This window comes from Gossypium hirsutum, chromosome D09 (assembly GCF_007990345.1).
Source record: "Gossypium hirsutum isolate 1008001.06 chromosome D09, Gossypium_hirsutum_v2.1, whole genome shotgun sequence".
Classification (NCBI taxonomy): Eukaryota; Viridiplantae; Streptophyta; class Magnoliopsida; order Malvales; family Malvaceae; genus Gossypium; species Gossypium hirsutum.
In genome coordinates, this window is record NC_053445.1 from 6837361 (window position 1) to 6909449 (window position 72089).

The 72089-nt window shown below is 32.3% G+C and overlaps 4 protein-coding genes and 1 long non-coding RNA gene across 5 annotated transcripts; 4 read left to right on the forward strand and 1 right to left on the reverse strand.

Moving 5' to 3' along the window:
• Positions 1 to 2956: 2956 nt before the first annotated feature.
• On the forward strand, positions 2957 to 5448 carry LOC107892335 (uncharacterized). The gene has a single exon (XM_016817397.2). It carries the CDS (start codon positions 3113 to 3115, stop codon positions 5144 to 5146), a length of 2034 nt encoding a protein of 677 aa, XP_016672886.1. The 5' UTR covers positions 2957 to 3112; the 3' UTR covers positions 5147 to 5448.
• Positions 5449 to 16151: 10703 nt separating this feature from the next.
• Positions 16152 to 22890, forward strand: LOC121220730 (uncharacterized). The gene is made up of 11 exons (XM_041100162.1): positions 16152 to 16210; positions 17860 to 17867; positions 18096 to 18234; positions 19147 to 19567; positions 19686 to 19794; positions 19845 to 19925; positions 20055 to 20888; positions 21371 to 21810; positions 21881 to 21887; positions 21980 to 22426; positions 22556 to 22890. The coding sequence occupies exons 1-11, from the start codon at positions 16152 to 16154 to the stop codon at positions 22888 to 22890; spliced, it is 2880 nt and encodes a 959-aa protein (XP_040956096.1).
• Positions 22891 to 29604: 6714 nt separating this feature from the next.
• On the forward strand, positions 29605 to 31993 carry LOC107892334 (putative pentatricopeptide repeat-containing protein At3g01580). Its single transcript, XM_016817396.2, has one exon. It carries the CDS (start codon positions 29693 to 29695, stop codon positions 31778 to 31780), a length of 2088 nt encoding a protein of 695 aa, XP_016672885.2. The 5' UTR covers positions 29605 to 29692; the 3' UTR covers positions 31781 to 31993.
• Positions 31994 to 36898: 4905 nt separating this feature from the next.
• LOC121221120 (uncharacterized) lies at positions 36899 to 38999 on the reverse strand. The gene is made up of 3 exons (XR_005918427.1): positions 38438 to 38999; positions 38239 to 38311; positions 36899 to 37072 (listed from the first exon to the last, which is right to left on the reverse strand). It is a non-coding gene; the product is annotated as an uncharacterized lncRNA (long non-coding RNA).
• Positions 39000 to 48246: 9247 nt separating this feature from the next.
• LOC107892333 (probable WRKY transcription factor 72) lies at positions 48247 to 50938 on the forward strand. Its single transcript, XM_016817395.2, has 4 exons — positions 48247 to 48380; positions 48501 to 49019; positions 49110 to 49223; positions 49631 to 50938. Exons 1-4 carry the CDS (start codon positions 48288 to 48290, stop codon positions 50360 to 50362), a joined length of 1458 nt encoding a protein of 485 aa, XP_016672884.1. The 5' UTR covers positions 48247 to 48287; the 3' UTR covers positions 50363 to 50938.
• The last annotated feature ends 21151 nt before the right edge of the window (positions 50939 to 72089 follow it).

The following is a 72089-nucleotide window of genomic DNA, read 5'->3' on the forward strand; positions in this document are numbered from 1 at the left end:
GCATATAATTAGCTCCACCTCTCGAAGGCACTCTAGATGACCCCCACAGATCAAAATGAATATAATTCAACGTTTCTTTCGTGTTATGAATTCCTCTGATGAATCGAACTCCCTTTTGCTTCCCAAAAACGCAGTGTTCACAGAACTTCAGTTTGCAAATTCCTTTCCCATCAAGAAGTCCTCTTTTGCTCAATTCTGCCATGCCATTCTCACTCGTATGCCCTAGGCGCATATGCTAAAGTTTAGTAATATCATCATCTGACAAGGAAGAGGATGCGACAACTACATCACCAGTAACAGTAGAACCCTGCAAAACATATAACTTAGCAATCTTTCTCTACCCATTCATCACAATGAGAGAACCTTTGGAAATCTTCAAAACCCCATTTTTAGTTGTGTATTTGTACCCTTTTGAATCAAGAGTACTCAATGAAATTAAATTTCTCTTCAATTCTGGAACATGTCGTACGTCACTAAGTGTTCTGACAACTCCATTAAACATCTTAATTTTAATTGTTCCAACACCTGCAATTCTACATGAAGCATTATTTCTCATCAAAACAATACCTTCAGACACTATTTCATAAGTTGTAAACCAATCTCGATTGGGACTCATGTGGAAGGTGCAGCCCGAATCAAGGATCCACTCCTCGCTCACTTTAAAATTGTTGACAGAAGCGACTAGATGTTCACCATTGCTGTAGTCGTCTACAACATCAGCCTTACCAGAAATTTCTGGTTGTTTTCCATTTTGATTCGTAACCTCCCTTTTGATCTTATTCTGTAGTTTATAGCACTCAGATTTAATGTGCCTTTTCTTCTTGCATAAGTTACAAGTTTTACCTCTGTTTAAAGACTTCGATCTACCCTTAGATTTACCTTGAGGATTTTGTTCCTCTGTCCTTCCACGATTATCATCATCATTCTGATCTTGTCTCCCACGAACAATAAGACCCTCTACTTGAGAGTCGGTTTTAACCACAAAATGCTTCATCTTATCATACAAGGTTAAAGAATCATAAATCTCATTAACTGTGAGAGACTCGCGACTATATAAAATTGTATCTCTAAAGGTTGAATAAGACGGGGGTAACGAACAAAGTAGAATCAACCCTAGATCTTCTTTATCATACTGAACCTCCATGGCCTTCAAATTTGAGAGAATTTCTTTAAACACTGTCAAGTGTTCGTACACAGACGCACCTTCTTCTAAACGATGAGCATAAAGACGCTGCTTCATATGTAGCTTACTAGTTAGAGTTTTCGACATACATATTTGTTCCAACTTCTTCCATAATCCAGTGGCGGTCTTCTCCTTCATCACATATTGTAAAATTTCGTTAGACAAATGCAGATGTAACTGTGTTAATGCCTTTCGATCCTTGTGCTTCTTCTCTTCCTCCGTCAATGTTGAAGGCATCTTATCTACCCCTAGCAGAGCTTCCTCTAAGTCCATCTGTGCAAGAACTGCCTGCATTTTTATCTACCACAACGCGAATCTAGTGTTGCGATCCAACAGTGAAATTTCATACTTTAAAGACGTCATTACCGTGATTAAGATGAACAACTCGGAAGCTCTGATACCAATTTGTAAAAATAGAATATTGGTAATGACAATATATCGCAAAGAAAATAGAAATAGAAATATAAATAAAGAACACACAGATTTTACGTAGAAACCCTTTCGGGAAAAAACCACGAGCAGAGGAGAAGAAAATTCACTATGTCGAATTCGAATTATTACAAGAGGAGTAGACTATATCTATTTATAGGCTTGTAAAACCATATTCTAATAGGAGTGAAACACCTTATTCTGATCAATATCAAATAGATGGAGTTTAATAAGGTTTAAGAAACCTTATTCTAAAATAAAATAAAAGAAGTATAATTTTATAGGAATTTTACTTTTATTTTATTTACCATAGTATTTTATTTAAATAAGGATTCGGGTCACTTAATTCTAACATATATATTTTTTGAACATTAGTTATTATCATATTTGCTCTTTTTGATACACGATCTAGAATTATCCACAGTACCTTCTCAACCCTTAAATAAAAACTTAACACGCATTTAACCGATTTGAATCAAGCTAATACTAACATAAAATTTCCAAAATATCTCTAGGCTATAGTGGCATAACTCAAAACTAGAGGTGCACATGGGCCGGGCCGGGCCCAACTAAAAATTCAAGCCCATTTACTAGGCCTGGGACTGGCCCAGCCCGAATAATATGCCTAAAATTTTACCCAAGCTCGACCCGGATAAAAATGATAAAACCCAGGTCCGACCCGACCTAACCGACCCGTATTAATTTTTTATATTATTTTTATATAATTTTTAAATATATATAATACATCAAAAATATTAAAAACGTCAAAATAAATATTTCTCAACAAATTAAAAATAAATTTTAAAAAATATGTAGACTTAAATAACACTAAAATAAATGTAACTTAATAAGCAAATGCCTCTAAAATAATAACAAAATTAACAAGTGCCTTTAAAATAATAACAAAATTAACAATAAAATAAGTTTTATACAATATTCAAACAATAACAACAAAATAGTAGCAATATAATAGTAAAATAGTAGCAAAATAGAGAGAAAACAACAAGAAAACAACATTCAAAAACAAAAAAAAAGAACAAATTTTTTGTCCTTTAGTGAATTTAGGCCGAGCCGGGCCAGACTCAGGCAAAAAATGCCTTACCTAAGGCTTGACTCATTTTTTAAACGAGCCCTATTTTTTTGTCCAAGCCCATTTTTCAAGTTTATATTTTTATTCAAACCCTCTCATATTTTGGGTGAGCCTTCAGGCCAGGCCGGGTGGTCCGTCCCATAATTAGGCCTACTCAAAACTAGATGAATAGTGTTGTATTTTAATATCAAAGCATAATTAAATTAAATTGAGATTATTTTTAATTAAACCTAAAATAAGATTGAAAACACAAAAATCTTATTTACACGTATCAGTGGATAGATCAAAGCAGTAGCAGGCGAAAGTCCGTAATCGGAACATAGTTTCCCCTTCTCTGGATCTTTGAAAGATCTAATATGATTTTTCAAGATATAACCATTTAAGCAGTCAACAAACTTTTGAAGCCCCAAATGAAGATGCCGACCGCTGTCTTCCTCCTCCTCCTCCTCCTCTCCACCACTACAAACCTCCACAGCTCCGCCGCACCGATTCCCGGACTGGACTCCTTTCTAACCCAACAGTCCCGCATCGACCCGAAATCGACAAACGACCCTTTTCAGTCCCTCCCTTCTTCCCTCAAGAAATCCCTCTCTTCCTCCTCCGCTGCCCCTCTCCATATCCCTTCGCTGATCTCCTCCCTTCTTTCACTTTCCGTCCCAATCCCTCTCCATATCCGCCTCGTTGGCGTCAATTTCTCTTCTTCCTCCCTTTCTCTGCTCACTTCTTTCCTCCAATCCTCCGTCACTTCCTCTCACTTTCACCTCATCTCTTCTTCTTCTCATCATTCTCTTTCCATCGGCCACTCCCTCCATCTTGACGTTTCTCTTTCTCCCTCCTCTCTTTCCTCTACCCTTTCCACCGCTCTTTCCTCCGCCCTCTCCTCTACCCCTTCCTCCCTCCGTTCACCTCTCCTTTCCATCCCCTATTCCACCGTCGACCCCATCATTTCCCGCCATTTTGACTCCGAGAAAACCGATAATTCCGTTTACATTTATATTCTCAATCTGGGTGTTGCCCCCAAGCAACCTTATGCCTACTCTTACTCTCATTCCGAGTCTTCCGCAGGCTACACCAATTGTTTAGGGACGCTTTGGACTGGCAACAAAAGGTATCTTTGGATTGATCTCGGGGCTGGTCCCGTTGACTATGGGCCGGCTTTATCTGGTGATGGGGTACTCCCGAGAGGCGAGTTTCACCCTTTGGCAGCTGCACATGGAAGACCCAAATCCGAAAAAACCTTGCTTGCCGACTTGGCTTCTTTGATATACAGTGCTTATCAGGTACTTGTTGTTCCTCCTTTGAGAATTCCCGTTCATTTCGAGAATACTTTAACTGTTGAGCTTATCCATATTCACGCATCTGAAAATGTGGATTCAAGTGGTTTGGATTGGAATGAGATTGAAAAATCCTTCCGTAATGAGGCAAATGATGGTGAGTTGTTGTTAGGCAATCAGAGTTTAGAGTTCAAAAGGTATAGTGTTAACTACGAGGAGTGTTCGATTTGTTCTTTTGCGGTTTCTAGGTCGACCAATTCCTTTACTTCGAGGTTTCTGTTTGATAACTACACTTTGATTGTGAGCGAGTATTTGGATTCGAAACGTTTGCATCAGATATTGTCTGATTCGGCAGAGGAGTTTAGGAGGGTCGCAGGCCTGCCCGAGGAGGAATTTGGTAGTAGGGTACTTCCTGTTTATGTGTTTGATTTGGATTATCATACCATTTTGTTGCTGGATCGGTATCATCAGTCTATTGCATTTAGAGATATGGTTATCGCTGTTAGGACTAGGACTGCTCAAACTGTGAGTGATTACAGTTGTAATGGTCGTCATGTTTTCACTCGTACAAGGGAGCTGCAGAGGCCGCTTGTTGGTTCAATTTTACAGAGTATGTGGGGAGTGTCGCCAACTCATTTGTTATGGAGCCCTACACGTAACAGTACACTTGTGGATTATACATGGAGTGTTGGTCAGACACCTTTTGGACCATTTTCAGAGGTTATGTCATTGTCTTTTGTGCAGAAGGATGCAGCTCGGAGAAATTTTCTCTTGACATCATTGAATTACAGTCTAACAAGTGCTATTGATGTTCTCGAATCTATAGATGCACATGGTGGGGATAGAAATCTCCTTAAACAGAAGCAGCATGTTGAGTTCATACAGAGGTGGCACTTGTTCCGGTACAAGCTGGATAAAGCAGTTTCTGCTTTGTCGCATTTTGACTTCGAGATGGCATTCTATTACATAAAGTCTTCAGATCACGATCTTTATGCAATTCACGATCTCGTATACACTGCATCACAAGAAATTGAAGCATCACTTGTTTGTTTCAAGGACCCACCATTCCCGTGGGCTGCATTATCATTTTCCGCAGTTGGTTTCCTTGCACTCTCTTATGTGTATGCAAAAAGGGACAAACTTTTTAGAAACAAGAGGAAGCAGTTTTGATAGTTAATGAAGCAAAGTCTGTATCATTTGAACTCAGTAGAACACATTTATTCCTGTGCGAGTGGTAAGTCCCAAGGTTGAAACTTAGTTTTACTCGAGACTTTCTGAAATTTTAGGACAGATTCTGTTTTGTTGATTTTCCTAACTGCATAATCTCTCAACTCATGCTATATTTTCCTTACATGCTGGATGGATGTCAATCTTTCGATCATAAAGGATTTTGTGGTATCTCTGATATCCATCATTGCCTTCTCATCCACCTGTTTCCCTTCTTTTGTGGAATGAAACTATAAATTTGAAGACCTTGCACGTGCTCTTGAAGTTGTTTGTTTGTAGTTAATGTTAAGATTCGGTCTGCAACTAGCTTCCTTAAAATCGCCTGTTGAACTGCAGTGCACTTCTGTGACTAGATTATTACTATTTATCCTGTCATCTTTTTCTACCACAAGTTTATAACTTGTACTAATATGAAGTCTTACGGTATAGGACATCCTTATGAATCCTATAGTTAAATAGAATTTCACATTTCTGCACGGAATAAGAACTAGGTGTTTAGTCTGCTGTTTTCTAGTTCGAGGCACATTTGCACTTGGTCGATAAGTTAGCCCCTTGCTTGATTTGAGATAAGCTTGTCACCGAGCAGTACTTTAGACCAGGGGTGGATATACACAAGTTTTCAATTTGTTGTTTTGCCTTTTTTATCTTTTTCTATTTTTATTTTGTGCCCTAGGTTGTTTTCTCTTGCTGGAAACCCCAAAATCTTGTCTTTCACTCACCATCTAAATTTCCATTTATTTATTCATGCATGATATATGTTTGAGTCTCAATGATATGATTTACCGATGTTGATCAGATTTTAGTGTGATGATGAAAATGGGATTTTGGTGCGTTTAAGTTTACACCTAGTTATCCTTGCACACACAGAGTCATACCCGATAAACATAGCCCTCTTTGAGGAGCCAGATATGTGGCTAACAAGAGTAATTTTTGAAAATTGAAAGGTCATGAGCAACAAAGAAAATCCCAGCACCGAACACCGATTCGAAGTAGCAATTGTAGCATAAGTCGTATTGCTTTTCAGTTAATTTTAAGCAAATGCTTTGCCCCCACACTTGTGACTGTTTGTTGGAGAGAATGTGGCAAAAACTACCGTTGGCATTTGTAATCTCCAATGTACCTCCAAAAGATATTAACAAGGAAATGGATTTTAACAACTGGAATTAATCTTTTGTGGTCTGTGCTTCAATGTCTTGATGTCAGCTATAGTTTAGGTTAGTAGCTTATGAATATGCTTATTTAAGATCATTTAAAATGTGAACAAGAAAATACAATTAGAATATTTGGTGATTAAACAAAAAATATTGCTACTAATGAAATAAAATTTGAAAATTTAGGAGAATCGTCTAACTAATATTCCCATGGAAGACTATGAAAAAACCATAGATGATTGGGTGGAGTCTATGACTATAGTTGTTAACGATAACACTTGGTCAAAAGAAAAAAATTTAATTTATTTTGTTGGAACATTTCAAGGAGATATTGTACAATTCTTAAGAAGATGGGAAGAATTAGAAAAAGGAAAAGAACAAAAAAGGTAGTTAATTAACCAGGTTCAAACTCCCAAAGATGTAATTAAAGTGTTAGCCATTCTAAAAACAGAATTTTGCGGCTATACTAATAAAAAAGATCAAGATAGCCTATCTAGTTATATATTGTCAAAAATTAAATTATGTGATATTAGATATCTAGAAGGATTTTTTTAAAAAAATTCTTCATGAATATCAAAAACTAAAAAAATGAAAATGTAGATTTTTGGAAAAAAATAATTCCATAAATTACCACCACCTACGATTTTAGAAAAACACATTAAAATTTCCGGTGTGGATTCAGAAACTATAGATTCTATAAGAAATAGAATTAATTTTACATAAGAATAACTAGTTATTGTTTATGAAGTAAAGCTTTGAAACAAGTTAAGTATAAATTAAGTAATAAACATTGTACACAATTTCTAGAAACTGCATGAGAATTTGGATTTAAATCAGTACATCCAAATACTTATAGAAAACATAAAAAGAAAAAATAGAAGATGTAAGCTAGTTAGATGGAAACTAGGAAATAAGAAAAATTTTGGTTATAATAAAAAGAAAAATTTCATTAGAAGAAAAACTTTTAAAAATATTAAAAAACAAAAATGTAATGTTTCATATGTAATGAAGAAGGTCATATAGCACCAAATTGTCCTAACAAGGGAAAAAGTGTAAGAAAAATTATTAAAACACTTGAAGAATAAGATTCAGAAATATGTTCTGAAGAGGAAATAAATCCTGAGGAAATATTATACGAATTAATATCAGAAACAGATTCTGATACAGATGATGAAGAATATATATTTATGTTCAATATAGGAAGTAGTTCTAATAATCAGATAGAAGAAATTCCTAAGAATGAACAACAAGATATAAAATTAGGAAATATAATCGGAGAAGAAAAAAACCTTTTTGAAGAAATGATAGAAAATATTAATAAAAATCATATTTCTAAAGAAGAAATTTATAAAATATCTAAATATAAAAATGGTGTAAAAGACATATAGAAAAAAATAAGTGGTAATACAATTGTCAAAGACACTAGAGGCGGATTAATAAAAATCCCACTATTTACTAAAGACAAAATTAAGAGGATTAAAAAGAAATATCCCCAATTTAGATATATACATTTAGCAATTATAATGATAACTATAAGAGCATTATTTAGAAGAGGACATGATATACCAATAATAGCGGTATTATTAGAAAAAAGATTTGAAAATCCAATAAAAGCATTTATTGGAGAAATTCAATCAAATTTGTATTCAGAAGTAATGGAATTTAAAGTTAAACCAAATTACTTTATATTTATTACAAATCTTTTGATAGAAGACTGTTTATGTCTTAGAATTCAGACAAAAAAATCTGAAATAAATTATTTAGCTAAAGATCTAGCAATCAGTTGGACTTCTATTAACGGATATACTAAAATAACAGAAGTGGAAATTAAAGAAATTAATAATAAAATTATTGAACTCTTTGAATATAATAAAATCACAACTGAAGTACAACCAAAATTATTACATTTAAGAGATCTATCAATTCCAAGAGATTGGATGATAGAAAGAATTAATAGAGCAAGTACTTTTAAACTAGTTAGTATAATAGAATATGTGTCGTCCGGTGATAAATTATATTTTAAAAATACGACAATAAAAAATACAAATGATAATTTGGTTTTACCCTCAAATACTCAAATAGAGGAAGATGAGGAAAATCCAAGTAGAAGTTTTATATCTTCAACACCAATAGGAATGAAAACAATTCATATTCCTATTTTTCTCACAGAACCAAGTAGAAATTCTGTATCTTCTAGAAATACTAGAATGAAAGAAATACAAACTTCAATAATCTCCAACAAATGAAACTTGGTACAAGTGATGTGATTATATTTTCAAATTTCTAATCTAGGAAATATTACACATATATTGAAATTACATTTCAATTTAAAGAATATTAAATATATTCTTTACATGCTTTACTAGATACTGGAGCTACAACTAGTAGTTGCAGAAAAAATACCATTCCTTTAGAAAAATGGGAACCTATGAAGTACCCAATAAGAGCCATAGGAATAGATGGTAACGAAACTATAATTCAATATAAAACTAGAAACGTACCAGCTTACATAAATAATGTAAGATTTGTAATACCTAAAATATTATGTTTTCTAGAAATGCATGGAGATATATTATTAGGTAATAATTTCATATATCAACATTTGTCATTTTCTATTGATAGAAATTTAATTTATGTTATTTGTAGAAAAAACTTCTATAGAAATACCATTAGTAGAAAATCATAATTTTTTGTGTGATAAAAAATTTTCACCACTAAGAAAGGAACAAATTAAACAACTTGAAATAAGTCATTGGTTGTTTAAAATATTAGATAATAATTTTAGTGAAGAACCATTAAAATTATGGCAAAATAGCCCTAGATATTGTGATATTATATTAGAAAATCCCAATAAAATTATTAGAGTAATACCTATGATCTAACTAAACAAGATATAGAAGAATTTGACATACAAATTAAGGAATTATTAGAAAAAGGATTAATAAAAAAAACTAATAGTCCAAATTCTAATCCAACCTTTATAGTTAGAAATCATGCGGAAATAAAAAAAATAAAAAGATAGAATGATCATTAATTATAAAAGATTAAATTAAAATATTATTATTGATGGTTATTTCATTCCAAGAAATGATGTTTTAATTAATCAGGCTAAACAAGCGAAATATTTTAGTAAATTTGACTGTATATCGAGATTCTGACAAATCATGCTAACAAAAGAGTCCAAACCTTTGACAACCTTTAGTGCATTTAATAGACATTACCAATGGAAAGTAATATCATTTGGATTATGTAACGCACCACAAATCTTCCAAAGATTGATGAATTCTATATTTAATAAATATAAAATTTTTTGTGTAGTTTATATAGATGATATTTTGATTTTTTCAGATGCATTAGAATTACATAGAAAACAATTACATATCATTTCTTAAGAATTTATAAAACATGGAACCGTACTAAGCCCTAAGAAAATAAAGCTAGAAAAAATAGAAATAAAATTTTTAGGATTAAAATTATTTGCAGATGGTCTTAAACTACAAGATGATATTATAGTAAAAATAAAAGAATTTCCTGAAAAAATTGAAAATAAAAAGCAGTTTCAACAATTTTTAAGAATTATAAATTATGGAAGAAATTTCTTTCAACTTATTTGAAAAAATAGGTATGTTATATGAATTTTTTTTTTAAAAAAGGATAAACCCTTTATCTAGTCTAAAGCAAATTCGGAAATTATAAAAAATTTAAGACATGAAATCAATTAGATTCTGAAATTTTATTTACCTAAACAATGTGATAAATTAATCTTAGAAACAGATGTCTCACAAAATCATTGGGGTTGTATTTTAAAAGCTAGAACAATAAATAATAAAAAATTAATATGTGAATATAGTTTGGGAAAATTTAAACCAAATGAAATTAATTATGCCATATATGAAAAAGAATTTTTAGCTATAAAGAAAGGAATAAAAAATTTTCTTATATATTTAGCACCTGAAAAAATTATCATAAAAACTGATAATCAGGCAGTTAAACATTTCCTTACTAATAAAAGTTTGGAAACTGTACCTAGAAGAATTAGATGGTATAATGAATTATGTACTTTTAATTTCGAAGTTTTATATGTCAAAGGTAATGATAATATTATTGTTGATTATCTTAACAGGCCTTATGGATAGAGGTAAACAACCTCTAGAAAAAGTCGATGAATAGACTACTGTTCATAAAAAAAGGTATACCTTCAAATAAAAAAATTCCTCATAAAGGATTTATAAAAATGCCTTCTCAAGTATCACTTTATCCTAACCAAAGACATTATGTTCCATATCCAATAGTAAAACAACCAGTTGGAATACCAACTCAATTATCATTTACACCACAACTGGTAAGTCAACTACCTTAGTTGCAAAATCCAAATTCAGCATACCAAGCTAGTTATGCTGAAATTATAAAAGGAGCAGAAAAAGAAAATTTTTATCAGCCATATCAAATATGGACCATTAAAAAAAATGCTTGGAGGACCCAACCTATCAGTAGCTACAGAGGAATAGATTTATGACCAAAGCCCAATATCTAATTCAACAAAAATCTTATTGCTTTTGGATTGATGGACGAAGAATATTGGTATATGATGCTGGAGCTGGATATCGCTAGGATGATAAAAGTAAAGAATCCGTTCAACTATTAAAAAAGATAGCTGACATGGAGATTGACGATTTTTCATCTCATATAATTGAAGAAATAAAAAAATAAATGGGAAAGTTTGAACTCACCAAGATTGTCAATTGACTCATTAAATCTAGATGAAATTAAATAAATTAATCTAGATAATATCCAAGAAGGATAAAAGAAAAGACAAAGGAAACTACTTGGGAAAAACCAACAAAGAAAAAGACCAAAAAAAGAAGCTACGTGGAAGAAACCACAATTGCATCCAGACAAAAAAGTAAGCAATGTGGAAGGAACCACATTTATGTCCAGACAAAAAAAGAAGCAACGTGGCAGAACCACATCAGGACAAAAAATATCATCAAATCAAAGATGAGACATCATCCTTATCAGGAAACTGTGCGGAATTCAAATGAAATTAAACAAAGTTTAGAACTTCTCCTATAAAAGGAGATGGAGGAAGCCTAAGAAGGACATTCAAGTTTGGAGTGCAATTTTTGCATAGACTTTTGAATCAAGCTCTCCTTCAAGTTACTTCTCAAATTTTTTCTTTTCTCTCTTTTGTAAACCTTTTCCTTTTCTATAAATGTGTTTATCTTCATTTTGGCCGTAAGACCCTTTTGTTTTTCACGGTTTTTACTTCTTTATACATTTCTGGTTGTGGAAATGGAAATCATGAATTATCTATCTCTTAGTGTAAATTAACAATAAAAAAACATTGCAAGCTTGTAGGCTGACTATCCTTGTAAAAGAGGTGCAAAAAATGGCTCCAATTCTTGCCCTCTTTATGAGGGGAGAGGGGTGAATTCAATTAGACCCTTTTGAATTGAAAGAAAATATGCATGATATACAAGGTCAATAGATGCAGGCAATGGCTTACACTGGGTAGGGTTGTTTCAGATTTCCAGCAAGCAAAAAAAGAGCTCAAGAATATAGATGGTAATGAAGTGGGGGTGGGGGTGGATTGCCTCATCTACCTCTACTCCACGTTGCATCGTTGGTTAGCACACTGTATCATATATCACATTAATTTTTTTGGTAATTTTCATATTTGTTTTATGGTCTATATTCGGGGTTCATGATGATTTCTAATAACCTTATCTTTAATGTTTGAACCTGCATTCTCATATGATTTTTAATTTTTACTATACCTTATAGGACATGTCACACCTTTAACCCACTTGTGGAGTCAAAATCTACACACATTGTTTATGGAATAATTTCCCTTTAAAATATGGGAAATACATACAGTATAATAAATTTTAAAAATAAATATATAAAAGAAAGTAAATTATTTGATAATTGGGACAATGTAAGTAGAGTTTTTAGACTTCACAAGCAGGGTCAAGGGATTGACAAGTGTTTTATAGCTTATAGGGTAGTAAAATATTAAAAAAAATAAATCTTAAGAAAACATAGATGCTTGTGGAATAAAAAAATATATTGTTGGTGTACCAAAGACTCACTATAAAAGAAATAGGACATGTGGCATGTGGTAGTTTTTTAAGTTTGCTTGTGAAATTAAAAAAAAGAGTATGCAATTAATGTACCAAATATTAACCCATTAAAATATATTTAGTGTATATATAAGGTTAATTGCACTAGATAGCCCTAAAGTATGATCTTCATTTTAAATTAGCCACCAAACTTTAGAATATTTTAATTACATTTTTAAGGATTGATGTTATATCAATCAAGTCCTTCAATTACTAAAATTATTAGTTTATCCATTAAATGACATGTAAATCTTACGTTGCATAATTTAAAAAGAAAATTAAAATGTTATTGCATAACTTTTTTAAAAAAAATTAAAATAAAGTAAAACCGAAAAAAGTGAGAAAATGATAAAAGCTTTTGTAAAAGTTTCAAAAATCTCAAAATCAATATATTTATAATATTCATTTTTTGATTCTTTTCACTTTAAATTATGTCACATAAAATATGACATTTTTATTTAATAGTTAAATTAATGATTTTAGTAATGGAAGGATATTATTGATATAATCTCTGTAGTTTAATTGGAATGTTTTAAAGTTTGAGAATGATATAAATATATGATTTAAAATATATTTAGTATTATATTATAAATATTAGATTAAATTACCAAAAACTGCCGATTTTTTTTCAAAATTATTGGAATAGGCCAATTTTGGAAATATTTATGGGTATAGGCCGATTTAGGGAAAACGCTTAGTTGAGGGTTCGTCATGTTGGCGACATTGTAGCGAAAGATGTGTCGGTCGACGCAACTAGGAAAAATCAAAATTGATGGTTGCATTTTACTACTGCAATCATAGGCACGGTATCGATTTCTCTTTTTACGTCCTCGGGCGACCTACCAATATACATTCCCACTTGTAACAATTTAAAATTCAGTAGATATTTTAATAATAAAATTGATTTAAATAAATTTTATTATGCTGACAAGTTATTTAAATATGTGGAACCATGGGCCGAGTCACATGGGATTACCTATTGAGCTTCAAGATATACGACTTTTATTAGACCAACGATCGGAAGCGGAGGTATCTATTTATTTAAATTTGAACTATATAATATTAATGTAATCGATTTTGTATTTAGTAGTATATATATAACTAATGTTTTTATCAAGTTAATATAATTTGAATGGACACCATATGAGGATCTGGCAATTCCAGAAGTCATCCACGAGAAATTCTTTGTGAATCCCAACATCTGGCACGTGAAGGTCTCATTAGTAGTGTACGCTCCCGTCGAGATGCACGTGACTGATAGAGTGTTGCGACAGTTCAAATTCCAATAATTGATTCACGTAGCACCTCAAGACCTTGATGATCAACATCCTATCAACTTGCAGCGACTGAATGAGATTTGGCCGGTATTTTACTCTCAAAATATCAACATGTGGAATAATCGATATGATTTCTTACCTACTCGCGGACCTATTATCGTTTCAGAGTTAACATGCTATTCGAAGTATATGCCATGGTTTAAGATCCATGGCAAGCCATATTTTTATGGAGAAGAGGCGAGGCGTCGGTATCCCCATATGTGTAGGCCACAACGACCCCTTTCAAATCTAAGGGCTCGTGAGGCGGGTCCATCATCAGCACCTATGGTACCAACGGCCACATAATTGATGCCTACACCACCCACCGATCAGTATGTACTATCTTATTCTGGTACGTATTCTAACCCTATCATCTTCACACAAGCACCATATATTGCACCACATTTTTCTGCTTGTATTTCGATGTCAAGTTGGAGTGTAATACATCCATCCTCAATGTATTACACACCTATGCCATCAGCAACTCTGATGACAACAATACCGATGATGATGTATAGGTTGTCTATGTTTTAGGTACCGACGAAGAGTCCATTGTTATCCCATCGGTGTATGAGACTCAATATAGTTATGCTTATTCACCATTTGTGACTCAAACAACTTCGAGATCTTTATTCTACCAAGCTGGATCATCTTCCTAATCACCTATTCCTAGACTGAAGGATGCACGATTGCAACCGAGAATGCAAGGGTCGCAATCGACCGAAGGCGAAGAAGGGCAACTATCGAGACCACAACTTTAACGACCACAACTCTGCCCAGAGGCTGAACCAAGAAGAAATTCAGCGCGTAACCGTCGACCACCTCGATATGACACAAATTTTGACCAGCATCTAGACTGATTAATTTTATCATTGGATCGAACGTTTATATTATATTGATGATTTTTATTGTTATGTTTTTAGAGGAATATTGTTATCATTTAACAAAAATTAAAGTTGATATTTGTTATCATTTCACAAAATTGAACTTGTAATTTGTTACCATTTCACAAAATGAAAGCTCATATTTATTCTCATTTCACAGAACCACACATTTACATATTACAATGGAATTGATATTTGTTTTCTAGTTTGCATCTTCCTCGGTTGGTTTGACCTATCTCGAATATTCATGTTATTGCGTATTCGAGTCGACGACGGACGGCCTTTTGGTTTGCGACGCAATGACTTATTGGGTAACAACTTAAACGAAGCGCTCGATATAGACGGCCACATACAATTTGTGTAAATACAAATATTTTAAATATCAAAATCAATAATCACAATTATTATGTTAAAAATTTAATCAATTTAAAACCCTAAACCCTAAACTCTAACACATTAAAAACCCTAAAGACCTTAATATAACATCTATTCCCGTAAATATTCTAAAAATCGGCCTATTCCGGTAATTTAAAAAAATGGCATTTTTGGGTAATTTAATCGAAATATTAAAAAGGTATCTTAAAAGAAATATTAAAAAGGATATGTAAATGGTAAAATCTTCCCTTTTTTTTGAATTTTATAGGAAAATAGTAATATTTCAATTTTGGTCCATATGTTTACCTATATAGTTACTTTTTTTCTTTTATTTTTGCATTAAAATGGTAAAGTTTTAATTTTGGTCTTGGGGTTACACCCAAATTTAAAATTTAATCTTTGTATTTTAACTTTTTACAAAATTCGGTACCTCAAACTTATACAATGTCATTTATTAGTCCAAATACTTTATTTTGATTAAAACGCTTATGTAACTTTTAAAATTTGTAAATACTAGTAAAATTATTTGTTAAATTCAAGTTCATTGTAATGTCATTTTTATTACATGTCTACTAAGTGAGCTTTTTTATTTCAAAACATTAAACCAACAAATTTAGCAAAAGAATTTAATGGTATTAACACTTGTATATGAATTTTTAAATTTGAAAAATAAATAGACTAATTAAAGTATAAAAACTAAATTTAAATATAGGAATAGTACAAAGACTTCAAACATATTTTAATCTTCAAATATTTACTCTATAATTGAACTTAAAAAATAATTGTTAGAATTGTGTGACCCAAATTCCTGTTAAGAGATTACTTGCAAGTCAAGTTAAACTAAATTTGTGTGTTCAATTTCTCAATTTCTTCCACTGTTTTTACTTGTTCGTTGCTTAATCGGGTCGATCCCCATCAAGTGGTGACCTAAATTCCTGTTAAATAAAATAAGGGATTGCTTGCAAGTCAAGTTAAACAAAATTTGTGTGTTCAATTTCTCAATTTTTTTGCTATTTTTACTTGTTCGTTGCTTAATCAGGTTGATCTTCATCAAGTGGTATCAGAGTTAGTTCAATTTTCGTAGATCAGCCTGTTCAGATATGGCAACGACAAGATATGAAATTGAGAAGTTCAATGATGTCACAGATTTCAATCTATGGTAAGTTCGGATGATGACAATTCTAGTTCAGATCAACCTAAAAAAGGTCATTACCGAGAAAAAACCTGAGAATCTAGATCAGACAAAATGTGAAGAACTTGATGAAAAGGCCATGTCTACAATCTAGATGTGCCTCGTGAATAGGGTATTGCAGGAGGTATTGATGGAGGAAACATCATTTTCCTTGTGGAAAAGGTTAGAAACTCTTTATGCGACTAAGTCTTTACCTAACCGTTTAGTGTTGAAACAACGTCTATTTACGTTTTGCATGAACGAAGGTGAGATTCTTAGAAATTACATTAGTCAATTTATTAATCTTTTTAATGATTTAAAGAATGTTGAGGTTAAGACAGATGATGAAGATCAGACTTTCTATTTTTGTGCTCTTTACCCTCTTCATACAAGTCTTTCAAGGTGACCTTGATTTATGGCAGAGACAAACTCTCGTTCGAGGATGTAAAGAGTCATTTGTTGAGTAAAGACTGATAACACTCTAGAATAACATATTTTTATGTATTAATTATGTATTTATTCTGAGTATTATCCTGCTAATTTGAGCTATTTATGATCTTTTATCTCATAGGGACTAAATTTGAGGCAAAAGCGAAATTAAGGGCCAAAAGCGTGAATTTAGAGATAAAATGGGTCAATGTGCGACACAAGGAAAAGTTGGTGCCAAAAGTGCAAGCATGGAGGACACAAGGGTTGAAATGCAAAAAGAAGAGATTTTATTATATTAAACTCTATTTTAATTATATTAGGATAATTAATATTGAGATAATTATTAAAGATTATTTTTAGGATTTTATTTTATCTTTATTTATCTTCAATTAAATGTATTTATCTTTTAAGAATTTAAGTAGGATTAGAATATCTCTCCTAGCACTATAAATAGAGGGTGAAGTGACTCAAAAAGGATATTATCTTTATTTTTCTGTAAACACTCTCTCCCCAAAAGTCTAGGCTTTTGTTCTTTTCATATTTCCTTTCAATAAAATTTTTATTTTATTTATTTTCTTTTCTACCACAATCATGAGCCACTAAACCCATCTAGCCGAAAGTTGTCAAAAATCCCCAAAAGGGTTCATGAGGCTTAGAATCTGTACTTAGCCTCCTTGCTGAGTATCATCGTTTCTCCGCACTACGGGGCTGACGCTTCCGTCCAAGTCCTTTAAGAAGTAAGTTTTTCAACGTATGCAAAGACGACCGCTTTGTATGTTTTGGGAAGGTTGCACAGTCAGTTCGTTAGCTTACTGCGTCAGAGGTTGGCGAGCCCAAGAGACAAAATGGCGTGGGATTCGCCATTGAGTAACGTTGATCTAGCATAAGACGATCCCACAGAAGCGATTGTTGTCTAGAGTCAGGTTCCACTAAATTGTAAGTCTAAATCCTTGGAGCTAGTGGTCGTAGGCATCCTCTTCCACTATAACTGGCTTATTCGGTTTGGGAAGGATCATCTAAAAGTCGAGGATTGAACCCAAGGCGGAATGAGACAACTGGAGGCTGGAATCTCCCATAAGAATTTTCTTTCTCTTAACTCTATTTTTAATTTCTCGAATTTTCAATTCAATATTCTTAATTCTGTTTTTATTTTATTTTTCATTTCTAGATCCAATAATTTAATTCTGCTATTGTTTTTCTTTTTTTAGGAACGCAGGTTGTCTTGGGCAAGACTCTGCTTGGGATTTCACAGAACAAGATATTTTGCAAGTCCAGTCCCTGAGGATTTGACCCTACTTTCCTTTTACTATTATTTTTCATTATTTATTAGGGATAGGATATTTTTGGTGCTTTCAATGACCGCATCAAATTTTGGCGCCGTTGTCGGGGATTGGCAACGTACTAATCTTGTTTTTTTTGTTTCTTATGACCAAATCTGCTCCAGGTACTCTTGCGTTCGATTTAGAAATTGAGAAGACTGCTAGAGCCAATCGCAAAGAGACAAAGTTACGGAAAAAGCAGTCAGCGGTGGTTGGAACTCAAAGTAACCTACCGCCAGAAATCGAAGTTGACGACGAAGCTGAGTCTAGGGTTAACGAAAACCCTACTCGAACACTTGAAAGTGAAAAAGTAGAAGTCGACTCACCAGAAGAAGTGCTTAACGCTAGGGTTAACGAAAACCCGAATCTAGTACACCAACTAATGGCTCAAACGATTCGGCAACTGGTCGAAGCTCTGACAGAACAACCGCCATTGTTCATCGCGTTTCCTACTATTGATACTGATTTTGAGTTGAAGTCAGGTTTAATCCAATTACTGCCAACTTATCGTGGGTTGCAAAATGAAAATCCCCACAAGCATCTGAAAGAATTTCATATGGTTTGTCTTAGCATGAAACCTTAGGGGGTAACTGAGGATCAGATTAAATTGCGTGCTTTCCTTTTCTTCCTAGCAGATTCTGCTAAGGAATGATTATTTTATTTACCCCCTGGATCTATTACAACTTGGGCTGATTTATCTCGTTTGTTTCTGAATAGGTTTTTTCCAACATCTCGGGCAGCTAAGCTAAGAAGAGAGATCGTTAAAATAAGACAAAAAGAAGCTGAGTCCCTTTACGATTATTGGGAGCGATTTAAAAAGTTGTGTGCAAGCTATCCACAACATGGTATAACAGAGCAATCTCTCCTCCAATAATTTTACGAAGGTTTGAAGCCCATGGAGATGAATATGGTAGACGCTGCTAGTGGAGGAGCATTGGTCAACATGACTCCCCAACAAGCGAGAGACTTGATCTCCACGATGGCTGCAAATTCTTAGCAGTTCCGAGCCAATACTGAACTCCCTAGAAGGGTTCACCAGGTAAGTAATTTAACCTTAGAGGATAAAGTTGATAGACTTACTAATATGATGAATTCTCTTATTGCAGAAAAAGCGAAGACAGCTCGATTATGCGGAATATGTGCTACACCTGATCACGCAACTGATGCATGTCCCAGTTTGTATGATGATACCACGGCCCATCTGGATGCTGTTGGAAATTTCCCTAGGCCACCACAAAGGCAGTATAACCCCTACGCTAATACCTACAACCCAGGATGGAGGGACCATCCTAACTTAAGCTATGGGGCCAATCCACGAAATAACCAGCCATACCAAAATCGGTTTCCGCAACAGTCACAAGGTTCAGGTAATTTTCTAGAAACCATGGTCAATAAGTTAGCAGCTAATGTTCTTAATTTTCAACAGCAAACTCTTAATTTCCAAAAAGAGACGAAGGATTTCCAACAGAAAATCGAGGTGTCCATAAGAGAGTTGACCTCATCGATCGAGAAATTGACCTCTCAAGGGAAGCTGCCGTCACAAACAGAACCGAACCCTAGACAAAATGCAAATGCAGTGATGTTGCGAAGTGGAAAGGTACTGGAATCGATTCCTGATAGGAATCTTACCCAAGAAATCGCCTAGGAAAAACCCGAGAAAGATGAACAGGTCCGACCGAAGCCTCCATTGCCTAAAATTCAACCTCTATTTCCAGAACGATTCAACAAATATTGAAGAGGTAAAGAGGACAAGGAAATTCTTGAAACATTTAGGAATGTCGAGATCAATATTCCGCTGTTGGACGCCATCAAGCAAATACCACGGTATGCTAAATTTCTTAAAGAGCTTTGCACTAACAAGCGAAAATTGACAGGTAATGAAAGGGTGAATGTTGATGAGAATGTATACGCAGTGTTACAACGAAAAATGCCGGCAAATGCAAAGATAGGGGCATGTTTGCAATACCATGCAAAATAGGTCATCTGGGAATTAAGAAGGCTATGTGTGATCTAGGGGATTCTATAAATGTAATGCCATATTCTATTTATGAATCACTTAATGCAGGTTTTTTGACAAAAAACAGGTGTTATCATTCAATTGGCGGACAGGTCTGTTGTGCACCCAGAAGGAGTCCTCGAGGATGTTTTGGTAAAAGTTAACGAACTTATTTTCCCTGCAAATTTTTATGTAATCAAAATGGAGGAGGATATCACTCCTGGATCTTCAGATCTCCTGCTGGGTCGCCCGCTCCTTACTACAGCTAGTACTAAAATTGATGTTCGAAGTGGAACTCTTACGATGGAGTTTGATAGGGAGATTGTAAAATTTAATGTCTACGACGCCATTAGCCATCCAAACAAAATCTTGAGTGTAAATCGTATCGACATAATTGACTATTTGGTGGAAGAAAATTATGAGTCAATTTATGGAGATGATTCTGAACTTGATGAAATTGAATTTGTTAATGAGTTATTATCTCCAAATACTAAACTGTTACCTTCTGTTATACATGCACCAGAGTTGGAGTTAAAACCACTTCCTAAGCATCTGAAATATGCATTTTTGGGGAAGGGTAATACCTTACTAGTCATAATCTCCAATAGACTCTCCACACATGAAGAGGAAAGTTTGGTTCATATACTAAAAAGTCATAAGGAGGCGATTGGCTGGACCATTGCAGACTTAAAAGGGATAAGCCCTTTGACGTGCACACACAGGATCTACTTGGAGGAAGACACGAAGCCGAGGCGAGAGGCGCAAAGACGGCTAAATCCGAATATGATGGAGGTAGTAAAAAAGGAAATAATTAAGCTTTTAGATGCTGACGTAATTTACCCTATTTCTGACAGTAGGTGGGTAAGTTCGGCTCAGGTCGTACCCAAGAAAACAGGCGTGACAGTAAAGAAAAATGCTGAAGGTGACTTGGTACCTACCCGAGTACAAAATGGGTGGCGCGTCTGCATTGATTACAGGAAGTTGAATTCATACACTAGAAAAGATCATTTCCCTCTTCCTTTTATAGATCAAATGCGTGAAAGATTAGCCGGAAAAACTCATTTTTGTTGTCTTGATGGATACTCAGGTTTCTTTCAAATTCCAGTCGCACCGGAGGACCAAGAAAAGACCACTTTTACATGCCCATTCGGTACATTTGCATATAGAAGGATGCCATTCGATCTTTGCAATGCGCCAGCCACCTTCCAAAGATGTATGATGAGTATATTTTCTGAATATGTGGAAAAATTATCGAAGTTTTTATGGATGATTTTACTGTATATGGGAGTTGTTTTGATGAATACCGTAAAAACCTAACGATAATTTTGAGTAGGTGCATAGAATTTAATCTTATCTTGAATTATGAAAAGTGTCATTTTATGGTAGACAATGGTTTAATTATAGGTCATGTTGTTTCATCTAAAGGAATTGAGGTCGATAAGGCCAAAATTGATATTATAAATTCTTTGCATTATCCCTCCACTGTGAGGGAAAGTCGTTCTTTTCTTGGCCATGCAGGGTTTTACAGGCGCTTCATAAAAAACTTCTCGAAGGTAGCTGAACTACTGTGTGAGTTGTTGCAGAAGGATAAGAAATTTGAGTTTGGCCCAAAATGTAAGGAGGCATTTGATACACTCAAGCAAAAGTTAGTCTCCGCTCCTATAGTACAACCACCAGATTGGAAATACCCATTTGAAATTATGTGCGACGCCAGTGAGCGCAGTGTAGGAGCCGTGTTGGGGCAAATGATAGACAAAGAACCACATGTCATATGTTATGCCTCGAAAACCCTAGATGCTGCGCAGAGCAACTACACCACTACGAAAAAAGAACTCTTAGCCGTTGTATTTGCTTTAGATAAATTTTGACCTTATTTATTGGGAACTAAAGTGATTATTTTTTCTGATCATACAGCTCTCAGGTATTTGATCGCGAAGAAAGAAGCAAAATTGAGGCTCATTAGGTGGATTTTGCTGCTCCAAGAATTTGACATTGAGATTTGAGAAAAAAGAGGATGCGGGAATTTAGTGGCTGACCACTTAAGCAGAATAAAAGTACCTTTTGACGACATTCCTATTAAGGAAAAATTCCCTGATGAGAGCCTATTCTCGACCGAGGTACGTCTCCCATGGTATGCAGATATAGTAAACTTTCTAGCCACAGGATCATTACCCACTGAGTTAGCACGTTCCGTGAGGGACAAGCTTAGAGGCAACGCTCGATATTACATTTGGGATGACCCATACTTGTGGAAACACTGTTCAGACCAGATAATACGAAGATGTGTTCCAGAAACTGAGGTAACTTCTATCCTTAATTTTTGTCATGCTGAAGCTTGCGGAGGTCACTTTGGCCCTAAGCGGACCGCTCATAAGGTGTTAGAATGTGGGCTATATTGGCCCACAATTTTTCGAGACGCATATAACTTCTGTAAGTCTTGCGATAGGTGCCAACATGCAGGTAACATCACTAAACAAAATCAAATGCCCCTTTCCCCGATTCATGTATGCGAAATCTTTGATGTATGGGGTATCGATTTCATGGGCCCATTTATTTCTTCATTTAGCAATGTATACATAATTCTTGCAGTAGACTATGTTTCTAAGTGGATAGAAGCAAAGCCTACTCATAATGATAATGCCAAAACTGCTATGGAGTTTTTAAAACAAACTATTTTTTCCAAGTTTGGCACACCTCGAGCTCTAATTAGTGATCGTGGTACCCACTTTTGTAATAAGGTCATGGAGGCATTGTTGGCAAAATATGGAGTCCACCACCGTATAGCTACGGCTTACCATCCCCAAAGGAACGGTCAAGCCGAGGTCTCAAACAGGGAAATCAAGACTATTTTGGAGAAAACAGTTCGTCCTAACCGAAAGGATTGGAGCCTTCGGCTAAATGATACAAGTGATTTGATGATTTGATGATGAAATGAAATTTATGAATTGTGAAATTAAGTTATATTCGAAATTGAATAATTGGTACCCTATTAACTACTCAGACAGAGTTGGATATAGTTGGCATGCCATAGGATAGATTGAGTACGGGTTACTTCAACTATGAGTCGTTCAGTGCTGGGTACAACTTTTACTTAGGTTATATTGATGAGCGTTGGGCGCAAATTATTTACTTCAGAATTACCCGATCAGGCACTGGGTGTCAAATTGGTGTGTTAGTTGGATTTGTGTATCAGCTCGAGTCCGAGCTAGGTTAATAGGGAATTAAAATGTGAAATGAATATGATCTAAAAATGTGGTGTTAATGCATTATACTTATATACTAGTAGTTAAATATGAATGGGATGATTCAAATGGTATAATGATATATTATGACATGTTATTTAATTTTTTTTTAAATAACATATCATTTATATGTTGTATTTGATTTTAATGTGAATTTTATTGATTGAATTATAGAAATACTACTGATTTATTACTCAACGTACGATTTTATTTTCCGTGCGCATATTAGGTTAAATACAAGTTCGTGAGCATTGGTTCTAGCATCTAGACAGAATCCTGAACTCAACTAAGTTGGTGAAACTCTTTTGTTAGTTAAATAGCATGTACCTGGTAGAGTCCTTTTGTATTTTGCTATGTTTGGAATGGTTGATTTGGGAAGTTGAGTAATGTAAATGCTTATGTGTATGCAAAGTGGTAATGAAATATGGTATGCTATGTTGATTCATATTTTAAGATGGTATATTTTCGACATTGGTTAGGTTGCATGTAAGGCATGTGAATTGGTATTAAAATGTAACACCCCAAACCCGGTTTAAGTATTAAGGTCGAATCTGGTGATGTCATATTGTAACACCCCTTACCCGTATTCAACACTAGAATAGGGTACGAGGCATTACCAGAATAAATACACTTATAAACATATTAAACCAAGTTATAAAATTTCATTCAAATTAAGGTTTTCCAAATTATTAACATGTTTTTATAAATCTTTACATTATAACTTCAAAATACTATAATTATAACAAATAGGGCCTACGAGACCCGATACTTATGCAATTCAATGCTTCATTTTTATTTCATTCAATTCACAATTTCTCATGTTCACAATTCAAATCAATTTCTCAATCCAATATACATTTCAGTACCACCATAATTCTTTTAATTCAAAACATATCACTAGAAACTTCCATTTAATTCACGTACAATTCAATATCATTAAGTTCAATACTAATACGTATTCACCATTTAACTCAACGTTTATCAATTTTACCCTTCATTAGCACATTTATAAAATTCTTGGTATTGCAATGCAAACATCACTTAAGCTTAAATAACAACATCGAATCAACTCATCATCCTCTTTTTCGTCATTTTATTCTTCAAGTATGAACTTAGTATTTCATTTCCTTTCCACACCCATTTCCTACGAATATCACACAAAACAATAACATATCATTCAACCATAATCGCAAGCTAGTGCATTTAATCCGTATACCATTCATGGCCTTACTTCATACCAAATCATATACCAAATATACCATACATATATACTATGAAACTTTATTTTCCAATATGAGCTTAAACCATGACCAATAATATACAAATGTAAGCATCATTTCTATTTTCACGTTTATCGATTATAATCGATCATATAATCAATTATACATAAATCATTCATATATATATATATTTAATTTTCCTCCTCCTCCTCTCCATTCCACATCCTTAGTGTACTTAACACTCTTAGAAATAACATTTTCTATAGTTTCTTTATTCACCCTTATGTATATTCAAAGCTTTCTATCCGAGTCAGTATTACTAAATTATTTTTATCTTGAGCTACATAACTTAAAATTAAGAACCGTTAATTTTCCCTAAAACTAGACTCACATATATTCTTACCATAAAATTTTCAGAATTTTTGGTTTGGCCAAATAGTACAGTTTATTCTTTAAAGTTTACCCTGTTACGCAGTCTGACAGTTCTGACCACTCTTCACTAAAAATAAATTATCTCATTGTACAGGATTCAAATGGTGTTCTCGTTTGTTTCTCTTGAAAATAAACTCATCAATGATTCTAATAATATAAATTTTAACTCATAATTATTTTTAAATTTTTTTTAATGATTTTACAAAATCAGAACAGTGGATTCCAAAATCAATCCATCTCTGTCTCACTAAAATTCAAATATCTCAAAATATATAACTCTTTTTCTTGTTCTGTTTCTTTTATTTTACAAAATCGAACTTTGGCAAAATTATGATTTTGCCCCTAAACTTTTGCATATTTACACTTTTGCCCCAAAGCTCGGAAATTAAACTTCATCTCTTATTCTTATGTTTTATGACATGCTGAACATTTTTCCCTTCTATGGAAACATCAAATTCCCACTCTAACACTTACTTATGAACATTAGGTATTTTTACCGATTATGTCATTTTACTCGTTTTCACTTAAAATCGCTTAGTAAAAGTTGTTTAACATAATTTATAAGTTCATATTCTACCATAAAACATCAAAATAAACACATTTCACCTATGGGTATTTTTCCAAATATAAACCCTAGGTTAAATTATTGCTAGAATAAGCTAAATCAAGTTACCGAGACTCCAAAAACGTAAAGAACATTAAAAACGGGGTTAAAACAGACTTACAATCGAGCTTGGAAGCTTGAAAACCATAAACATGGCTTCCCCCTTGCTAATTTCGGCCATGAGGTTGAAGATGGACAAATTTTTGGCTATTTTGGCCTTTTTAATTCTTTTAATTACTAAATGACCAAAATGCCCTCAACTTAAAATTTTCATATTTCACTTATCTCTTGTCCATTTTTGTCCAAAAAGTCAACCAATGGTCTAATTACTATTTAAGGACCTCAAATTTAAAATTTCATAACAATTGGACACTTCTAACATGTAGAACTCAACTTTTTCACTTTTTACAATTTAGTCCTTTTGGCTAAATTGAGTGCCCAAACATCGAAATTTTTGAACGAATTTTTCACGAAATAATTTCGTGAAATTTTAGACCATAAAAATATAATAAAAATAAATTTTTACTCGTCGAATTTGTGGTCTCGAAACCACTGTTCTGACTAGGCCTAAAATCGGGTTGTTACAGAAAATGTGGTAATAATGGTTAATGCTTTGTTGATGTTGGCATGTTTTGGAGATGTTTGGATGGTATACAGGTATGTGAAATGGTACTTAGGGATATGGATTGGTATGAACATGCAATATGTAGTTAATGTTTGATTGATGATTTTGATAAGTGAAAATGATAAGTTAATGGATGATTGAATTGTTAAGATTGGTTGTAAATATGTGAATTGTTGTTTAAGTATGACTTGAACATATCTTTGTGTTTTTTTTGGTATGGTTTGGTGAAAGGATTGACATGAAATAAGTATCAAGTGCAGAATTTTGAACCTTATTTATGAACTATCGATACCTTGGGAAGGGTACCGATACTTTAGTGATTTTTCTTAAATTCTTGAGACATCGAACCTTAAAATGGTATCGTTACTAGAGTTAAAGTATCGATACTTTGAAAAAGGTATTGAAGCTTTATGGGATGTATCGAGTCTACTGATGTTTACTCAAATTTCCAATAACGAAGCTCAAATTGGTATCGGTACTTGTCTAGGGTATTGATACTTGATTAAAATTTTTGAAAACTTTATAATTTGGTATTTTTTCACACTCAGGCCAACAAAAGAGCTTTCGTAAGCTCGATTAAAGCTCGGATTTAATTGCATGACATATTGTGAATGTGTTTATGACCCATTTGAATGTTTGAATGATTTATTTACGGTGTAATTTTCAGTCATTGCTCCAGCAACAAATGTGACACCTTGTTGCACAAACCTGGCGATCAGGTCAGCAATAGGGTGTTACAAACTATACTAGTAATAATGTTAAAAGTTGAGCGGGAGGAGCGAAGGAAGAGGCTTTTAGTGCAATTGCCTTATTTCGCCACACATTCACTTCAAAAAATTGGTTAAATTTAGTTATTAATTTTATATTATGGGTAACTTACAGATTTAGTTCTTATATTTTAATTTGGTCATTTTTAGTCCTCATATCTTTTAAAATTTAAAATTGTAGGCCTAATTAAATGGTAGTTGTTAAAATTCATTAAATTTTTCTACTTTCAAAATTTGATGCAGCAAACATATTGTTATGTAAAATGTCATGTCAGTTTGTTATTTTCACATATTACTCATAAAAAAGTCAATTAATGCATTTAACTGTTGCCGTTTGCATCAAGATTGAAATTTTGAGATTCGAAAAATATAGAGATTAAAAATGATTTTATTAGAAAATATATACTAAATCTATAATTTCATGCATAGTACAAAATTAATAGCAAAATTTAACTAATCGTATTTAATTATTACTATTCAAATTAAGACTGAAATTTAAAATTAGAAAAATAAAAGAATTAAAATTAATGAATCGGAAAGTATAAAAATTAAAATTGATGAAATAAAAAAAACCCAAATATATATATATATATATATATATATATATAAAAGTATTTAAGCAAATTAGGAAACATATAATTGCTAATGAGTTTGGAGTGAGAAAAGTGGCAGTGTTAGCAAAGTCACACATAAGCAATTTGCATTATTAAAGTAATATGGGTCCGTTTTTTAATTTGATGATTTAATTTTTATTAATTCACACATATAATGTTTGTGTAATATTTTTAATTAAAACTATTAATTTATTTATCATTTTAAATAATTCCTGTATTAAATTTTTATTAATAGCACTATTGATCCCTTTTAAATTATGATAATTTAATAATTATTTTTAAATAAATCATTTATATATTAATTTTAGTCAAAACACAATCTTTTAAATTACTGTTATTATAAAAGATAATGCAATTTCCTTAATCATTATTATTTAGTAATTTGATAATAATTATGTTTGAACTAAAATATATTTACTTAGTGAAATATAGCAACATGTCTCTTTTTTCTTATTTAAATACTTACCAAAAAATTATAAATGTAATTTTTAACTTATTACCTACTTATTGTATTTTTATTCTAGTTATTTTATTTTATGCTTTTTTTAATTTATGTTAATTGATTTACTGTCATAATAAAATGTCATTCACTAATATATAAAATATAAAAGTAGACAGGGACTGCAAAGAGTTAGACTTTTTCTCTGGTTAGCATTTAAGCAAAGGCTTCTTACTAACGCAGAGCAAGCTAAATGAGGAATTGGTTATAATAGCTCTTGTCCGGTCTGTGGTCATAAAGTTGAGAATATTATTCATGTACTTCGGGATTGTTTCGCAGCTAAGGAAGTTTGGACGCAGGTTGTCCCAAGTGATCAATAGTGTAGGTTCTTCTCTAGAAATCTCTATGATTGGTTCATGTATAATCTTTCTTGCCATGAGAGGTTGACTGGTAGGGGAGTAATTTGGTCTTGCCTCCTTGGAATCATTGCTTGGCGACTCTGAAAAAATAGGAATATGTTTTTTTTCCAAGGGGTATCTTGGATGACTCTTGAGGTTGTAAAAGTCTCTTTTAGTTGGGCGAGGCGGTATGAGTCAAGTTATAAGATGTTTCAACATATCAATTTACCTTATGGTCCTTGAGGGACATTGACAGGATAATGGACACATTTATTCACTAAAGGTGCAGTGGCAAGGGAGAATGGGAGTGCTTCTGCTGGTGGTGTGGTGCGGGATTAGTAAGGGAATTGGATCTTGAAGTTTAATCATTATTTGGGGAAATGTACGGTTTTTTAGGTTGAACTATGGGGCATTTAGATGGTCTTCTTGTGTTGCTTAGCAAAGGCTTCAAAAAGGCCACGATTCAAACTGATAATATAGATGTGGTCAAAGCCTTACAAGATAACATGATGGCGAATTTGTGAATCGCACTTCTTAGAACGATTCAATGAATTCTGAAAATTGAAGGTTAGTGGTGCATCCGGTATGTCCCCAAGGAAAATAATCTTGTTGCTGATTGCCTAGCCAAACTGAGTTTAGCGTGGAGGGCAAGTCTACAGATTTTTGAAAACGCACCCAATGAAGTTTTGGGGGTACTATAGCAAGACAAAAATAGTGGTGCTTTTGCTCAATTTAATATGATGTAACTTTAGGTTTTTTATTTTTATCACCAAAAAGAAAATATAAAAGTAGAATTTATTTTTTAATATATTTATGTAGATTTTCTATTAAAAAATTAGATTAATTTTATTTTTTATTACCTAATCTATTTTTATTCACTTCAAAACTCAATTTAATATAAATAAGGAAATAAAAGTTTCATCATTATCTAATTCAATTGTGAAAATATCTTAAAGTTTCTTTGTTTTGATACAAAAAAATTAAAACTACTTATAGTCTCTCCCAACCCTTTAACAAAAGGATAATTGCATTTCAGCGCACTTAAATCCATATTTTCCTACATAAACAATAATATCAATGTCAACCGAATTATGACTCAATCAGGAATACCAAATCATTGCAAACAGATGGTGCAAAATATGTACAACCTTGTATTTGAACTTAAAAAGAAATGGCAGGGCCTGCTATAACTTAAAAAAAATAAAAGCCCATGACCAAAATGATGAGGATCCCGAGCCCAGATAATAGAGCAGCGTAAAAGGCAAACCATTGTTTTGCAGTTAATGAAAACCCAAAACTCTGAACCTGGATCTGTTTCATTTGGTGAAAAAGCTTGTGAATTTTATTTTATTTTTCCAGTAAATTGGGATTCCGTCGTTTTGTATATGAAAGGGAGGGAATTTTTGATCAATTTATGCAAAGCATGTAACGATGGAAAATCAACAGCAAAATTACATTCACAAATTCTCAAAACTGGGTTTTCCCATGACAGTTTCCTCGCCACAAAGCTCACCTCTTTGTACTCAAACTTTAGTTCCATTGAACAAGTTCAAAAACTGTTCGATGAAATGCCTCAAAGAACTGTCTATCTGTGGAATTCAATTCTTAGAGCTTATTCTAAACGTAAGCAATGGAAAAAGACTTGGGTTTTATTCAAAAACATGATATCCGATGAAAAGGGGGAGGAAAATGTGCCTGATAATTATACTCTGTCTACAGTTTTAAAGGCTTGTGCAGAGCTGCAGTTGCTTAAACATGGTAAAATTTTGCATGGTTTTTTGTGGAAACATGAAAAGATAAGATTGGATTTGTTCGTGGGTTCTGCTTCAATTGAGTTTTACTCGAAATGTGGTGAAATGAGTGATGCTTCCAAAGTTTTTAATGAGTTTGAGAAACCTGATGTTGTTTTGTGGACTTCAATGGTGAGTGGATATGAGCAGAATGGATATTTTGAGAAGGCTATAGCTTTTTTCTCAAGAATGGTACTGGAGGAGGGTGTTGATCCAGATCGCGTAACACTTGTTAGTTTAGTTTCTGCCTGCGCAAAGTTGATGAATCTCAAGCTTGGCAGGAGTGTACATGGTTTTGTTGTTAGGAGAGGGTTTGAAAGTGAATTATCTTTGGTTAACGCATTGTTGAATATGTATGCAAAGACAGGTATTGTAAAAGTAGCAGAAATTTTGTTTAGGATGATAGAAGTGAAAGATGTTGTAACATGGAGCTCAATGATTGGTTGCTATTCTCGTAATGGTGCCTCAGTTGAATCATTGAATCTTTTCAATGAAATGATCAACAAGGGATGTCGACCTAATGCAGTTACTGTTGTTAGTGCACTACAAGCCTGTGCGGTTGCTTGCGATTTAGATGAGGGTCGGAGGATCCATGAACTTGCAACTAAGAGAGGTTTTGAGCTAGAAGTCTCGGTTTCAACTGCTCTGATCGATATGTACATGAAATGTTTGTCACCTGATGAAGCAGTTAATGTCTTTAGGAAAATGCCTGGGAAAGACGTAGTCGCTTGGGTTGCTTTGTTAAGCGGGTATGCTCTAAACGGGATGGCTAATAAATCTATCGGGATCTTCAAAGATATGCTTTGTAGTGGAATCCAACCTGATGCTGTTTCTATGGTAAAGATTCTTGCTTCTTCTTCAGAGTTAGGTATTCTTCACCAAGCCGAATGCCTTCACGGTTATGTCACTAGCAGCGGCTTCGATAATAATGCTTTCATCGGGGCTTCTCTCATAGAGTTGTATTCGAAATGTGGTAGCTTGGATTATGCAATAAAAGTGTTTGAAGGAATCATAGACAAGGATGTTGTTCTATGGAGTGCAATGATTGCTGGCTTCGGAATCCACGGAAGAGGCGAAGAAGCGTTAAAGTTATTTCACAGGATGGTCAAGAGTTCAGCAGCTAGGCCGAACGATGTAACATTCGTCTCTATTTTATCTGCCTGTAGCCACGCAGGTTTGCTTTTGCAGGGGATTGAAATATTCCATATGATGGTAAACAATTATGGACTGCATCCTGGTTCAGAGCATTATGGCATAGTTGTGGATCTCCTTGGCCGTACCGGAGAGTTAGAAAAAGCCATGGACATAATCAACCGAATGCCAGTTCCAGTTGAGCCTCATGTTTGGGGTGCCTTACTTGCTGCATGTCGGATTCATCACAACGTTGAGATAGGTGAAGTAGCAGCAAAGAATCTCCTCTGTTTAGATTCTAATCATGCAGGTTATTATATTTTGTTGTCCAATATGTACGGTGTTGATGGAAAATGGGGTAATTTGGCAAAAATTAGAAGTTTAATAAAAGAGAAGGGCTTAAAGAAGATGATTGGTCAAAGCATGATTGAGATACGAAACGAAGTTCATAGCTTTGTTGCTGATGATAAACTTCATCCTGAATGTGAGAAGATCTATGAACTTGTAGGACAATTGGAGGTAATTTTGAAACTGCAACTACAACATATTTAAGGAGTGTCTTGAGCTCTATCAAATTTTAAGATAACCCGAATCATAGTTCGTTCTGATATCGGCTTGATCAGTAGCTCTATCAGCAACGACATTGTAAGAACATGAAGTAACATAAATAGATCTTCAGGCATATTGTTGTTGCAAGTGAATTCTAGATTTCATTGAAAATCATCCACCATCCCGATATCGGCTTGATCGGTAGCTCACAAACAACATTGTAAGAACAGGAAGATAAAGAGATCTTCCAGCCATGGTAGCTTTTGTCCAAAGAACAGGATGTAAAAATTAGTAGCTTGTGGAGATATAAGTTACTATCTTAAACATTTGTTAACTTTGCTGACGTGATATTGACAAAGATTGTCACGTAGATAACACATAAACATTTAATTATTTTTTTTAATTTTTAATAATTTTAATTTTTAAAAATAGTTTTTATAATTTTTCTGAATTTTTTAAATTTTAAAAAATTAATTAAATGTTGATATGTCATCTACGTGAAAATCCACGTTTATGCAACGTCAGCAAAATTAAAAAATGTAAGTGTAAAAGTTAAAAAAGACAAAAAAGTAAACTAAGAGCTAAAATTACCTTCTTCTTTTTTAAGTCGAAGGGCAATTATGTCATTATACTTTTATTTTTTTTTTTAAAGTTAATGGATTTTTAGTGTGTGAAGTAAAGGATATGAAAGAATAATTAAAGAAAAACTAATAGGAAAAATGTTAGACATGATGTGTTGAGATATTGAAGAAAATTTAGAAGACCATTTCATTAGCTTTGAAACACACGAAGATGGAACCTATAAGCAAATAAATTACTATCATAGCATTAGAATGCATTATATCTAAAAAAAATATATATTTAATTATAAGCATGATTCACAAGTATTAATTTATTTTCCTAAATATATATATTTTTATATTATTTTATCATATCTCGATTCTCGACTTGATTTTGAATTTTAGGTTAGAAATGATTATTGGACATGTCATATTGGCTTTGGGTTAAGTATGGTATTAGTACAATTTATACTTGTTTAAATTCTATCCAATTCGAAAACACAAGTTCATTCATATTATTTAGTATTTATATGCATACATTTATTTTAATACCATTATATATATTTTAAAATTTTAAATATAAACAATTTAACATTTTTAATATTTTCATTATAGTGTAACATGTCTAATTCTCATATAACAAAAATTACATAATACGTTGAGTTCGAGCTTAACCCATTACATGGGTCTAATTTAAATTTTACCCAAACTATGTTTTAAGTTTAATATTTTTATCCACACCCTCTTAAATATCACATAAATATCCTAGCAAATATACATAGAACTAGGAATGGGAAAATGTAAATTTTGTTTAATCCCTTTAGGTTACTTTGGTCTATATATTTGATCCATCATAATTAAATTGAACTTAGTGTCTGTGGGTTCAACCTCAACTATGGCTTCATAAAATAATTTTCAAAGTCTAATCAAGATAAGCATTGGTTATTTTAATAATTAAACATAAAGTCAGAGGTTGATTAAATGATCAACAAAATTGACTAAAACAAAATAATTTTGGTGTATTTAGGGGCAACTAATTTAGTAATGCACTTTAAATAAGACCCCCAAATAAATATTATTTACCAACTCTAAATAAAGCCTTGAGAAGAGATGTAGATATTATAACAATTTCAAGAATTTTTAATAACCATAGTCATATGTTGAATTTTATTAAATTAATTTAGGTTAATGTCAAATGGGTTGAGTATATTAAATGACTAAATTGTAGAAGAAAATGGTACAAGTTGTAGAAATTTATATCCCAACATAATTTAATAATTTACATGTCGCCGCAAGACTTGAAACTCCTATTCACTCCCAATAACTGCTTGACGCCTTGGTAATTTACTTTTTTGGGATTCCAGTTTTAGTCAAATTGATTAGATTAATCAGTTGAATTGCATAGTTAATCTCTCTTTCCACCTCATATTTAATTATGAAAATTGGTATATGTATTGTTGTCAAATGCGCTGAAACGCATTATCCTCCTAATTATGAGTTGAGGAGGGACTATGGGTAATTCTAGACATTGTGAAAAGCAGATATAATCAGAATTTATGATGAGATTGTGGTGAGAAATGTCACTCTAGATATATATAAAATCATTTAGTCATGAACAATCAACATATATAAGTGATTATTTTATTGTTGACTATAGTGAAGTAAAAAAATATACTTGATCATGGATCGAATCGGATTAATGTAAAATTCTAGGTCCGTTTTTAAACTTGAGTCCAACGCGAAAAATGAGCCTAAAATTTAGTCTAAGCCCGATTCAGATTAAAAAAAATGCTAAATCAGAGCCCAACCCGATCAACATTAATTTTTTAAGATTATTTTTTATATAAAAATAAAATTTTTAAATATAATACATCAAATACACAAAAAACATTAAAATAAACGTTTACCAACAAATCGAAAATACATTAAAAAAGTCTTTATACTTAAATAACACTAAGATAATTATAACTTAGCAAACAAATGCCTTTAAAATAGTAACAAAACTAATAATAAAACAAGAGTTATACAATATCCAAACAATAACAACAAAATAGTAACAATATAACAGAAATGCTAACAAAACAACAGCGGAACGACAATGAAACAACAACAAAGCAACTGATTCGGCCAGGCCAAAAAAACCTACCCGAAGTCCAATCCATTTTAAAAAACGAACCTTGTTTTTTATCCAAACTCATTTTTCAAGTTTATATTTTTGCTCAAACCCTCCCACTTTTTAAGTACCTCTTCGAGCCTAAATGAATAGTCCAACTTATGATCAGGTCTACCATCTAATATGGTTTTTTTATTATTATTATTTTACTATTTGTGTCATCTCAATCTATTTGTGAATTATTTTATTGATTAATAATGAATAAAATAATAATATCTTGAAGATAATATTTTTGATAACAACAGCCTAAATATTGAATTTTAAGGGAGAAAAATACAAACAATCAATCAGGAAATGGACTTAGTAATTTATTGACAAAAATTCCTTGTCGTTTAACAAGTGTAAAAGAATTCAAACAAGTTTTGGGAAATTGTAATCGTTGTTCTATGTTATGCCGGCAATGCCTTACCATGTTCATGCCGACAATACCTAGAACTTTTCAACCCTAAATAAGAAAATAATATATTTCGGTTCACTCAAACTCAAGTCCTTTTATATTGACAATAATATTCATGTTAGTGAATTTTAGACATTTTTAAAATGTTAGTATTTTGGAATTCATAAATTCAGAAGGTCAGTAAATTGCTTAATTTGAATAAATAGTTATTTTAAAAAACTAGGGTTTTTGAAATTTTACAAATAAAAAATATAATTATAAAAGAAAATTAATAATATTAAAGATAAATAATATAGAACATATTCAATATGCATATCATTAAATTTGTAAAATATTCTAAATATTTTTAATAAAATAATTTTTTTAAAATATATATTAAAATTAGGTAAAAATATTTTTTTAAATTGTTTTTTTTACTTAAATCGCCTCTTAAATTTTTTTTCATTATTTTTTCCTAAATAAATAAATAAATTTATTTTTAGAATTTTGTTGTTTGCGGAAATTGTTGAAGGGATACATCAGCCTGAGGCATAAGGAAAAGTAATTTTATATATGAAACAATTAAGCTAACCTCAATCTTTTTCTTTTACAATGGTATATACAATTAAGAATATTTTGTAATCCAAAGGATGAAGATGTAGATTCAATCAACCATGTTTCATGGGATGACAATTTCACAAGTGAAATGCAGGATTTGGATTGGTTTATTTTGGATCTTTAAAAAATTCCTTCATCTCAAGTTTGAAGTTTTGAGTTTAATATTTTAATTATTTCAATTTAAATAATTTCAAATTTTTAATTAAATTAAGTTAATAAATTTCGATAAATTTAAAATTTGTCAATATTTCGCGAGTTTCAATTATTTGAGTAGTCAATCGAAATGGTTATAATTTAAATTCAAGCTATGTTTACTTTAATTTCTATTAATACAAAATGCTATAGATCTTTACTCATCTTAACATAGAGGTGTTCATGGGTCGGGTCGGGTTCAGATCGAGTCTAAGCATGATATTAACACATTTTATTTTTGCCCAAGCCTGACTCAAATTGAATTACGGGTCCAAAATTTGAACCAAGCCCACTCATATTTTTAAATAGCTAACTCGACCTCATTTTAGACCCACATATATTATTTTTTAAAATTGTAAATATTTGTATTTGTTTTAATTTAATATTAGTAATTTTATATGTCACACATGGAAAAGTCAAAGCTTAAGTTGTAATAGTGACTTTAGGTATTAAATTGAAAACTTTTCTATTTGGGCGGGCTCCAACGTAGATAAGAGTAATTGGTGGCCTGGATAATAAAAGGTTGGATTTCAACTTTTAGTTCCGTTATGTTTGAACTAGAAATTTCTTAGTGAGAGACATGATGATTAGGGATATGTACGCTTGGCTATTGAATTGATATTAGTGAAGGAAGTGCGAGAGCATTATATAAGAGAGAGATATTATTCTCCGGTGTTATTCTTTCATTTTTCTGTTCTTTCTTTATCTTCTTCACTAGTCCGATTGTAAGAGAGAAAGATTAAAAAACGGTTTGCATGGAGGAAAGAAGCTAAATTTTATGCATAAGTAACTGAGAATTTATCAAGCTGGTAAGCTTCTTAATCTGTAACATCCCAAACTCAGCCTATACGTTATGACCAAATCGTGAAGGTCACATTAGACACCCAAAACAACAAGACTACTCTATCACTGGTTAAAAACCTTACAAACACCCGCTTTTAATAAAACTGCCTTTGTTAATTTGGAAAAGCATTCATTAATTAGTCCAACGTTTATTAAGTCAAGTTAGTAGTATTGGTGTGGTTTTAGAAAATCTCTTTGCCCGTCCTTGTTTTTGAAAAATAACTTTGTTTATCTTGATTGTAGTGGAAATAGAAAATCGATTAAAAACTAAATTATTAATTAAGCCAAGTAACATGCTTAATCCAATTTAAGTATATAATAATAAATCAATCTCATGTACGAAACTATGCATGCATGAAAAATCTCCAAAACAGAAAACAAGTCCCGAACCATCGTTCAGATAACTTTACAGTCCAAAAACCAAATAAATTTAGGGAACTTTAAATAAAAATTAATAAATGATAAAAAAAGTCCAAAGTTCGAAGTCCATCGTACGTCCACATGCCAAGTCCGATCCTAGTTTTGTTCATTACCTAAGAAGTTTGAGGAAATACGGTGAGCTAACTAGCTCAGTGTAAGTCTATACAACATGGCATTTAGTACACATTTAATAATAACATTTACACCAAGAACCATATATCACAATCAAGCAACAATAATAACATTTTAATGAGTCGTGATCCAGTCATAATGCAAAAATGAATTTCCTACCCAAACTATCTGCTACACACCACGAGTTCCCAGAACCCATCTACCAAACTCCAACGAATGCGAGCAAAGCTCAATATGGTAAAATCACTAAATGAATATAATTGCAGAAAATCTGTCATTTAACCAATAAATGTGATAAAATCACCAAATCTCCTCAAATCTCCGATACAGTACACTGACTACGAATAAATGCAGACTTAATATGCCGCCAAATCTCCATAGAAATCCTCCGTCAACCTCAATAAAAATTTCACCCCAATGCACATGAAAGATGTCATACGTTCTCATTTATAGTCATGAATTCAATACTTTCACATTTCTTTGGCATGATCAACATGCCCTCATATTATCTAATACTTTCAGTAAATAGGGTCATTTATCCAACTTTCAATTCACCATTAAGATGGTGTCATTCAATGTGTCACAATCTCATATAACTTACCATTATTTTTCGAGTGCATGTATAGCGGTATTTCAAGTATTTCATAGCAAAATCATTCATACAAATATATCATGCGTAAGCCACATTCTCATTCAGAATCATGCTACACATACAATCAACATACATCATATCAACTAATCATTCACAACAATATCAATCACACAATTATTTTGTCATTCTCACATTTTTACTAACATGCCAAACAATTAGAGCTCGAAACGTACATGGTTCGACCATTTTCAAATTAATTACTTAGCCACTTATCCAAGCCTGACCAACAAGCTTAGTCATCCCTTATATCATTCGAAAATAATATTAAAACATTCAAGTCAACGATTTAGAACCCACACCTTAATTACGCTCTACTGTAGCACACTTGCGAATCTCGCAATTTATCTAATAAACTTTAAAACAAACATAAATTAAAAATCATTATTAACTCAATTAATATACCTCTTGAAAGAACCTCAATCACCCACTTATGGGTTCAATCCAATCATCACAATTATAACAATTTTTTAGATCCAAATTAGTTAGGTTTCTTACATTGATTTGATGCAAATCGTACGCGCGAACGTTTAATGGCTTCACCGTTGATTTGAGGCGTTTAAGTCGTCACCTAAAACATTTAAATACTAAAAAATTAGTAGCTAATCCATGAATAAAATCTTTAATTTGATCAATTAACAATTTCCCCAACATCTAAACTGAAACTACACACTAGTCCATAATCAACCACACTTACGCTTCTCGAGTTGTCATATTTAAGTCACCGATTGATCAAGATTGATTTTTTTCCTAATTGCACATGGTTAAAGACTGATTAGGAAGGGTTTAAGAATCCAAGATGTTGCTAGAAATAAAAAAAAAGAAGAAGAAAGAAACAACAACCCCTTTTCTGGAGCCCTTAAGTGCGCGCACCACCACCAACGGTGGCCAATTTGGGGCTGATTTAAAAGCACATTTAAAAAAATCTTGGAAGGTTGGAAAAATACCCTTTAAATCTTTAAAAATCGTCCAAATTCCAGATATGGGAGTTTGAGCATTTTACTTACAAGATTCATCAAGAAATTGAAAAAAAAACTTACACAAGTTAAGTGAAAGGGGCGGCAATGGATGTTTTTGGCAACAATGAGAATCGTTCTTAGAGGTCCAAAGTTTTAGATTTGAGGCTGGAAATTTAAGGAGAGTATGGTGCAAGATCTTGTGGAAAAAGAAAAGAAAAAGAGATGGTGGTGTAAAGGTTTAGGCGACGGCAACAAGGAAGAAAGAAAGAAGAAAATTAAAAAGAGAGAAGAAGAGGAGAAGGGAGGGACGACTAGAGTGGAGAAAATATGATTAAAGACTGATAATTTTTTTTAAATAATATTTATACCTTGGTTTAATTAGGCATGGACAACACACACTTAAAAAAACAGAAGTGATTTTGTAAAATTTAATTATTTTACAAGGGAAGGGATTTGAACTTGGGACCTTAATCTAATTTTCATGCTTTTCCATTTATCAATTAACCACTAGGCTATTTCATTATTATTAAAATAATTTTTCATTCTTATTAATCTAAAATTTGGGTTGTTATGTAACCTTTCTGTATTCATGGATTTAAGAAAAATGGAGAAAGTTAAGGATTTCAGTTAATCCATCGATTTTGTTCTGTATTGGGTAAGGTTGCAGATAATCATTTAAGTGGCCTCTACATGCAAAGAAATTATGGTTCTTATGGTGGTGAATTGTCTTTCTTGGAATTTTGAAATGGTTGTTATGCTTTATTGACTATGGAGGCTCTAGTAGCAAGGGAAAAGCTAAGTAGATGGATTTGGCATCAACTTCCAGGTGAGTTTCAAAACTCAGGTATTAAATGGTTGTTCATTTATTTTTAGTATCGTGTGTGTTTAACAATGTTGAGTAGATGAAATGCTTGGCGTAATGTGTGTCATGCATGAATAGTAGTATTGGTTGATTGCTTGTGTATGAAATGAATGTGTATAAATGATATGTGGAGTTGTAGAGGTTTGTCGAAGTGTAGGCATGATGAAAGAAGTAGCGGAGAAAGAGAATATAACATGTTATAAGTTTTGCCACTGGTATGGCATGTGAATGCAAATCGAGAATGGTGAATGACCTCGACCTTTTTAGGGAACACTTATGTGTTCAAATTAACAAGGAGGGTTTGTGGAGGTTCGGGAGGACTGTATGGAGAATGATGTGCACCACTGTATGAAAGTCTTTTAAAATTAGTATATGAAAACCCTTTAAGGGTAGTATGAGACTCTAGGGAGTCTAAGGCTTTAAGTCGTATATATGAAATGCAAGACCAGGGCCATGGCATGATCTAGGGAGGTTCGCCAGACTCGCCTAAATGGCATAATCCAGTGGAGGTTCGTGATATAGGTCGTATATGTGAATCCATGTATATGTTTGTATCTATGTTTCTGCAAATATTAGATTCGCTTTTATAAGTCCACCAAGAACAAGTTCGTTTACTTGTAATCTGTTACTATGCGCGAATCCAAGGTACGAGTTATCTGTAAATGTGAGTCATATAAAAGATATGACAATCCATTAGGACCATATTAAAAATGTACAATTTTGCAAGTGGGAGTCTGTTAGGTCTATCTTACAAGTATGAATCTACAAATAAATGATCCGTTCTTATGAATCCGCCTACATGTAATATGTTTCTATGAGTAAGGCACTATGTATGGGTTATTTGTTATTACGATACAGATGCAAGTTATTACAGTCTGCCAAATTTGTTCTCTAAACTTAGTGTCGAAGCTAGACATAGAATTTCATCTTATGAATGTTCGTAGAACTACTCGCATATTGGAATCCATTTCTATATGAAGATATTTTCCTATAAATCTATATCTACCTATATAAATCCGTAAGTCAGTATCCTTATGTATATATATTGCATTCTAAGAAGAATGGTTTATCTTTCAAGTGGAAGCCGCAGAAGTTGTTCGTCAAAAGAGTGTCCGCAAGATTTAATCGTCATGCACTAATCCACCATATAGTGGTTAGAGAAGGTATTTCATGGTTGTGCCAATGACGAGTTGGTTATATGATTTTAGTTATACAATCACTTAAAATAATCTACAAGGGGTTTCATAAAGAGAAGTGAGGAAGAGGAAGTCCGTGTCATAGAAGATAATATGTTAACTTGGTGGATGCTCCGATATGTATGGTGAGAAGTTTGCATTAGTGATATTGACAAACTGTCCTAGTACTGATAAAGTTAACATAAATTCAAAAACCATAAAGTCCATGCAAATACAAGTTTTGTGAGGATACGAGGTATGGATAACTCACTAAGTTCAATTTGAACTTACGTATGTGTTATTATGTATTGTAAGTAAAAAGAAATTTCGAGGACTCAATGAGGGACTAGTCTAGAATCTGTCATGCTTAGGCAAACTTGCTCCTCAGTTGTAATATGCATATAGGGGGCTACTTAGAGGCGGAGCCTCAGGGTCATAGTCGAATATGTACTTGAACATGGTTAGAAGATAAATGTCAATACTAAATGAATATTCAATATGTTAAAGTAACTTTGTGGAATTTTTGTATCTTAAATTAAATTTATATATTTGAAAAAAATTCATGGATATTGTGAAGTCAATTAGCTAATTGTATTAGATAATATTTGTATTAAGTGGTTATAAATTGCAGAGTGTAATAAAAAATGTGTTAGTTAAAATTCGGATATGAAGCATAGCACCCTGTAGTTCAGATTCGGCGATCGGGTCGAGTATGGGGTGTTATATTATACATTTTATTTATTGTAGTTTTATATATACTCATCTTAATTTTTTAATGTTTACATTATAATAATATTAAATATTACTATAGATTTAATTTTTATGTTATAAATTACATAATATAGACATTACAAACTTGAAAACGGACTGGGTTGGGACTTAAATGCTCAAGCTTGAGCCTGACCCATATTTTAAATGAGCCTATTCTTTTGCCCAAGCCTATTTTTCAAGCCTAATATGTTTGCCCAAACCCTCCCAAATCTCAGGCGGGCCTTCGGGCTTAGACGGGTAGTTCGACCCATGAACAAGTCTAGCCTTAACATGAATATTGTTGACAGTGTAGGAGGACATGAGTTTGAGTGCGCTAAAACACATTTACCTTCCTATTTAAAGATTAGAAAGGAGTTATGGATAGATATAAATATTGTAATAAAAAATAATTATTACATGATTAAATTGCATTAATTAATTGGCATATCAAGATTGTTATATCTTCACATCAAAGACTAGAAACCAAGTTTAATAATTCATCCCTTCTTTTCTTTTTCAAAATTTAAATTATAAAAAAGGTTAAACTATATGATAAATTACTAAATTCCTATTAAATTTATGTCTTGACTACCCAATTTTCAAATGTTGCGTATAGTCAATAACAATATCAAATTGTTATATCTTTGTCACTCGTCCGTTAACTTCCGTCATCCCTTAATGGAATGATAATGTGACATGTTAACTCAAAGGGTTACTAACTAATTTGGACCTGAACTAAAGCTAAAATATCATTTTGATATTATTTGAGTTTTTCTTAACAACAATTCTAACAAAATTTTAAAAATATAAAAAAATTAAAATTCATAATATATTTTCTAAAATTCTAATTTTTTTTTGAAATTATAATTATATGATCTATTTTTTAAAAAACCATAAAATTGTAATGAGGGGAATTGGCGGTGTTGTATGAACAAGCCTAAGCTGTCTCTCAACACTCACCATTAATCCTCTTCAGAAAGTGCTTGTAACCTTCCCAACCCGGTCCAAACGTTATGATCGAATCATGGAAGTCACACTAGCCACCAAAATGGCCTAGTAAGACTTTGAATTTTCAGAAAAGCTAAAAAAGCTCATTTCGTCAAGGAGTCAAGTTTTACAATTCTTAATTTTAGTTCAATTTAGTCTACAACAATCATTCAGAGAATAATAGTTCGAGTAAGAAATAGTTTTAAAAATACGAAGTTTCAAATCTCCCCGAAGGGTATCAATTCTAAATAAAAAAGTATCGATACTTATTTAAGTATCGATACGATTTGAGCATTCTGCCAATTTTGAAATCTATAAAACGTCAATCGGTATTGATACTTTTGTAAGTATCGATACTAGGTAAATCCAAAATAAATCATATTCAAAACAATATGTCGATAACAAAACTCGACATTTGTTATTTATCGATAAAACATAAACCATAATAATGAGAAGTGGTTGTTTGAATAAATAACCTCAGTTTTTTTATTTATCACATGTCTATATTTACATTAACAAAATTAAAATAAAAAATACAATCAATGGTGTCGTCGGGGAGAATGTGTGCCACAAGTGGTGGATGGCGGTCGCATGGAGGATTTCTGCATGCAACCAGCCATACCACTAGAGGTGTATTCGGAGGTACCGACCTGTAGACTTCCTCATCGTCATCGTCATCGTCATCGCCTGAGTACATAGCTAGCGCGGACACTTGGCGACTATATCTTCGAGATCGACATTGTCTTCATCTTCTTCCGTGGTCGATTGTTGCATCGTCCCCACCTGCCATCATGTATCTGCCACTCCCTTATCCACCGGTTGCGACAATGAGCCACCATTGTAAAATAGTGATACACATGGTGTTTGGGTTACTATAGGCATGAAACCATAAGGTGCCCCAAATCTCAGGTACGTTGGAAAGGTACTGGGCATCGACATCGACATCTACTGCTGCATAGGTACTTATATCAGTGGCCGTGGGCACGTCGGTAACTGTCCTGACATGGGGTTTGGCATTAACATCTATGTAGGGGTGTAGTATGCAAAAGACGTCAATGAAATGAAATATGTACCTACGGGAACAGAAGAATCGGCCATGTGCGGCGACGGTCCTTAGTGCGGTGGTGCTTATGAATAAAACACATGGTTAGGCAATTGAATAGGAATACTTGGAGGCAAGTGACCTGAATATTACGTAGCCATAGGCGACACATCTTCTGTTGGAGTGGATGATGAACCCGTTGTATGAGCCCATCCCCTCCTAGTTTGTTGTGGCGGTCGATGTGACCTCTTCGCCCGAATTTGGCAATTCCTCTCCTTTGGTGATAGCAGATGCAATTTACTACAGCTCTGAACCATGCCAAGTAATCATCAACTGTCGTCATGTCCACTAAGAAAAATTGTTCGCGAACGGGTATGGATTGCATCCTACGATCCCAAACCTTGATGTGCTTTTTGTGCTGCACAGACCAGTCGATGTTGTTCTTCCCCCGCAGGTCCATATTGTGCAGATCCTTTAGGTCTTGCGGTGGTGAAATTCGTTGCCTCGATCCGAACTACTGCAACACCCAGTCTGTTTTGTGCATTTCCACCGTCGCGTATACTATCAACGGCACCTTTGCATTTCACATCTCCCGGTTGCGCAACACTTCCGGTGAGATGCACATATGACATCGGTGTCAGCGTACGACATCCATTCAAACTGATAAGAAAAATTGTAAATATCGTTATTTATGAATTTCTTTTTTATGAATAATTACATAATTAGTATAGGTTTGAAAGAATAAGTAACTAATCTCAACTTCCTACCGTTAATCTAACAACAACTTAATATATTCTAAAACCTCGGGTAGTCCCACGTACTCAGCCCATGGTTCCACCTGTCCAAGCGATATGTTAGTTAAAACGTATAATAATAAAAATTATTGTACAAACTACGTATTTGTTAATCAATGATGTTTACCTCATCACCAACAAGAACATATATAGGTTGGTCACCTTGGGAAGTAAAAATGGTAGTTGCCATCAGACCCACGACTATAGTAGAAGCAGACAACTACCGATTGATGCTGACCTCGGGTTCGTGGCCCGACAAATCTCTCGGTATAACGTGGACAATACGGCAGATCCCCAACTTAGTTTCATGCAATCATTGAAGTCTAGTAAATGTAGTAGCCACCTTACATGCACCAAATTTTGAGATTTGTCGGGCATTAAAATGCCCTCGACTAACCTCATGATGTATGCTAGGGCGTATTGTTGTATCACCTCCTCCGTTCTGTCTTCAGGGAGCTCGTCGAAATTATCCTTCAACTAGTTCATTGATATTCGACCACTTTCGGACTTGTTCGGGACCTTCTTAAACAGTGATCGACAAAGGGTCACTTTGTCTAAAACAATCATAGATCCCGTGGCGACTGGCCCATCCACTGGCAGATCGAGTTGTAGCGCTACGTCTTCGAGTGTGATTGTACACTCGCCGTATGAAAGGTGGAAAGTATGTGTTTCGGGCCTCCATCTTTCCACCAATGCACTGCTTAGTTGCAAATCGAGTTTACAGCCCTCGAACATGCTAGACGCATATAAGAATCCAGCCGCTTGCAAGTATCCACAAATTCTAAGAATCGCACGCTTTCTCAAATTATGATTGAAGCCCTCTAGAACACGATCATCCACCTATTTACACAAAAAAATTATAATTATAATAAAAACAATTAAATTTAATATTATTGAAATTAACGATATTTAAATTTCGATCTTACCATTACTAATTGGGCGACAAAAATACGCTTGTTGTCAAAGCGGATTAGGGAGGCGACCATTCGTGAGAAATCAATTTAAAAGAATAAAAACGAGATAATTAAAAAATAATATTTTTAAATAAAAATATCAAAAATTATTAAAAAGGAGAGAGTTGAAAGAAGGATGTGAATGAAAAAAATGAAAATTGAGGGGTATTTATAGGGAAAAAAAGTTATCGTTAGAGTTTGAATTTTCTTTATTGTTGGCGGCAACGTTCAAAAAGTCATTGGGATTTGACCGTTAATTAAACTGAAAACCGGTCCAAAACCCTAATTTTTTTTTTAAAATCGACCTATAGGACTTATTTTGCCAATAGTAAAATATGGTATATCATATGTATGAGAAAAATTTTGAAAATTTTTTACACAATAATTCCTCTCTATGAAATTTTATGATTTTTTGAAACCTGTTTTTTTGTATAATTATAATTTCAAAAAATTTATAATTTTAGAAAATGAATTGTGATTTTTAAGTTTTTACTTAATATTTTTAGATTGTTGTTGATTTTTTTTTTGGAATTATTGTTAAGAAAAATTCTAAATGCATCAAAATGATATTTTAGCTATAGCTAAGGAGTCAAATTAGTTATTAATACTTTGAATTAACATGGCATATCATTGTTTTGTTGAGAGGTAACATAAGTTAACAGACGAGTGATCAAAATGTAACAAATTGATAACATTAATGACTATTATGTAATTTTTAAAAGTTTGGTGATCAAAACGTAATTTTAATTAAAATTTAGTGATTGTTCACAATTTTTTACCCTAAAAAATCATATAACCCGATATCTATACTTATTTTAAGGCTGAGTTAGTTTCATTGAAAACAACTTTCAAAAAATGATTTTTGAAAAATGGATTGATTGTTTGAAAAAACTGATATTTTCTAGTGTTTGGATGATTCTACGCAAAATATTTTCTGTCGTTCACATAATTTTAAAAGTTGGGTGACCAAAATGTAACAACTTAATAACCTTACGACTATGATGTAATTTTTAAAAGTTGGATGATTAAAACATAATTTTAATCAAAATTTAGTGATTGTTCACATAGTTTATCCTAAAAAAAAATCATATAACCTGATATTTATACTTATTTTAAGGTTGTGTTTGTTTCACTAGAAACAACTTCCAAAAATTTATTTTTGGAAAATGGATTGTTTTTTTTTGTTGAAAAAACTGATATTTTCTAGTGTTTAAATGATTTTGAGTTAAATATTTTTTGTTGTTTGTCAAATTTTCCTGAAATCATTTTCTAAATTTGTTACAAAATATTATATTACAATTTCCTTTTGACTATTGAAATTTATTTTATAATAAGATAATATTTTATAAAAATTAATATCAAACATAAACTTAATAATAAATAATGCCTAATTAAAACTTAATTTAAATTACATACATTTCATATATGAGAGTGAATATTGACACATAAAGTTGACAAAAATAAATGAAGCTAAGCATGATTTAAAAAAAACTCTCATATTTATATAATTAAAATATTCATATTTTATACTAGGTTAAAATATGTCATAAGTCTCTATACTCTTCATAAATTTCAAATTTAATCCTTATATTTTTATTTTTGGGAATTTAGTCCTTTTACTTTTTTAGGTTTCAAAATTCAGGTCTAACTTTTAACACTATTAAAATTATTTTGTTAAATTCAGATTCATTATAACGTCATTTTTTTAGTTACATGGTTACCATGTGAGTATTTTTTTTAAAATGTCACATCAACAAAATTAACAAAAAAATTAGCAGTGTAAACAATTGAACCTGAATTTTGAAATCTAAAAAGTAGAGGGACTAAATTCCTAAAAATAAAAATACAGAGACTAAATTCCAAATATATGAAGAGTAAATAGACTTATGACATATTTTAATCTTTATACTATAAAACATTTATTAACAGTATAATTATAATTATAATATATATTTATTATTAAAATCTTAATATAAATATTTTTCAATAATATATGAATATTATTTAAAATTTAAAAAGATATTATTTTTAAAGTTATTTATTAAAATAAGATTTTAATATAAAATAATTTATTAAAATAATAATTTATTATATTATTAAATATAAATAATTAAATATGTATTTTAATAATATTGAAATTTATAATATGTGATATTAATATTTTAAATAATTGTAAAATTAAATTTTAAAAATTATTATTATAATATTAGACTTGATTGTTAATATTTATATAAAAATCAAATTACTTATAAATGAACTCTTTTCAGAAAAATGATTTACCTTTTTTAGAATGGCAAGTCATTTTGTAGAAAAAAAAAGGGTTTATTTTCCGTTTTCTTATAAGTTATTTTCAGTGAACCAAGTTGTTTTTTTATGAAACAAACACAAAAGTCATGAGTCAATCGAACATCATTTCATATGTAAAATTATTAAAATACCCACTCATATGCAAATTAAATTATATTTTTATAAGGTTGTTTTTAATTTTTTATATAAAAATTATAAAAAAATATTAATGATAATGAAAATTGGTTTTTATGTAATGGCAATCCAATTCCTAAGTTGAAGTGGGTTTATAAGCATGGAAAATGAGGCAAAGTGCAAATCCGTGTTAAGCAAGCGTATTGACCAACAAAGGCCAATGGCCAGGCTTAGACTCCAAGCAGCTGACTCTTCCATGAAAACTCGTCCATCACCCAACATCCATGGCTACCCAAAATGCATACTTTGACTATCAACCCCCCCCCCCATGTGACGTCGTCTCATTAATTATCATATACATTTACATTTAATATTAGGGTATTGGCCGCAAATTTAGCTCTCTTTCTACACCTTTCAGATTCATTTCTGTATCTCTAAACTCTGAAAACGTTGAAGTTGAATTCTTCCATAACAGTTTACTCACTTTTTTTTTAAAGATAAATAAATTGATCTTCCAACTGTAGATGGGATGTTGACATTTTATGCTTGTATTATATAGACAGGGGTTATAAAGGTTTTCATCATTTTCACTAAAACAATAACAATGGAGGTTTTGTTGATGAATATGGCAGATGATCATGCTGTCAAACAAGAAGAAAATATTACTCAAGAAGGTTGCAGTCCAGAACCTAGCAAGGTACATACGTACAAACCATACATGCATGCATGCATACATACATACATACATACATACATACATACATACATACTTGTACATACATGTACATATATATTAATTGACCATTTTGAGTTTTAGACTGATATTGGAAGAAAAGTTCATAAAACTGTTGATCTGAAATCATCGTCGTCGTCATCAAGCCATGATGAACTTGAAACTGCAAAGGAAGAAAACGAAAGATTGAAGATGATGTTAGAGCAGATCCAGAAGAATTACAAGTCTCTTCAGTCACGCTTCTTTGAAATTATTAAACAAGGATCCGCCATTGAAGAAGGTTCAGAAGAACCTGAACTTGTTTCACTTTCACTTGGAAGATCAAGTCCAACTGGTTCCAAGAAAGATGATAAAAAAACAACAATCTGCAGCAAAACTGAAGAAGATGATCATAATAAAAGTGGTCTAACTCTGGGATTGGACTCTAAATTTCAATTGTCTACTGAGATTGTCTCAAATCCAAGCCATGAAAATAGTTCAGAAGAAGCAAGCAAAGTTCAAAAGAGACCAAGTTCTGGTGTGGACCACAAAGAGGGAGTTGAACAGAAAAGCCAAGTGAAGAGAGCTAGGGTTTCTGTAAGAACCAGATGTGATGCACCAACGGTTAGTGTGTCTAAATATACATATATATATATAATATTGCTGACTTTAAAAGCTTTCAAGCTTTTGATTATGGTGGATGTCAATGGACAGATGTATGATGGATGTCAATGGAGGAAATATGGCCAGAAAATTTCAAAAGGAAATCCATGTCCTAGGGCTTACTATCGTTGCACTGTTGCACCAGACTGTCCTGTAAGAAAACAGGTAGATTTCTCGTTATTTTACTGTTTAAGCTCTCATGAATATTTATGGTAAAATAATAATAAAGGCTGCTTTTGCTTTTGCTTATTCTATAAATTAATTTTTTGGATTAGATCAAATAGTAAATTAGTTGTTATGTTAAAAATTCTATTGACTCTTGTACGTCAAAAGAAGGTATACATGACACACCACATGTAATTGTTTATTTATTCCATCAACTATGTCAATTTTTAACATCAGAAATAAATGAGATTTTTAATAAAAATAATCAATTTACTATTTAATTTAATGTAAATAGATTAATTCACTCATTTTTTAAATAAAGAAGACAAAATATAATCTAATCTTTGTGAGAATTTCATGTAATTTTACCGATTGATAGTAGTGATAGTAATTGGTGATATATATAGGTGCAAAGAAGTTTTGAGGATATGTCCATCCTGGTCACAACTTATGAAGGGAGCCACAACCACCCGATTCCGGTGTCAGCCACCACTATGGCGTCCACGACGGCGGCGGCAGCTTCCATGTTGTTATCCGGCTCTTCAACATCTCAACCAGCTCTTTCAACTGAAATCAATGGACTCAATTTCAGTAGCAGCCTTCATGATAATTCAAGATTACCTTCGTACCCAACGATTACTCTAGACCTCACCGGCTCACCGTCCTCCTCCTCGTCGTTGAATTATTTCAACAGGTTCCCTACCAACTGCCCGGCAACACCCAGATTTCCTTCGACAAATCTCAACTTTTCTTCACCACTAGTATCCAATGAATCATTCACCCAAGAAAACTACTTTTACCAACAATCATTGACAGACACGTTAACCAAGGCAATCACATCAGACCCTAGTTTCAGATCATTGATATCTGCTGCCATTTCATCATTGGTTGGCCATAGCAGTGCAAAGCATGGAGATGGAACCGATCAAAAAGGTGATAGTTTTAGTCAGAATTTGATGCAGGCGGCCATTAATTCTCAAAGTTTAAATGATTCATCATTACGTGGGTCAAGCTACTTCAAAGGATTTGAATCTTCAAGTTCTAGGATCGGAAGTTCAAATCAGCCGTCTTCATTGTCGTTTTCTAGTTTCAATGCTGCTTCTACACTTGCTTTTGATAATAAACAAGGAAAGAATTAACGGATAGTATTGATAAAAGATAGGTTAAAAAATGCTATTAGTCCCTATACTTTTACAAAATTGAGATTTAGTCATTCTACTTTAAAACTTAAAAATTAAGTCTTTTTTATTTTTTTGATTTAAATATCTCTGTCCAATTATTAAAATTGTAAGTATTTTCTGTTAAAATTTGTCAACTTGAAATTTTGATTAGGTTATGATTGACAGAGTTGATAAATTTTGATGGAAACTACCAAAAATAATAATGGTTGGACTAGAATTTTTAAATTGAAAAAATAAGAAGATTAAATTTTTAATTTTTTAAATATAGAAACTAAATCTCAAATTCTATATAAGGACTAACAACATAATTTAACCTAAAAGATATGGTCCTTTGAGATAGTTATACATATTGTTTTACCAATATTAGGTGTTTATATATTGTTGATACCTTATTGTTATATATAGTGTTTTAATGTAGTTGCATGAAATTAAATATGGGATTAAAATTTAGCATTTAGTCTATTTGTTGAGGATGTTTATATTTACATTGTGAGATTTGAATGGCAAAAATTATATATAGATGATTTACAATTAGTATTTGTTTTTCCTTATTAAATGATGAAGATTTGGGAAAGAGATTGTAAAAATTTTTGTGGTAAACGTAATCTAAAATGGTTGGAAGGCACCAATGGCTTAGTATACACATCACATCTCAGTGGGCATGCTTGCCTTCAATCAGGGAGGTCATGCCGCTGCAAGGGCCTCAAGCAGCAACCTCCAACAGCCTCCTTGCAAGTCGAGGAGTTGTTACTGGGGCAGAAGTCAAGCCGAGAATGTGGGTTAGTGTAATGGCCCAAATTTGAGGTTATCGGAACAGTGGTTTCGAAACCACAAATCCGATGAGAAAAATTTTATTTTTCTTATATTTTTATGGTCTACAATTTCACAAAATGATTTTTTGAAAATTTCGTTCAAAAATTTCGACGTTTGGGCACTCAATTTAGTCAAAAGGACTAAATTGTAAAAAGTGCAATAGTTGAGTTCTACATGTTAGAGGTGTCCAATTGTTATGAAACTTTAAATTGGAGGTCCTTATATGGTAATTATACCATTGGTAACTTGGTAGACAAAAATGTACATGAGATAAGTGAAATAGAAAATTTTTAAGTTAGGGGTAATTTGGTAATCTAGTAATTAAAATGAATTAAAAGGGAAAAAGATGGCAAAAATCATCATCTTCTTCATATGAACGAAATCAGCAAGGGGGGAAGCCATAGTTAGGGTTTTCAAGCTTCCAAGCTCCATAGTAAGTGATCCCAAGCCCCGTTTTTAATGTTCTTTACGTTTTTGAGATCCCGGTAGCTTAATTTAGCTTATTCTAGCAATAATTTAACCTAGGGTTTATATTTGAAAAATACCCATAGGTGAAAAGTGTTTATTTTGATGTTTTATGATAGAATATGAAGCTAGAAATTATGTTAAACAACTTTTGCTAAGCGATTTTAAGTGAAAACGAGTAAAAGGACATCATCGGTAAAAATACCTAATGTTCATAAGTACATGTTAGAGTGGGAATTTGATGTTGCCATAGAAGGGAAAAATGTTCAGAATGTTATAAAACATAAGAATAAGAGATGAAGTTTAATTTCCGAGCCTTGGGGCAAAAATGTAATTATGTAAAAGTTTAGGGGCAAAATTGTAATTTTGAAAAAGTTAGAGTCGAGGGCTGTTTTGATGAATGTGATTATTAAATAAGTTAAATTTACTATTTTAGATCAAGAAGTACGAAACTCGAGGTTAGACAAAGGGAAGAATAAAGTTGAAGACTAAGTTGGTGAATTTGGCTATAATTGGTACCGAGGTAAGTTTACGGTAAATAAATGCAATATTTCAATATTTATTATTAATGCTGTTAATTTCCAGCAATTATGAATTTATTTTATGAATTTATTTGATGATGATCCAAGCATGAAATGATAGAGAACTAAAATTAAAAGTCCCGTTGATACATAAGGATGGTACTGGAAACGAATGTCATGACATTTGGGTAAAGAGATCTCATGTAAGACCATGTCTGGGACATGGCATTGGCATCCTTAAGATCATGAGAGGTCCCCTGTAAGACCATGTCTGGGACATGGCATGGGCACCGAGACGAGAGGTCCCATGTAAGACCATGTCTGGGACATGGCATTGGCACCGAGATGAGAGGTCCCCTATAAGACCATGTCTGGGACATGGCATGGGCACCATCACGAGAACATCCCATGTAAGACCATGTCTGGGACATGGCTTTGGCATGTTATTATCAGAAGAGACCCGAGTATCCTTATTATTCCAATGTAGCTCAACGGGCTTGTAAACGAATCATGTTCATGAAAGTTCAGTTTAAAGCATAAATGGCAAGCTCAGGTAAGTTGTAAGACTTAAGAACTTATTATACTATCAATTGATGTTCAACGATGCAGCAAGGATTGAGTAAGTTATGCACACAAGTATTCTAAGTAAACAAGTAAGAGAACTAGTATGAGATTAACTAAAGAGTAAACTAGAGATATAGACATTGAGTTTAATTATTTAAGTTAAATATTGTTATTTATTTGCTAGTAAACTTACTAAGCTTTATGCTTACTTCTTTTATTTCTCTTTCTCTTATAGTATTGCAAAGCTACTTCAAGGATCCTAAAGAAGTCGGAGATCGTCCACACTATCAACTACAACTGCTCGGTATTTTATATCGAAACACGTTTGAGTTATGGCATGTATAGGGATTTAGTTATTTTGTATGTTTGTAATGATGATTTTGCTAATGAGTGATGTGTAAGTATTTGATGATGTATGGTTATTAAAATGATTAAGGATGAAGGTGTTTGTTGTTATGAAAGATTAGGTGATAAATTATGCATGGAAATCATGAAAGGATAAAATTTTGCAAAGAAACAGAATTCAGGCAGCACAGTGACGTGAATTTGAAAAATCTCCCAAGATAGTATAAAATGAATTAGAGGGTGAATGATATATGGAATTAAAGCTTGTTGAGTCTATTTTCATGGAAAAATAACGGTGTAGAAAAAGGAAATTTATATTTTAAGATATGTGAATTTTAGTAAGATAGGGTCAGAACTGTTTTTGGAGTCTCCTGTTCTGAGTTTAGAAAATAACTACAAATTGTGCAAAAATGGTTATGAGTTGAAATTTACATGCTTAGATTTCTTAATGAGTCTATTTTCTGTAGAAACAAGTAAGAACTTCATATGAAAATCCTACAGTGAGAAAACTTATTTTTAGTGACTAGAGGTCAGGGCAGTCAGGTGGTGAAACAGGGGAGACTTTAACTAATAAACTGTACTAATTTGCTGAACCAAAAATTCTAAAAATTTTATGGTGAGTAGATATATGAGTCTAGTTTCAGGGAAAATTTACGGAATTAAATTTCGAGTTCTGTAGCTCAATTTATAATTAATTTAGTAACTGCTGCGCGATTGGACAGATTTGCTGCGAATAATGAAATAAATTTTCAAACCTAGTTTTTATGCTCCGAATTGGTAAGATAAGCTAAGTAATGCCTCGTGCTCGACTCCGGAAACGGTCTCGGGTAAGGGGTGTTACAGTTAGACTACCAAAAATAAATCTGGTGAGTTGAATGCGGATTGATGGTGACTTTAATTTTAGTGAGAATAAAGATAATGATGGAGATAATATTAGTTATTAGTAGTGAAATTAAGAATAGTGATAAAATATGTATTTAAATTCAAACATCATTGTAAAGCCCAAAATTTGCCCGGGCCCATACCAATAAAATAACTCAAATAACAAAACCCAATAAACCAAATAATAAACCCAAAAGTAACAGCCCATTTACAAACCCAAACTCTGACCCAAAATTTAAACCCAAACAAATCAAAATCCTAAAGCCCAAATGGCCCAAAATCTAAAACATTTTTCAGCAAAATTCAGCAGCAAACCCTAGCTGGCCGCCGCATGCCTCGCGTGGCCTCCTCGTCTACCACGCCCAGCTCTCCATGCCACCATGTCGGCCACCTGCTCCTCCTCCACTACCAGCACCTCCATACCCTGCAAGATCAAGACAAAAAACAGGATAGAATAATAGAAAAAGGATGTAAAATGGGTTATAAAAACCCGAAATGAAAAACACCAGGGAGAGGTTTTTTTCTTTGGTTCTTCTTCTTTTTTTTGTTTGTTTTTTTCGGCATTGAATACAAAAAAAAACAGAAGTTAGAGTTTAAAAAAAATACATAGATCTCAGTACTGAGATAGCGAGCATTGGAAAAAAGGAAAGGCAAACGGAAAAGGTTAATTTTTTTCGATTTCTATATACATATCTATACATTTTTAAAGTTAATATAAACCTAAAATCTATATATTCTAAGACCAAGAATAAATAACAAAAAAAATAAAAAAAAATATTTTTTTTACCTTTTCCGGCCACCGCACGCGCCGGCGCCGGCGAGCCTCCGGTGGCCGTCCGGTGACCGGCCCCTGGCCGGATTCCCCTCCCTTCTCTCTCCCTTCTCTCTTCCCTCTCTCTTTTTTTTCCTTTCCCTCTCCCCAAATGATTTTTTTTGGTTAGTTTAGGCCTTATATAGCCCTCCAAAACGACGTCGTTTTGGGGGCTACACTTAAGCCCCAAAACGACGTCGTTTTGACCATGCCCGACCCATCCGACCCGACCCGCTAGAGGATCCGCGTGTTTTCATTTGAATGGGATATTTATGCGCGCAGTCCTTCCGCTTTTCTGATGCTTCACAATTAAGTTTTTTATGGTTTTCAATTTGGCCCTATAATTTCTCGCGCTTTTCGATTTAGTCCCCGCCAATGTGCTGCGTTTTAAAGGAAAGGAATAATTGTTGTTTGACCCTCCAAGTTGCACGCGCGTTACAATTAAGTCCCTTTTCTTTGTTTTCATTTTAAATTGGCCCTACAACTTTGTTTTTAATTCGATTTTAATCCTTTTTTTTCGTTTATTCTTATATCTTTATTAAATATCCTTGTTATTTTTATATTATTAGTATTATTAGTATTACTATTATTATTATTATGTATTAGTATATATTTTTATTATGTACGCGTATACATATATATATATATTTTCATATTTAATATTTTTATTTCATTTTTATTCTAATATTTTATTATATTATATATATATATACATGTACATATTCTTTATTTATTTTAAGTATATATTTTTTATATTTCATATTTTCTACAGGCATATATATACTTATATATTTGCATATTTTAATTCATATACTTATAAATGTATGTACATACTTATGTTATTTTATTTTTATAATATACATATTTATATTTTTTTGACTTTATGTAATATATATACATACATGCGCATGTTATTTATATATATGTAATTATGTTTTCATATTTTATAATTCTTATACATACACATATATATATACGTATAGACATACATATTTTCATTATATATATACCTACATAGTTCTTTTTTGTATTTTAAATCTTTTAAAATTCATACATACATTTTTAAAACTTTTATAATTTTATTCATTTCTTTATTATTATTATTGTTTTACTTTATGTTTATTTATTTATTTATGTGTCCATTATTATTTTTTTTAAAAAAATGTTTTAGTTTTTTTTATTTACTTGTTATTGTATATAATTGATTTTTTATATATTTATTTTGTTATCTTCGCTCGTATTATTTTTACTCGCATTATCGTAATTGTTATTCCGTCACATCAATTTTTACCCGAATTCGTAAAAAAGGAAAATTTTTCTAAATGAGGCAATATTTCGCGTTTGGAAAATCGAGAAACGTGCCCTAACGTGCTGGGTTTCGATTCCTCGTTCGACTAAATAGCCAAATATCCTCTTAAAGCTTCAAAGTATGGTTTCATTAAACTATAAGGTGATCTTGGTTTCGATAGTTTAGAGTATCGTGTCCTAACGTGCTGGATGTGATATTCCTTCGGAACAAGAGAATCTTATGTTTCAATTCACGATATCAGATTTTCTTTTAAGGATCGTATTTTTTTAAAACTCTTCAAATTTTCAATTTTCGACACTAAGACACTAATTAATCAACTAGGTACCAATTTTGGGCGTATCGAGGGTGCTAATCCTTCCTCGTGCGTAACCGGCTCCCGAACTCATTTTTCTGAATTTCGTAGACCAAAATCATTGTTTTAATAAAATTAAATCATTTATTAAAAACAACCACTTTTTGAGGTGACCCGATCACACCTCGGCAAAAAAGGATTGTTGGCGACTCCCGTTTTCATTCTTTTTTTAAATCCAAGTCGACCCCGTTTTCATCCAAAAAACGGTGTCAACAATCATAATAATGGTGATGTGAGAATATAAAATGATTATTAAGAATATTAAAATAAAATGTATGTGTAATAAAATATTAAAAATTGTAATAATTAAATAAAATTTAAATTTATCTTGGGTCAATTATAATTACAAAAATGCTAAAATTATACTAATTTTAAATAATATATATTATAATTATTTTTTATTAAATAATAATTAAGGTTATATTTATATTAGAAACAAATTATTAAAGAAATATTTATATTAGATTTATATTTAATAATACATATTATCCTAACTCGATTTGAATTTTTTTTAATCGAGTCGACTAAAATGAGATTCAAATCAAGTTGAAATGAATGGAATTGTCCGATTTAAATTAAAAAAATTAAACAATCTTAAATTAAAATCTTTTTGCAATATAACTAATTCCATATTGGAGCACATAAATTTGAAACTATATATTCTTTAAAACTCTTTCAAAGCAAAATAAGAGAGAAAAAAGTATAATAAACTTGGATCATTAATTTACTGATTTAGGTTCTAAAAATTATTATTTTAGATCTTTTAAAATTTTTATATATTCTTTAGATTTTTTAATATTTTTATAATTTTTTTAAAAAATATAAATTTTGTAATTTTATAAATATTTTAATTTTAAAAATTATTTGGAATTTATTTTTGTAATTTTTGTTGAGATAGAGAGACCAATTTGCTCATTTTCAAAATTGATAGGGACCAAATGTGTAATTACACCAATCTGTTATTTGAGTTATTCAAGTTATTTGGAATTATTCAAGTTATTCGAATTGTAATATTTAACTCAACTCGAAAGTCAAAACTCAAATTACTTATTCGATTTTTAATTCGAGTTTACTAAAAAAACCAAATAACTCGATTAAATTAACTAGAAATTTAATTTCTCTTCTTTTTATTTTTTGAGCCAAATCAAGTTTTGCTCACCCCTAATTATCATTAACTGGTTGGAAAGAGTCAAAGTGGACTTCTTCACCTGGGTATTTGGACTAATTTTAAATATTGAAGTCATCACTGTTGGGAGAGCTTTACCTGAATACCTGATCTGTCATATTTATATACGTCAAATTAAGCTTTTTAAACACTTAAAGAGCTTATTCTCGAGAATTTTATGTCGTCTTTTATTACTTTTCCGCAATTATTAGATTTCATGCTCAATCTTAGATTTTATTGTGTTTTTATGTTTTTTTTAATAAATTAACAAGTTTATGCCTTTAGGAACTTAATCTTTGAGTTAAGCTTGTTTCAGGCACTTGGTTGATGTGAAAATGAAGAGAGGAGCCTAAATTGGAGCCAAGGTTGCGACACCGATGTCTTTGCCATCAACTAAGGATTTTGAACTTCAAAAAATTGCAATTGAGAGTGGATTGCCCTCGAGGTTGCTACACCAACACTAGAGGTCATAACATTGAGCTATTGAAGTTGCAACATTGACCACAGTCTCCAAAGTTGAAGTCGAGTTGCCTGAGGATAATGTCGCGACACCAAAAGGCTAATGTCGTGACACTAAAACCCAAAAGCACCCAAGGGAGTAGATTACCGATGATGTCGCGACACTAGCTTCTGAAGAGGAAAAATTGTTGAAGGATATTTTGCAGTCCAACAAGCTTTGAGTCAGATTTTAAGTGGGGGCATCTTTGTAATTGTTAGGTTAAAATTATTTTAACTATAAATATTATTTTTATGAGGCTTGTTGAGTGTGTAGAGTAGTAAATTAGGATAGAACATAATTTACGTTTCATTTTTTTTAGATAAGTTTCTTTCTTTTTCTTTTCTTTTCTTTAGAATATATTTTTGTTGTAAATTTTCTTCTCTTTTGTCGAGAAATATGCAAATGGAGATGATCAAGCTTGTGGGCTTCATGTGATCGACCTATTTTTATGAGCATTTCTTAAACTTTTACTTTTATATTTTTCCACACCATGTGTTTGATGAAATATTTGTTTGGCTATTGAGTTTGGTTATGAGCAAAATTGGTTGTTGGTTAATTGATTTGTTATTTGTTAGACTAAGTTTATATTTATTCTTGATTAATCTTTTGTTCAATTATATTGAATTGCTTAATACGCTAAAATCGGTGACTAATAAAAAATCTAGATAAACGAGATCGAGATGAGAGTTTATCCTTGATAGTTTGATATAGTTGTACCAGTAGTGAGATCAAGAGGAGAACTACTTGTCCAAGTGAAACTGAGAGGAGAACTTAGTTGGTAACTTTGAATTAGGATGAGACCAAGAGGAGATTCCTAGTTAAGACTGGCAAGCGAGCTACTCGGGATAGGTTATTGGCTTAGTTAACAATCGACTAATCAATCGAGCATTGTTTTTATCATTTGCATAGTCTAAAGCAATAGGAAGAAAGTTTAGTTTAAATAGTTTAATTAAAAATTTAGAATTAGTCTCAATACATTTTTATATTTGGTTTGCACTAATAATTTCCAACTCGATTAGATTAGTAATTTGATAATCCTTTGGGTTCTATCCTCAAAATACTCTCATATTTGGTTGTAAAATTACTATATTACAACTCGAAACTATACGCTTGTGACTATGTTCGCACGTGTGCATAAAACAAACGATTCTATAAAACAATTTTAAAGTGTGATTTTACTGCAAGCTTACTGGTCAGTTGTAATATTTGTAGTGTTACAATGTAACACTGGAGTATTCCAAGGATCAAACCCAAAGGAGATGACGATTGAGTGATAAATAGCATACACTATAGAGTCTAAGAGGCTATTGATATGATTTTATAGTACGACAAATCATAACAAGAAAGCTTTGCAAGAAAATTAAATATGCTACTCTAGGGACCAATTTGTAAAGAGAGCAAAACTAAGAGATTAATCAATAAAGGACTAACGGTGATTGGTTGATTTCGATGTGGTTTGTTGATCTTCAAATGAGGGACTTAAATCGCTTAATTTACTAAGTGGTTCCATTTTATCTCTTGATCTCAATTTTACCAACTTAGACGAATCAATCCAATTTATCTCTCGATCTCATCGGTTAATCCGGGACTAATGAATTGCTGCAAAACAAGATTACTTCTCGGTATCACTTGTCTAGATATTCCCTTATGGGCGTCACTTCCTAAGTTTTTAGGTTTATTCGATTTAGTCTAATTTATTATGTTTTAGTCACTTGTCCAAAAAAAACAACTTACCCACATTTCCATCAATCAACCCCCTTTTTAGGTTTAGCTACTCATGCTAAAAATAAAGAGAATGGGCATGGAAATGAAAGGTAAAGAAAACATTAAAGTAAAAGAAAAATATAAAAGTTTGGATTTTTATGCAAGAAAACTTAAAGAACGTGAAACTAAAGGCATTCAATAAGAAACTAAAGCAATAAACATAAAAGGAACAAATTTTAACTGATTCAAAGTAAAAGAAACTGAAATACATTAAACTAAAGCTAGAAATATCTTACAACCAAGGTACAAGGACTGAAAGTGCAAACAAACCTAAGTTACAATGATAATTAACTTAACTAACACCAAGAACACTAAGAACAAGCAGTAAATGCAAAAAAATAAACCCTAAAACTAAAACAGACGAAGAGAAAATAAAAACCCTAGAAATGTTGCAAAAAAAACTAAGAGAAAACCTAGAGAAACTAAAGCTAAGAACTAAACTAATGAGTGCGTCTCTCCTCCTCAGCCAAAATTGGCTATTTTAGGTTAAAAGTTGATGAATTTTTGTTGTCAAAATTGCCCCTACATAGGCCTTAAGTAATTGGTGGATCAGGTGGACAAATATTACGTTTTTTGTCCAATTTTGTTCCATTCATAATGTCAGTGTCGCAATACCCAGAAGATGATATCACGATACCTCAGGCAGTTTCAAACCTCAAGGGTCTTCTTTGAAGATGGATTTCGTAATACCCAAAGTGGATATTACGATTCCATTGAAGAGTGGTCTCCAATCTTTAATCCTGTTAGAGGTATCGCGATTCCAAGGTATGGATATCGCGATGCCCTTTTCTTTGGTGTCATTTTCGCTCATTTTCAACCTCTAACACGTCCCTACACCACTCAACCACACTTTAGGTCCCCCAATGGCACCATTGGCCAAATTGGATCACAAAATGAGTAAATACGAGACATTTAAACTTATTAACTTAAAATCTAAAAATTATGAAAAACTATGAAAAAGACGCTACTTTGCTCGAGAAAAGCTCCTTAAGTATACTGGGAAAGCCTAAAATACCATATCAAATTATGGCAAATCAACTTGCAGCTAAAATCACTTTTCAAATTGTTAAACAATTTCATTTTTTTCTGCACTTGCAGCACAACGATCAATACCACTTGTTGTAACAGCCCAGTCGATGGAGACTCAATATTCTATTATTATTTGGTGTATAAATGGTCAATTAAGTATAGAGTAAGTAAAATATTACTTTTAGCTAAGTAAAGAACTTTTTAGGATTCGACATTTGGCGAACTTTATGTTCTGGTGAACATTAAAGTTTTGGCAGACTCTTCTGTTAAGTGTCCACCCATCCCAAATTAAACCTGTTAAAGGGTCGGGCTACCTGCCAAGGCCCGAAGGCCTGCCTAAAATTTGGGAGGGTTTGGGTAAAAGCATTAGGCCCAAAAAATGGGCATGGGCAAAAATATTAGGCCCGTTTAAAATATAGGTTGAGCTCGGGCCTGAATATCCCGAGCTCGGTCGACCCATTTTTAAGTTTATAATACTTTATATTATGTTATTTTTATATATTATGTAATTTAGAACACATTAAAAAATAAACCTATACCAAATATATAATACTACTCTAATGAAACATTAAAATAATGTTAAGATAATTGTATAAAAAATTTCAAAAAATAAAAAATGTATAAAATTATTAAATATTAAAATAATATAATATAAATATTATTTAAAAATAATATGGGCGGGCCTAAAAGAGGCTTGAGTTAGTCTTTTACAAATATGGGTGGGTTTGGGCAAAATTTTAAGCCTATATTTTGGGCCGAGCTGGGCTTGGGAAAGCATGGAACATGTTAATATCTTGCCTCCATTGCTTGGTATATAAGAGTATCGGTGGCTATCATGAGACACCTTTACATCTTCTTCTTTCTTGAATTTCTCTGTAAGTCTTTGAAAGACCTAAGTTTAGAATAACGTTATCGAGGAGAAGGTTCGCAGTGTTTCGATAACATCTACGTTAATACCATTTTACTGGTAATTTTTGGTGAACCCTTAGGTTATTACCGAAGGGATCTACGTATTTATCATACTGCATGCATAGATGCTAGAATTGTTTATGAGGAAGGAAACTTCTTGATTCTGGATTTTGTGATATCGATTCTTGCATGCATGTTAAGTTTCAATAGATTAATGGACTGATAAAATTTATTATCTTTCTTTTAGCTCAAGAAGCTAACAAGGGTCCCAGCGAAAAAGGCAAAGGACCTGCTGTGTAGATTTGTACTAGAGTTTTTGGTGAGTTCCTTTTTATCTCCATGTGTTGCAAATTCCTTTTTTATAGAAATTGTGTGAAGTAAGTAATCTTCCTTAGTAATGTATGGACGGTATATGTGTGGGTAATGGTCATTTAGTGTTATTAGTTTGAGTTCAGTCTGTCTGTGTTATAAAGTAAACACCATCTTTCATGCTTAAACCAGTACAAACAATTTGTGATATGTGAGATATGATCTGTGGTGATGAAGAAGGGGAGATATGTTTGTGATGCGATATGTGAGATATGATCTGTGGTAATGAAGAAGGGGAGATATGTTTGTGATGCCTCCGGTAGGATAGCTATATTGCAAACCGGACTGGCAGATCACGAAAACATGTTATTCTGAGTGAAAATGATATGAGGAATGAAGGGGGAATATGTATGTGAATGAGATTGTAAGATATGTTTTTGACTCTAAATTTTGGGTACGTGGCTAGCATGAGGATAGGTTGTCTATTTCAGGTTAAGTTGGCGTACAGTATCCACCTATGTGTTATGTAAATTGGTGTATTAATTTTGTCTATATTTTGTGAACGCCATTGGGCATATTATGACCATCATGTGTAACTCCTTCTGAAAGTTTTGGTATTATCGTGAAAAATAGTGTGTATTATTTCTCTTTAACTTTAGAACTCACTAAGTTTGTATGAACTTACTCTGTTATCTTTTTTTCTCAGGTGTCCTGATTGAAGGAAGATTTTTTGTTGAAGGGACTACACCGAAGAACTATTGCTATTATGAGCTGTCTGTTTTGTCCTGTATTATGCATGACCTTTTGGAGGTGGTGTGCAGATGTATTTTTGAAACCAATCTGTATAACAATCTATTATTTTGTCAATACACTATTTTTATGAGAATCTTCTTAAATTTTAAATGTTTGGATTTGAATTATTATAAATTGTTTCATGAAATTACTTATTTGAACTTATACGCCAAATAGATTGAACATTGTTTTAAACTGCCAATGATGTACATTGAAACCTTTGTAAAGTAATAGCTCATCACACGTTTTATACTCATAAATTTGCAAAATTTTACAAAGCTTCTACTAAATGATTTGTTAAAATTAGTCTCATTTTAAGTTCTGACATATCATACTTGGATCCAATTATCAGGTAGTGTATGGTGCGTTAAAGTTTGGTATCAGAGTTAAGGTTGAGCCGATTCTCGAAAAATGGAAGGTTGTGCCCTGCCCCATCATGCATGATACACCTCTGGCTTAGTCCCTGTAATTTGAACTAATCTGAGTTTTCTTGTAATGTTGACAAAAATGTATGAAGGATCTAGAGAAGTAATTGGTGAGGAAATTAAAAGTCATGTGCCTCTCTGGTGAAGAGGAAATTCCCATAGCCAATCTGGGTGCTGCTACTGGGAATACTTTTCGAAACGTCTTTTTCACGATGATGACCTAAATGTTTGATCTATTTATGGGTTTACTCAAGCACTCCCAACCTTAATAGTCTCAGTAACCATAACTGAAGTGGTACGACTAGCACCACATGTACCACCAGTACCAATTGTAACTCTATCTAAGGGAGATCTTGTAAGGGACATTAGAAAGAGAGGTGCTAAAGAAAATAAGGGTGATGATCCCACTGTAGCTTAGTAGTGGTTATCACGAGTTTTTAAAGTGATTAAAAAAACTAAAGTGCATGCCAGAAGATAGTCTTTTGTGTGCAATCTCTTTGTTTGAAGGAGAAGCCTATCAATGGTGGGAGACATTGACCAATGTAACCTTTGAGGAGATTAATTATTGGGAATTCTTTTTAGAAAAATTTAGAGAAAGTTATGTGAATCAAATGTACGTAGAGTAGATACAAATGGAATTTTTGTATCTTAAGTAGGGAAAATGTTTGTAATAGAGTGTGAACGTAAGTCATTTAGACTCAGTCCTTATACCAAGAATATGTTCCAAACAAAGAAAAAGATGTATGACAAATTTGAATAAGGTGTGAGAGATAAGATTTGTGTTTTGGTAGTAGCCTCAGGGTGTGAAAGCTTAGTAGCCATGACAACTAACACAAAATGGAAACAAATATTCAAGATATAAGTAGAAGTTTTGAAAGAGAAAAAATGAAGCGTCGAATGTTTAACCCTCCACCACCAACAAATTTCAAGACACCGAGAGACAAGAATGTTTCAACATCAAGAAATGAGTCACAACCTATGAGTTTCATGCGAGATGGAAATAGTAGACATGTTGTTTCGATGGCAAGTTCTAGTGGATCTAGAATAATGAGAAATTCTATGTAACACCCTCAACCCAACCCAATTCAATTTATCGGGTCCGGATTTTGAGTGTTACTAAATAATACAAAACGTTTAACAAAAATAGTTTACGTTTTTTATCATATAATTTAAAATTGTTACTTGAAATTACAAAAGAAATCATAAGATTTTAAAATTTTAAAATAAAATATATAATAAATAACTTATTACATCAGATTTGATAAAAATCTTTACAAGTTGGAAACTAATTCAAGACAGGCTCATAGGCATATTCAAGACTGCGCCACAACTCTATTGTATGCATAATAGCCCATTTCGTCACTAATTTGGCGTACTCCTGCGTTGTCCCTCCAGGTGAAGTCTCTTTTCGACATACCTGAAAAGAAATAACAAACCTTGTAAGTACAATGGTACTTAGTGAATCCCACTATAACCAAACCTTTATGTGTGCTTTGTGATCTTATATGAATTCTTATGAGCCAACCATAATTTGCACCCTTTACTTTGGTTGATACCATTACTGTGTTATCATTCTTTTACACAGGAATATCATGCTCTTCTCATACTTAATCTTCCATATCTTGTTAACTGAGGAATTCCTCCAATCTATTCATGAATCTCTTATCTCATAATATTTACCTAATAGAACATACCTTTAGAAACTACTTCCACACTTCTCACCTTAACCCATGCTATTATTTCAAACAACTGCTCACTAACCTTATCTTGGGCGGATACATATATATATGGTGAATACTTACGCAGAGTTTCATACCATTGGTTCACACTCATACATACCAAGATCCAGTTTTGTACACATATCCCTATTGATAATTCATAGCGTATAACATCTAGATGAGCTCCATATCATTCTATTATAGAATCTCATAATTCAAATAGTAGTGACTCAGATTCATAATAAACTTAGAAGAAGATGCGATATCTCCTACTTTTTATACTTACAAATCATCATAACATATACCCTTCTTGACCGGTAGATACACATCTCTTTGTGATGGAAAACCCTTAAGGCTCTATTCAACTCTTATTCCAGGGCATATCAATACCTTATCTTGGTTACATTTATTACAGAACTACTGCAACTTACTCATATGTTACCATAAAGATAGATATTTAGATTCATAGCTTACTAGATGTTCTTAATAGTTCACGCCACATAGACTTAACATAATACACCATAAAAGCAATCAAATAGAACACACCACAAAAGCCATCCATTCAAAATTTGCCACAAAGTCGTCATTTTTCAGTGTTTGACACACAAGATATTCCTTTCAGAATTCACGATAAAGGCTATTCTTTTCAGAGTTCGTGACTGGCTGCACGCGTTCTCATTAAAATAATAAATTTATGAAACTATTTTTAAAGCCTGATTTTACTACAAGCGTATAGGTCAGTTGTAATATATATAGTTCTACATTGAAACACCAAAGTATTCTAAGGATCGAACCCAAAGAAAGAGACGATTGAGCAATAATTAGCCTACACTATAGAGTCTAAGTGGCTACTAATATAATTTTATAATACGAAGTCCATAAAAGATGACTTTTGCAATAAAATTAAATATTCTACCCTAAGGACTAAATTGTAAGAAATGAAAACTGGAGTGACTATCTAGCAAATAACTAATAGAGGTTGGTTGACTTCAATTTTACTGACTTAAACGAATTAGGTCTGACTTATCTTCCAACCTCACCGGTTAATCTGGGACTAACGAACGAGTGCGCGACAAGATTACCTTCCAATCTCACTTTATCTTAATATTCCTTTAGGGGCGTCACTACCTAAGTTCTTAGTTCTATTCAAATTAGTCCAATTTGTTATGATTTAATCCTTTGTCGAAATATTTTAGTTTATCCACATCTCCATCAACCAACCTTCTTAAACTTTTAGCTACACATGCTCAAAGTAAAGAAAATAAACATAGCAATGGAAAACAATGCAGCCATGAAATTAAGGCTTCAGAATAATATAAAAATTGAGATTTTTATGCAAGAAAACTTAAATAGCATGAAACCAAAAGTATTTAACAAATAAATCTAAGGCAAGAAACATAAAAGGAAAAACTTTAACAAATTTGAAGTAAAATAAAATGAATACATTAAACTAAAGCTTAGATAGTCTTGAAAGTAAAGTATAGAGACTAGAAATGTAAATAAAACTTAGCTAAAGTGTTACCAACATAACTAACAACAAGAACAATAAGTAGATGCAGAAAAATAAACTCTAATATAAGATAGAAGAAGAGAAAAAAAAACCCAAGAAAAAGTGCAAAGAAAACTAAAGAAAACCTAGAGAAAACTAAACCTAAACTAAGCTAATGTGTGTTTATCTTCCTCAGTAATTTTTGGCTGTTTTCAAATGTATTCTGATGATTTTTCAATGTCGAAAATGCCCCTACATGGGCCTTGTGTAACTAGTGGGCCGAGTAGACAGAGGTTACCCTTTTTGTCAAAGTTTGTCCCCCTGATGAATGTGATATCGTGATACCCCAAAAAGGATATCGCAATATCTCGAATAGTGTTGAAACTTGGGGTCTTCCTTGGGAGGTTGATATCATCGTCCTAGGACATACAAAGAACCCCTTTGGGTAATCACCATTCCTTAGTTCTTTTCAAAAGGGGTCATAGCCATGGACTTTTTCGTTAGAGTTCATATCAGAATTCATGTTTTCAGTCCCAAAAAACACCATTAGACACCACCGTGGTTAACAGACATAGAATCTATTGGCAGACTCTTTATGCATTGACACAATCTACATTCAACCTTTTTCATCAACAACTTATACCCAATCAGAACACTCATATATCTCATAGCATATTTTTTAAACATATACATACTTCCTATCATATTCATGCTATGCATTCAATGGTTTTAGATTCCTAGTTCGATCACTTTCTTACCGGATTACTTCAGTATAAACAATACACATGTTAGAGTCAGAGTAAAGACTCACCTAACACCCACGTACAACAGCTTGAACTCCAGATCCAAGCTTCTATCATGAAACCGCAACAACCACTGCTTACAAAACATAGGAACACCATTACTACTTTTACACATACAAGTTGCTTATCAATTCAATCACTACGATTCCATGTAGAAACCTTATACTTATAGACTCATTGTTTCGTTACCAAATATAGATTTACTCATTCAAAACTTAACATGCAGAGCTGAAATACTTACCTTTATGCGAAGTAATTACTGATTATAAAAGAACTTTATCCTCTAGATCATCAAGTTAGGATACATTCATATTTAAAGAAGGCTTCATTAGATACCAATTAAGGAAGAGAAAGAAGAAGAAGAAGAAGAAGAAGGAAGAACCCCTTTCAGAACACACTATCACATATAAATATGACTCATCTGGCTAAGTGGAATTTAACAAGTATTATACATATCAAAACTTGCCTTCTTATTGGCCTACAATTTTTGAGAAATGTATAAATAGGTTCCCTTCATCAAACTTATCAAGTTGAACTATACAGTTGATTTCTAACTAGATTACTTAAAGTTTAACTAGCACAGTTGTAACAGCTCAATTTTAACCCTAATCGGACAGAGTCGTTTCGAGACCATCAATCCGAGTCAAAAAATATTTTTATAATGTTTTTAATGTCTATTTTAGTTTAATTTATCTGTGAAAATTTCGTGTGGAAATTTGATAGTTTGAAGGCTCAATTTGATAAAAAGGGCTTAATCGCGTAAAATAAAAGTTTATAGGTTAAAATTTTAAAAGTACTCAAATGAGGTTGTCTTTTAAAGTGGAAGGAGTTGAATAGTAATTAGTCCATAAACTATTTAGTGGGTTACATATTACATTACTAACCTTAGTATATATGTTTTATAAATTAATAATAAGGTTAATTTGGTTAATTAAGAAATTAAGGTTATAATTAAAATAAAGTTAAAATTTGTGTCATTCAGCTTCTCCAAGCCGAAAATAAGCTAAGAAGAACTCAACTATGGATTTTAGGGTTTCAGCAATTTCTTGGTTTAATTGAGATCAAGAACCGAAGAAATCAGAGTTGGATCGGGGAAAAACTAAAGTTGTCGATTAATCGTCTGGTTTCGATTTTTCACCGTCCGAGGTAAGTCTATTAGCAATTTGAGGTTATTAAATCAGTATATATGCATGTATATCTATTGTATTTTGATGAGCTGAAATTGAAAGTATATGGATTGAATTTGGTTTAAGTATGAATAATATGTATATATATGTATCATGTTCGAAAACATATATATGTATAAATACTTGTTTCTAATCAAAGGTATATATATAATATATATGTATACCTAAGGTCCGAATATATATAAGCATATACATGTATAAACCCTTGGACTTGGTTAAAGGTATGAATGTGTATATATATGTATACGTGAGTTGGAACATATATGTATACTCATGAATAAGTCTTGAATATATTTAAAGGTATGAATCTTATGTATGTATATGTAATTTCGAATATGTATGTATATACATGTACAAATTCTTGTATTGAATTAAAGGTATGAAATTGTTAGCTTAGAGTATCTATAAGGTGTTAGAATGTATGATATATATATTTTCTTTGAATTGATTTTTAATGTTATGAAATATATATATATGTATTTAAGTGAAATATGTATTTAAGTGATTTGATTAGTAAATGTATATTACTTAAGGTATGATATAAGTTAAGTGATAAGATTTTAATAGTAAAATTTAATTTATTAAGTTATATATATATATATGTGAGTGTACGGATGTATAGTTTATAAATTATTGAGCTGAATTTTTATCTATGGACAATATATACAAATATAGTTCGAACATGAGTAACAACTTCTGTGAATTGAGATTTTTAGGCTCAGTGCCTATCAGGTTTATTGTCAGTGAAATAATTTAGACTTTACGTCTAGCAGGCTTGATGTCGGTGAAATAATTCAAACTATACGAATCAGGTTAAAGGCCAGTGTACCGAATCAGGTTTTAAAACCTAGCAGGCTAAGTGCCGGTGAATCTGTTTAAATTATATGAGAATATGCAATTGATATATCTATGATTTTGATTATATGAAATCGATGAATACGTAAACATTCGGTCTATTTTTCTTTATATGTTTGGTGAGTATACACCTACATTCAGGTTTTTGCATTGGTTAAACATAATTGTATGCATTCGGTATATACAATTAATAAAGGCATATGTACATTAGGTATATGCGATTGTTGAATTTATAAATGCATATGGTGATATGCGGTTGTTAAATATATATATTGAGCCTATGTGTTTGATAATTGTTTTTGCATGCATTTGAGATATATATATATAAATGTACTCATTTATATGTATCTGAAGAATATGTTTATATATTCGAATGTATGTATTAGCTATGTATTCAGGTATAAATTCATAATGAGTATATATATATGTATATATATATACAAACGAATATAAAATGTGATTGGTATATATGTGTATGATCAATTATATGCACATGATAAGTACATATATCAATTATATGCACATGATAAGTACATATGTGCATTCGGATGTATGCAGGTAATAAAGATGTATATATATGCAATCGGCTATTTACGTTAAAGTGTATATATACTTGGTTTTAATTGTTGATAATTATGTATGCATTTATCTATAAGTATTTGTTAATATATATACAATATTTGAGAATCCATTAAGTGTACCAGGAAAATTTATAATTTTTATAAATATATTTTTTGTTATGCTATAGACTTACTAATCTATAAAGCTTACTTTGTTTACTTATGTTCTTCTATTTTATAGACTAAAAGATCAAGCTTCAAGCTCAGGGATTGTCAGCAAGTTCATCACCCTATCTATTATCTCGGTATTTAAAATATTTAACTTCTAACTATGACATGTATAGACTAGATAAATGCTTTGAAGATCGTACTTTGTCGTATTGAATATGATTATAATAGCCATATTAAAATGGTTTATTTCCTTATGGATTTTCTAGTTTGTAATGTATTTATTAGTTAGATTTTAATGTCTTTGTTTATTAAAAATGGTTAGAAGAAAAGTTTAATATTTTGCATTTTGTTTTATATTAGACTAAGTTTATTATATTTAAATAATACATATATAATATATATGTATTGATTTTGAGATAGTTGTGTTTTATTCGGTAATGCCTCGTAACCTTAATTCAGCGACGGATACGGGTTAAAGGGTGTTACAACAATATTCCATACAAACCAATCGTACTATACCATTGGTGAATACTCATCCCATATTTCACTTATATCCCTTAACACAAATGTCTCCTTGATATAGCAAAATATCATGAAATAAAATTCTTACTCACTCAAGTGGCGGTTACTATACACCCATACATATACGACAAAATGGTCATTTGGGCATATATCACCGCGCCAAGTTCGTCTACTTTTATAAGCCCAAAACTTTAGATTCGCCAAAATTAGGGTGTTACAACTCTTTTTCTTCATCGAAATTTCTAACTTGGGAAATTTTCCAAGTATATCTAATAACTAGTTGAACAAGCTAGGCGTGTACCATGAGTTGGGCGAATTCAAGATTTGGTGACTACCCGCGTAAATTTAAACTTTACACGCTTTCCCAATTTGATAGATGTCCTGATTATATTAGAGAACTTGAACCGGTCCCAAGAAATAAAATTCTTATACAAGTTTGTTTCTATAAAAAAATACACAAACACTTCTTCAACTACTTTTGCAAAATCAATCAAAACCCTAACCTTTCATTTGCTTAATCTTTTTACATTATTCATCTTCCGTTTCAAATTTCTAGGAAGGTAACTCTTTTTCTTTCTTTCATTTCCTTTTATTGCATTACCATCACACACAATGGTTTGAACTACCACTAGAGGAAAAGGTTAAGGTTAGGCCAAGAAAAACATTACCCCCAACAATCTCCTTTCATTTGCTCCTTAAGAACTCAAAGATGCATCACCGTAGGTAGAGGCAAAAATAGTTAATTGCAGCAATACTCAATATGAGATGGACAAGTATATAGGAGTTCGGGGAATCCAAAACCCGAACTTCGCTTATAATTTTCAACGACCTAAGAAATCCCGTCTAAGTGACAACACTCTAGGGTTCATCTTACCCTTGATTCAATTAGAAGTTAGCTTCCACTTGCCCTTAAACCTTTTCTTTTGCTTTATTTTAACCAAACATGACATTACACCCAGACAGTTATCAAGCCTTTCTTGGTGGACTTTGGTGGCTTTCTACTTTGATTACTACATATCCAATGAGCCATCTTTGTTAGGTGTATTCCAAAATTTCTATCAATCAAAGATGAAGAGATAAGGGTTATCTACTGGTAGGGCTCACTTCAGTGTACATACAGGCCATGAGCCCATCATTCAAAATAGCATCTCCAACCTTCACCAAAGAAAAGACAATTTTATAAGGGTTATTTGCAGAATTGAGTCGGGGTTTGGTTTTTCTACCAGATGGTCTCTTCCTAACGAAAATATTTCTGCACACTATCAGTCAATGGATTCTCAACTTGCTAAGAGTCAATATAAAATGCTAAAGAAACGGCGTGTTCTCAATTTAGTGGAACTCATTGTAGCCCCAATGGTTATCAATCGAATAATTCTTTGAAGTGGTTGAATGATCTCTCTGTACCTTCTGCCTTTGAAGCGTGGCC

Coding starts and splice junctions, on each gene's coding strand:
- LOC107892335 (XM_016817397.2), top strand. CDS start 3,113: ATGAAGATGCCGACCGCTGTCTTCCTCCTCCTCCTCCTCCTCTCCACC.
- LOC107892334 (XM_016817396.2), top strand. CDS start 29,693: ATGAAAGGGAGGGAATTTTTGATCAATTTATGCAAAGCATGTAACGAT.
- LOC121220730 (XM_041100162.1), top strand. CDS start 16,152: ATGGCAACGACAAGATATGAAATTGAGAAGTTCAATGATGTCACAGAT. Junction 18,235..19,146: donor GAAGTTGACGACGAAGCTGA/GTCTAGGGTTAA, acceptor TGCATGTCCCAG/TTTGTATGATGATACCACGG. Junction 19,568..19,685: donor TGATGTTGCGAAGTGGAAAG/GTACTGGAATCG, acceptor CTCTATTTCCAG/AACGATTCAACAAATATTGA.
- LOC107892333 (XM_016817395.2), top strand. CDS start 48,288: ATGGAGGTTTTGTTGATGAATATGGCAGATGATCATGCTGTCAAACAA. Junction 49,020..49,109: donor CCAGATGTGATGCACCAACG/GTTAGTGTGTCT, acceptor GTCAATGGACAG/ATGTATGATGGATGTCAATG. Junction 49,224..49,630: donor ACTGTCCTGTAAGAAAACAG/GTAGATTTCTCG, acceptor TGATATATATAG/GTGCAAAGAAGTTTTGAGGA.